This window comes from Manis javanica, chromosome 2 (assembly GCF_040802235.1).
Source record: "Manis javanica isolate MJ-LG chromosome 2, MJ_LKY, whole genome shotgun sequence".
Classification (NCBI taxonomy): domain Eukaryota; kingdom Metazoa; phylum Chordata; class Mammalia; order Pholidota; family Manidae; genus Manis; species Manis javanica.
The window spans coordinates 164,402,838-164,474,926 of NC_133157.1; the positions used below are offsets into that span (position 1 = coordinate 164,402,838).

The window sequence follows — 72,089 nt, forward strand, 5'->3', positions numbered from 1 at the left end:
TACTTTTTCAGCACTCTATCAATATAACTTCTTCCTGCAAGAGTCTAACTAGTTTTAAGTTAAATGAAATTAATAGAATTATACTTAGAATACTGCCTAGCACATAACTGCAAGGAATTACATTGATTCAAGGCAGTATCTATAGCTTATACAAAACCTCTTCAAAGCCCTCCAAAGATGTCCTAGGGAAGTAATCCTGAGCAATGTCACTTAATCCTGAGGAATTTCAGCATTCCTACCAGCTGTGTGTCCACAGATTCACTTCCCCTGAGCAAAAGTGAAGAAATATATTTGCTTTCCCAGCTCAAGCTGATTGTTATATGCTAACCATCTTCTGTGTGCTTTTAATGGAAATCCCTTTAGTAGCATGTGAATCTATTTTCTATTTTTATGTGCATCATCTGAATTCATCTTCTTCCTTATCAATAACTGACTCAGGGACACCAGTGTGAACTGCTCTTTATGGAGAGCTCTGCGTATATCACCTAGTTCTATATGGTAGATGGGAAAACTCAACTTAAATAGAAACCAGTTGGTAAAATCCGTGAACCAATCTATAAAACAACAAACTACTTATTTTGTTTTTTTATTGATAATGTTTATTTATTTCAGAGCTCTTCATTGGGAAAGTAGAGCAGGCAGATCCCTCATGGGTAACTTAATAGTCACAGTTAAGACGTAGCATCTAGTTGTTGGTACGCACTTCATCCATAGATATTCTGCCCTTTTTCCATTCTCATTCACCTAAATTCTTTTCCTTCCAGAACACCACCGTGAGTGTGCTCACATACTCAAATAGAATCAATTTCTCTCTCTCTTTCTCTCCTTCTATCTCTTCTAGACACTTTACTGGCCTCTATATGGCTATATCTGACTTAAAAAACAAATTCTGACCTGACAGTTTTATTGGCCTATATCTAATCCTTAACATCTGACCTCTGGATTAGATCAATGTGGGATTAACATCTATTTATAAGAGTTAAACCTTCTACCAGAGAGAAATCACAGAACCTTCCGTTTGAAAGTAAGCACAAAATAATGATGATACTTTGACTCTGTCAAAGATAATTTTTTATTAACTTATGATTTATTTCTTGATAATTTAACGAAGCAGGTTGTTTTAAAAAATTCCATAGACTTCCCTTAATGGACTTGTTTTATCAATATAAAAAATATTAGGGAAACAGACACATGATTGCAGAGAAATTATTTCAAAAGATATTAATACAGGAGCACAAGGAAAAAGTAACCTTTCAGAGGAACAATGAGATTTTAAAATATAATAATTGTTATACAACCTAAATTTCATAAATTTTTATAAATCTTTAAATTAAATTATGTATTTAAGGTAAAAGAAAGTAACCCAGTATAAGATCAATAACCTTTTTAATAAGACTTAACCATGTCAGAAATATATCATATGTATAATTTCTTTTTGATTTAACAGCATCTCTATAAAATAGATATTATATTCTCATTTTAAAGTGAGAGAAGTGAGACTCAGGGAGGTTTAATAGTTTAAGTATCATAGACAGTAAGTGGTAGTGCTCCAGTGGAAACTTAAGTTGGTTTGGAAACCCTGTTGTTGGTTCCATTTCAATACGGTAATATGTAACTTTTGACATGTATAATATTTCAACCACTTTGTTATAATAAAAACCACTGACACAGAAATTCCAGTGAGACTTAGCATTGCTCAAGATGACAGTCACATACCCTGAATGTTGCTTGAGAACCCATGAAAGATATCACTTTTGAACCTCTAAACAAAGGTGTGTGGCTGTAAGATTTTCCATTTTGCTTTTAAAGGACTTGTATGTCCTTTGTGATAATATAATAAATTTTCATATGTGTTCCTCAAAATTAAAGTAGCTATTTGTCCCCACAAAATTCTCTGTATGTTTGAGATAATATTGTAAATTATAACTGTACCTACAGTTACGCATTTAACCTGTTAATTCTTTTTTTGATATTAAAGTAACTTTATTATTATTTTATTTATTTATTTATTTTGAGAAGGCATCTCTCATATTTATTGATCAAATGGTTGTTAACAACAATAAAATTCTGTATAGGGGGGTCAATGCTCAATGCACAATCATTAATCCATCTCAAGCCTAATTCTCGTCAGTCTCCAACCTTCTGAAGCTTAACGAACAAGTTCTTACATGGTGAACGAATTCTTACATAGTGAATAAGTTCTTACATGGTGAACAGTACAAGGGCAGTCATCACAGAAACTTTCGGTTTTGATCACTCATTATGAACTATAAACAATCACGTCAAATATGAATATTCGTTTGATTTTTGTACTTGATTTATATGTGGATCCCACATTTCTTCCTTTATTATTATTATTATTTTTGTTTTTAATAAACTGCTGAAGTGGTAGGTAGATGCAAGATAAAGTTAGAAAACATAGTTTAGTGTTGTAAGAGAGCAATTGTAGATGATCAGGTGTGTGCCTGTAGACTATGTGCTAATCCAAGCTAGACAAGGGCAATAAAACATCCACGGATGCAGAAGCTTTCTCTCAAAACAGCGGGGGGGTGAGGTTCTAAGCTTCACCACTGTCGTTCCCCGATTTCTCACCTGATGGTCCCCCTGCGACTGTGCCTGTCTTAGGTTGTTCCTCCCTTGAGGAATCTTACCCGTCTCTGGCTAACCAGTCATCTTCCGGGGCCATACAGGGAAATGTAAAGTTGGTAAGTGAGAGAGAAGCCATATTGTTTGAAAAGGTTAGCTTTTTACTCCTTTGCAGATTTATGCCCTGTGGCTTCTATGCCCAGCACTTGTCTCGAGGTATCTTTACCACCTGGAGGAATTATGATACTCGGTAAATTCGATATGAGGCATGAATTCTATTTAAGGGTTGTAATTAGGAAGGAAGAAGAAAAGCTATAGAGGTAGCATATGGAAGAAAACATGGGAGGATTGATTATTTCTTTGACATATCTTCTTGTAGAGTACCTTAAGCATGTATAGGTTTTAAACTACTAACTAACTTGCGCTCACATATTAACATAATAGGAATACGGTGACATAAACAAAGCAAATCTATAATTACCAGCCATCTCCAGTGAAGCCAAGAAAACCATTTAGGCACCCTAGGCATTTGTGAGAATGTGTCTATGATATGATGGATATTGTCCAACTGTACTTGAACAGTCTGAGAGAAATCAGACAAATTAAAGCAACCCATTTCTGGGATCTGTTCACATCCCATATGTTCTTTTAACCATAGATAGTCTATAGTGTTAAGATTTTGGAGTGCTACAACTTGCACCCCTCCCAACTCCTGATTGAGTTCCAACAGTACAGATCCGGTCACATTCATTGTCTCACTGTATGCACATGCCAGCCTACACATCTCCCTCCTCATTCCAATGGCAAGTCCAGGAAACGGTGGGGTGGACGCAGCCACAACTGCAGCATCGCCCGGATCCCTGTGGAGGCTTTTTGATGAACATCCACCGGCACAAGTCCTCCAGAGAGTGCTGATGCCGGAAGCTCCTCCTCATATCGTATTTTAGTTCATTTTCTGGGTATCCAAGCTAGGCCTTGATCTTCTGCATAGAAACAAACAGACCCTTTGCCCACACTTTGACATGCCCTCTATTCCACTGTGTAGAACTCATTGGAGGTCACCACACAGGACCTGCTTTTTTTTTTTTTTTTTTTGTTAAGAGAAAGGCATATTATCAGAAAAGAGTACCTCCATAGCTGATCATCTGACACCCTTTAAGTGATCAACCTTAAGGATATTTAAAGCATGTGTTAATCTTTGATTTACCAATAGTTTTATCCTATCAAGGAGTAATCCCCCTTTTCTTTCTTTCTTTCTTTTTTTCTTTTTAAATCTTTAATCTACGCTTACATGAAGAATACTATGTTTACTATGCTCTCCCCTATATAAGGTCTCCCCTAAAAACCACATTATGGTTACTGTCCATCAGCATAGCAAAATGTTGTATAATCACTACTTGTCTTCTCTGTGTTATATAGCCCTCCCTCGCCTTTCTCCCTTCCCCCCAGGCATGCTAATCTTAATAACCCCCTTCTTCTTCCCCACACTTATGCCTCCCTGCACACCCATCCTCCCCAGTTCCTTTCCCTTTGGTACCTGTTAGTCCATTTTTGGGTTCTGTAATTCTGCTGCTGTTTTCTTCCTTCAGTTTTTCCTTTGTTCTTATACTCCTCAGATGAGTGAAATCATTTGGTATTTCTCTTTCACCGCTTGGCTTATTTCACTGAGCATAATACTCTCCAGTTCCATCCATGTTGCTGCAAATGGTAGGATTTTCCCTCTTCTTATGGCTTAATAGTAGTCCATTGTGTATAAGTACCACATCTTCTTTATCCATTCATCTACCGATGGACATTTAGGTTGCTTACAATTCTTGGCTTTTGTAAGGGGTGCTGTGATAAACATAGGGGTGCATCTGTCTTTCTCAAACTTGATTGCTGCATCCATAGGGTAAATTCCTAGGAGTGCAATTCCTGGGTCAAATTGTAGATCTGTTTTGAGCATTTTGATGAACCTCCATACTGCTTTCCACAATGGTTGAACTAATTTACATTCCCACCAGCAATGTAGGAGGGTTCCCCTTTCTCCACAGCCTCGCCAACATTTCTTGTTGTTTGTCTTTTGGATGGCAGCCATCCTTACTGGTGTGAGGTGATACCTCATTGTAGTTTAAATTTGCATTTCTCTGATAATTAGCAATGTGGAGCATCTTTTCATGTGTCTGTTGGCCATCTGTATTTCTTTTTTAGAGAACTGTCTGTTCAGTTCCTCTGCCCATTTTTTAATTGGGTTATTTGTTTTTTGTTTTTTGAGGCGTGTGAGCTCTTTATATATTCTGGATGTCAAGCCTTTATCGGATCTGTCATTTTCAAATATATTCTCCCATACTGTAGGGTTCCTTTTTGTTCTATTGATGGTGTCTTTCACTGTACAGAAGCTTTTCAGCTTAATATAGTCCTACTTACTCATTTTTGCTGTTGTTTTCCTTGTCCAGGGAGATATGTTCAAGAAGAGGTCACTCATGTTTATGTCTAAGAAGTTTTTGCCTACGTTTTTTTCCAAGAGTTTAATGGTTTCATGACTTACATTCAGGTCTTTGATCCATTTTGAGTTTACTTTTGTATATGGGGTTAGACAATGGTCCAGTTTCATTCTCCTACATGTAGCTGTCCAGTTTTGCCAGCACCATCTGTTGAAGAGACTGTATTTTGCCATTGTATGTCCATGGCTCCTTTGTCAAATATTAATTGACCATATATGTTTGGGTTAATTTCTGGAGTCTCTTATCTGTTCCACTGGTCTGTGGCTCTGTTCTTGTGCCAGTACCAAATTGTCTTGATTACTATGGCTTTGTAGTAGTGCCTGAAGTTGGGGAGTGAGATCCCCCCTACTTTATTCTTCTTTTTCAGTATTGTTTTGGCTATTCAGGGTCTTTGGTGTTTCCATATGAATTTTTGAATTATTTGCTCCAGTTCATTGAAGAATGTTGCTGGTAATTTGATAGGGATTGCATCAAATCTGTATATTGCTTTAGGCAGGATTGCCATTTTGATGATATTAATTCTTCCTAGCCATGAGCAGGGGATGAGTTTCCATTTGTTAGTGTCCCCTTTAATTTCTCTTAAGAGTGACTTGTAGTTTTCAGAGTATAGGTCTTTCACTTCTTTGGTTAGGTTTATTCTTAGGTATTTTATTCTTTTTGATGCAATTGTGAATGGAATTGTTTTCCTGATTTCTCTTTCTATTGATTCATTGTTAGTGTATAGGAAAGCTACAGATTTCTGTGTGTTAATTTTGTATCCTGCAACTTTGCTGTATTCCGATATCAGTTCTAGTAGTTTTGGAGTGGAGTCTTTAGGGTTTTTTATGTACAGTATCATATCATCTGCAAATAGTGACAGTTTAACTTCTTCTTTACCAATCTGATTTCCTTGTATTTCTTTGTTTTGTCTGATTGCCGTGGCTAGGACTTCCAGTACTATGTTAAATAACAGTGGAGAGAGTGGTCATCCCTGTCTAGTTCCCGATCTCAGAGGAAATGCTTTCAGCTTCTCACTGTTCAGTATAATGTTGTCTTGTGGGTTTATCATATATGGCCTTTATTATGTTGAGGTACTTGCCCTCTATTCCCATTTTTCTGAGATTTTTTTTATCATGAATGGATGTTAAATTTTGTCAAATGCTTTTTCAGCATCTATGGAGATGATCATGAGGTTTTTGTCTTTTCTTTTTGTTGATGTGGTGGATGATGTTGATGGATTATCGAATGTTGTACCATCCTTGCATCCCTGGGATGAATCCCACTTGGTCATGGTGTATGATCCTTTCGATATACTGTTGAATTCTGTTTGCTAATATTTTATTGAGTATTTTTGCATCTATATTCATCAGGGATATTGGTCTGTAGTTTTCTTTTTTGGTGGGGTCTTTGCCTGGTTTTGGTATTAGGGTGATGTTGGTTTCATAGAATGAGTTTGGGAGTATTCCCTCCTCTTCTATTTTTTGGAACACTTTAAGGAGAATGGCTTTATGTCTTCTCTGTGTGTCTGATAAAATTCCGAGGTAAATCCGTCCAGCCCCAGGGTTTTGTTCTTGGGTAGTTTTTTGATTACTGTTTCAATTTCTTTGCTCGTAATTGGTTTGTTTAACTTTTGTGTTTCTTCCTTGGTCAGTCTTGGGAGGTTGTATTTTTCTAGGAAGTTGTCCATTTCTTCTAGGTTTTCCAGTTTGTTGACATATAGGTTTTCATAGTAGTTTTTAATAAGTCTTTGTATTTCTGTCGAGTCTGTCATGATTTTTCCATTTTCATTTCTGATTATGTTGATTTGTGTTGATTCTCTTTTTCTCTTAGTAAGTTTGGCTAGAGGCTTATCTATTTTGTTTATTTTCTCAAAGAACCAGCTCTTGGTTTCGTTGATTTTTGCTATTGTTTTATTCTTCTCAATTTTGTTTATTTCTTCTCTTATCTTTATTATGTCCCTCTTTCTGCTGACTTTAGGCCTCATTTGTTCTTCTTTTTGCAGTTTCCATAATTGTGATGTTAGACTATTCATTTGGGATTGTTCTTCCTTCTTCAAGTGTGCTTGGATCGCTATATACTTTCCTCTTAGGACTGCTTTCGCTGCATCCCACAGAAGTTGGGGCTTTGTGTTGTTGTTGTCATTTGTTTCTATATATTTCTTGATCTCTGTTTTGATTTGTTCATTGATCCATTGATTATTTAGAAGCATGCTGTTAAGCCTCCATGTGTTTGTGAGCCTTTTTTTTTTCTTTATAGAATTTATTTCTACTTTTATACCTTTGTGGTCTGAAAAATTGGTTGGTAGAATTTCAATATTTTGTAATTTACTGAGACTCTTTTTGTGAGCTAGTATGTGGTCTATTCTGGAGAATGTTCCACGTGCACTTGAGAAGAATGTATATCTTGTTGCTTTTGGATGTAGAGTTCTATAGATATCTATTAGGTCCATCTGTTCTAGTGTGTTGTTCAATGCCTGTGTGTCCTTACTTATTTTCTGTCCGGTGGATCTATCCTTTGGGGTGAGTGTTGTGTTGAAGTCTCCTAAGATGAATGCATTGCAGTCTATTTCCCTCTTTAGTTCTGTTAGTATTTGTTTCACAAATGATGGTGCCCCTGTGTTGGGTGCATATATATTTAGAATGGTTATATCCTCTTTTTGGACTGAGCCCTTTATCATTATGTAGTGTCCTTCTTTATCACTTGTTACTTTCTTTGTTTTGAAGTCTATTTTGTCTGATATTAGTACTGCAACCCCTGCTTTCTTCTCACTGTTGTTTGCCTGAAATATGTTTTTCCATCCCTTAACTTTTAGTCTGTGCAGGTCTTTGGGTTTGAGGTGAGTTTCTTGTAAGCAGCATATAGATGGGTCTTGATTTTTTATCCATTCTATTACTCTGTGTCTTTTGATTGGTGCAATAAGTCCATTTACATTTAGGGTTATTATTGAAAAGTATGTACTTATTGCCATTGCAGGCTTTAAGTTTGTGGTTACCAAAGGTTCAAGGTTAACTGCTTTACTATCTTACTGTCTAACTTAACTCTGTTATTGAGCTATTATAAACACAGTCTGATGATTCTTTATTTCTCTCCCTTCTTATTCCTCCTCCTCCCTTCTTCATTTGTTGGGTGTTTTGTTCTCTGATCTTTTTAGGGGTGCTCCCATCTAGAGCAGTCCCTGTAAGATGCCCTGTTGAGGTGGTTTATGGGAAGCAAATTCCCTCAGCTTTTGCATGTCTGGGAATTGTTTAATCCCACCATCATATTTAAATGTTAGTCATGCTGGATACAGTATCCTTGGTTCAAGGCCCTTCTGTTTCATTGCATTAAATATATCATGCCATTCTCTTCTGGCCCGTAGGGTTTCTGTCGAGAAGTCTGATGTTAGCCTGATGGTTATTCCTTTATTGGTGTCCTTTTTCTCTCTAGCTGCCTTTAAAACTCTTTCCTTGTCCTTGATCCTTGCCATTTTAATTATTATGTTTCTTGGTGTTGTCCTCCTTGGATTCTTTCTGTTGGGGGTTCTGTGTATTTCCGTGGTCTGTTTGATTATTTCCTCCCCCAGTTTGGGGAAGTTTTCAGCAATTATTTCTTCAAAGAGACTTTCTATCCCTTTTCCTCTCTCCTCTTCTTCTGGTACCCCTATAAACGAATATTATTCCTTTTTGATTGGTCACATGTTTTTCTTAATATTGTTTCGTTCCTGGAGATCCTTTTATCTCTCTCTATGTCAGCTTCTATATTTTCCTGTTCTCTGGTTTCTATTCCTTCAATGGCCTCTTGCATCTTATCCATTCTGCTTGTAAATCCTTCCAGGGATTGTTTCACTTCTGTAATCTCCTTCCTGACATCTGTGATCTCCCTCCGGACCTCATCCCATTGCTCTTGCATTTTTCTCTCCATATCTGTCAGCATATTCATTATTTTCATTTTGAATTCTTTTTCAGGAAGACTGGTTAGGTCTGTCTCTTTCTCAGGTGTTGTCTCTGTGATCTTTGTCTTCCTGTAGTTTTGCCTTTTCATGGTGATACAGATAGTTTGCATAGCTGGTACGAGTGACAGCTGGAAGAGCTTTACTTCTTATTGGTTTGTGGCCTTCCTCTCCTGGGAGAATAGCGACCTCTAGTGGCTTGCGCTTGGGAGCTGTGCGCAGACAGGGCTTCTGCTTCCTGCCCAGTTGCTATGGAGTTTATCTCTGCTGTTGCTGTGGGCATGGCTTGGCTCGGGCTGCTCCTCGAAAATGGTGGGGCCCCATTGGAGGGGGAGTGCCCGGGTGGCTATGCATCTCCATAATGGGCCTCTGTGCTCCCTGCTGCCCAGGGGGTTAGAGTGTCCAGAGATTCCCAGATTCCCTGCCTCTGGGTTAAGCATCCTGTCCTGCCCCTTTAAGTCTTTCAAAAAGCACTCTCCAAACTGAAACAACAACAGCAACAATGAATGAAAAAAAAAATTAAATAAATAATTTTTTTAAGAAAAGGGAAAAATGCACGAATTTCTTTGTCCTCAGGCGTCGGTCTCAGGCACCCGCTCACCGGTCTTGTTGCCCTGTTTCCCTAGTATTGGGGTCCCTGTCTCTTTAAGGCTTCCAAAAAGCACTCGCCAAAAAAAAAAAAAAAATCCGCTCCCGTTTCTTTGTTCTCCTCGTCGGCCTCAGGCACCCGCTCACCAGTCCTGCCACTCTGTTTCCCTAGTATCCAAGACCCCATGCATGCACTGTTTCTGTGCTCTGGTCCAGAATGCTGGTGCTGGGTGTTCAGCAGTCCTGGGCTCCCTAACTCTCCTTGCTGACTCCTCTTCACCCGCCGGGAGCTGGGGGGATGGGTGCTCGGGTCCTGTTGTGCCGGGGCTTGTATCATACCCCCTTCGTGAGGCTCTGGGTTCTCCAGTTGTGGATGTGGTCTGGATGTTGTCCTGTGTCCTCTGTTCTCTATTTTAGGAAGGGTTGTCTTTGTAATATTTTCATAGATATATGTGGTTTTGGGAGAAGATTTCCGCTGCTCTGCTCACACCACCATCCTGTCTCCCTTGTTGAGAGTTTTTATCATGAATGGATGTTGTATTGTGTTGAATGCTTTTTCAGCATCTATGGAGATGATCATGTGGTTTTTGTCCTTCTTTTTGTTGATGTGGTGGATGATGTTGATGGATTTTGGAATGTTGTACCATCCTTGTATCCCTGGGATGAATCCCACTTGTTCATGGTATATGATCCTTTTGATGTATTTTTGAATTCGGTTTGCTAATATTTTGTTGAGTATTTTTGCATCTATGTTTATCAGGGATATTGGTCTGTAGTTTTCTTTTTTGGTATTAGGGTGATGTTGACTTCATAGAATGAGTTTGAGTGTATTCCCTCCTCTTCTATTTTTTGGAAAACTTTAAGGAGAATGGGTATTATCTCTTTTCTGTATGTCTGATAAAATTCTGGGGTAAATCCATCTGGCCCGGGGTTTTTTTTCTTGGGTAGTTTTTTGATTACCGCTTCAATTTCATTGCTGGTAATTGGTCTGTTTAGATTTTCTGTTTCTTTCTGGGTCAGTCTTGGAAGGTTGTATTTTTCTAGGAAGTAGTCTATTTCTCCTAGGTTGTCCAGCTTGTTAGCATATAGGTTTTCATAGTACTCTCTAATAATTCTTTGTATTTCTGTGGGATCTGTTGTGATTTTTCCTTTCTCGTTTCTGATTCTGTTGATATGTGTTGACTCTCTCTTTCTCTTAACAAGTCTGGCTAGAGGCTTATCTATTTTGTTTATTTTCTCAAAGAACCAGCTCTTGGTTTCATTGATTTTTTCTTTTGTTTTATTCTTCTCTATTTTATTTGTTTCTTCTCTGATCTTTATTATGTCCCTCCTTCTGCTGACCTTAGGCCTCATTTGTTCTTCTTTTTCCAATTTTGATAATTGTGACATTAGACTATTCATTTGGGATTGTTCTTCCTTCTTTAAATATGCCTGGATTGCTATATACTTTCCTCTTCAGACTGCTTTTGCTGCGTCCCACAGAAGTTGCAGCTTTGTGTTGTTGTTTTCATTTGTTTCCATATATTGCTGGATCTCCATTTTAATTTGGTCATTGATCCATTGATTATTTAGGAGCATGCTGTTAAGCCTCCATGTGTTTGTGAGCCTTTTTGCTTTCTTGGTACAAATTATTTCTAGTTTTATACCTTTGTGGTCTGAAAAGTTGGTTGGTAGGATTTCAATCTTTTGGAATTTACTGAGGCTCTTTTTGTGGCCTAGTATGTGGTTTATTCTGGAGAATGTTCCATGCACTTGAGAAGAATGTGTATCCTGTTGCTTTTGGATGTACAATTTATAGATGTCTATTAAGTCCATCTGTTCTAGCATGTTGTTCAGTGCCTCTGTGTCCTTACTTATTTTCTGTCTGGTGGATCTGTCCTTTGGAGTATGTGGTGTGTTAAAGTCTCCCATAATGTGTGCATTGCATTCTATTTCCTCCTTTAATTCTGTTAGTATTTGTTTCACATTTATTGGTGCTTCTGTATTGAGTGCATATATGTTTATAATGGTTATATCCTCTTGTTGGACTGAGCCCTTTATCATCATGTAATGTCCTTCTTTATCTTTTGTTACTTTCTTTATTTTGAAGTCTATTTTGTCTGATACTTGTATTACAACACCTGCTTTCTTCTCTCGGTTGTTTGCATGAAATATCTTTTTCCATCCCTTCACTTCTAGTCTGTGTATGCCTTTGGGTTTAAAGTGAGTCTCTTGTAAGCAGCATATGGATGGGTCTTGCTTTTTTATCCATTCTATTACTCTATGTTTTTTGGTTGGTGCATTCAGTCCATTTACATTTAGGGTGATTATTGAAAGATATGTATTTATTGCCATTGCAGGCTTTAGATTCATGGTCACCAAAGGTTCAAGGTTAGCTTCTTTACTACCTTATTCTCTAATTTAATTCGCTTATTGAGCTATTATAAACACAGTCTGATGATTATTTCTCTCCATTTTTATTCCTCCTCCTCCATTCTTCATATGTTGTGCATTTTGTTCTGTGCTCTTTTTAGGAGTGCTCCCATCTAGAGCAGTACCTCTAAAATACCCTGTAGAGGTGGTTTGTGGGAGGCAAATTCCCTCAACTTTTGCTTGTCTGGGAATTGTTTAATCCCTCTGTCATATTTAAATGATAATCATGCTGGATACAGTATCCTTGGTTCAAGGCCCTTCTGTTTTGTTCCATTAAATTTATCATGCCATTCTCTTCTGGCCTGATAGCCTGATGGGTTTTCCTTTGTAGGTGACCTTTTTTCTCTCTCTGGCTGCCTTTAATACTCTGTCCTTGTCCTTGATCTTTGCCATTTTAATTATTATGTGTCTTGTTGTTGTCCTCTTTGGGTCCCGTCTGTTGGGATTTCTTTTTACTTCTATAGTCTGAGCAATTATTTCTGCTGCCATTTTGGGGAAGTTCTTGGCAATTATTTCATCAAAGACAGTTTCTATCCCTTTTTTTCTCTTCTTCTTCTGGTACCCCTATAATGTGGATATTGTTCCTTTTGGATTGGTCACACAGTTCTCTTAATATTGTTTCATTCCTGGAGATCCTTTTATCTCTCTCTGCATCAGCTTCTATGCATTCCTGTTCTCTGGTTTCTATTCCATCAATGGCCTCTTGCATCTTATCCATTCTGCTTATAAATCCTTCCAGAAATTGTTTCACTTCTGTAATCTTCCTCCAGACGTCATCCCTTAGCTCTTGTATATTTCTCTGCAGCTCCATCAGCATGTTTATGATTTTTATTTTGAATTCTTTTTTAGGAGGACTAGTTAGGTCTATCTCCTTCTCAGGGGTTGTGATTTTGGTCTGTATCAATTTTTCTGCCTTTTCATGGTGATAGAGATAGTTTGCAGAGCTCATGCAAGTGATGGCTGGGAGAACGTCCCTTCTTGTTGGTTTGTGGCCTTCGTCTCCTTGGAGAACAGCTACCTATAGTGGCTTGTGCTGGGCAGCTGCACACAGATGGGGTTCTAATTCTTGCCCAGCCACTATGGAGTCTAGCTCTGCATTTGCTGTGGTCGTGGATTGCCTCAGACTTCTACTCCAATATGGCGGAGCCGCGTTGGAGGGGAAACTACTGGGACGCTCTTTATCTCTATGAGGGTCCTCCAAGTTGCCCTGCTTCCCAGGAGGTTGGAGTGCCCAGCATTCCCTGGGATTCCCAGCCACTGGGCTAAGTGTCCCACAATGCTTCTGTCCAGCTGTGGGGTCTCTGTCCCTTTAATACTTTCAAAAAGCACTCGCTTTTCTTTGTCCCAGGGGTGTCGGCTCTGGGGACCCACTCACAGGTCTTACTGTTCTGTTTCCCTAGTTTCCAGCACCCCACACATGCACTGTATCTGTGCTCTGGTGCTGATGGCTAGGGCTGGGTGTTTAGCAGTCCTGGACTCCCTCTCCCTCCTAGCTCTGACTCCTCTCCTCCCTCCGGGAGCTGGAGTGAGGGGCCTCGGGTCCCGCCAGGCCTCAGCTTGTATCTTACCCCCTTCACGAGGCGCTGGGTTCTCGCAAGTGTGGATGTAGTCTGGTGGTTGTCCTGTGTCTTCTGGTCTCTCTTTTAGGAAGAATTGTATTTGTTATATTTTCAAAGATATATGTGGTTTTGGGAGGATATTTCCACTGCTCTACTCGCGCTGCAATCTTGGCTCCACCCTATAAGGTATAATATTATCATTATCATGGTGTATATTATGATTACTGTGATATATATATATATATATGTTTTTAATTTAAAATCAATTTATTAACCATTAGTGTGTATGGTAAAACCCAAATCTCTCATGAAAAATAATAGCATGGGATAGTAAAAAAGAGCAAAGGATTTGTAGTTTAGTTTCTTTATCTATAAAATGGAGTGATAATACTTTATAAGCTTGCAATAGGAATGAAATGAGAAAATTCATATGAGTGTTTTTGTAAAAAGCAGTACAATTTTTAACAATTTAGTGTCTGGTAATTAATTGTAAAAAGAAGAAATCAAATTGACTAAGCACACTGGAATAATTCCTATAAGGAAAGAAATATCTTGATTATATAAAACAAGCATGTAGAAGACCTGCCTATAGATTTATAGCACAAACAGCTCCTGGATTCTCTAAGATGTCTAAACAGCATATGTGAAAGTACTCCAGGGCTAAGATAATTGGTTTTCTTTGATATTCTTCAGTTTCCACCTTTACATTAACTGTACTACCAGAGAGGCATATTCGTTTATTTTTTTTCTAAGTAGGTCTATAATAATATTTAGAGAATGTAATGAACAGATTATATCTGGTATCATACACATTAATTTCTCTTTTAACCATGATCTTAAATGCAATGCAAATACTGATGGAAGTTTAAGAATACGAGTAGATCAGAGGAGGAAAAAGCCTAAGCAGCCAATATACTTGACCAATATGTGGGGCAGAAAGCTGTTTTTGCAATTGTAAAGCTAAAAAGGACTCTGTAGTCATTGCATTTATTGTATTTGGTTGTAATAGCTACCCAACAGAAGCACAGAGTGGAACTTGTGCAGCAGAACAGCTGATAACACAGCTTGAAAGTAACTTTAGAGCTGCCAGGAACCTTTGTACTTAGAAAGATCAGCTACAACCTTGAGATTGTGAGGGACAGGGAAACATATCTGTTCCAAAATCACACTGCTATTGATAAGGAGAGGGAATTGGAAACATATTACTTCATATATTTTTGCTGAATTATTGAGAAATATCTATTTTACCATAAACTTTGTGAATTCATCTTTCTCTTGTTATTTATCTCTAAATTCAATATATATCTCAAGTGTTGGTAATAGAAATGCCATTGTTTCATTTAGATAGAGATTAAAACTAAATAAAACTGCAGTGTTTATTAACTTTTCCCTTAGATGGTTCAAAGATAAATCTGCCAAGACTGTTAGTGTAAATCCTTCCATATTCACTTTGTATTTCAGAGACAAGGTGACATATTTGTCTTAGTGAGGAAAATGACACAGGTCTGACCGGCGAAATTAACACCATCTATCCAAGTCAATTCACTAAGCGCTCAGTGTATAGAGAGCTATATATAGGACTATGTGCTAGATGCTGGCAACACACAGATAACCAGGGCAAAGTCACCATCTATGTGGAGCTCATACCTTGGTGGGAGTCCATAGCTTGGACTACTGTAATACACAGGCTCCTGCTGTGTGTTTCACCGGAAAGTATAGCCATTTTACAAACTATGTAGTTTTCATTATTCATTAAGAGTAGGTTTCCTTTTTCAAAACACTCACATAAAAAACAATGATTTAAAACCTGACCAACAAGTATGTGTGCTCTACATCCCAGCATTTTCTAATTTCTAAATTTTTCAGCATATATTCATAAAACATGACTAGTGAGTTCTATTACCTTGGACTGTTTAAACATATTATTTTATAAATTAGTGTTTTCCTTTTGAATCTGGATATTTGTAGAGCCTGCTCAGAATTGGGAAAGAAAGAATGGGCCATTGGGAGTTCTAGGACCTTTAAGTTTTTTGTAAAAACAAAGTAACATAATTCTTATGTTTGTTATAATTTTTTAAGTGCTTCATTTTCTTGAATTCTTTAAAGACTATGGACAAAATAATACCAAGGCATTCTTGAGTCTGATTTACAATTTAATAATTCCTTAGGGAAAAGCCATTTAGAATTGAATGGGCCTGAATCCATATCTTTTATTAATAATGACAGAAGTAATGGAATGTTGAAATACATATCCATAAGATGATATTACATGCCATTTACTAAGTTTTGTACACCTGAGAAAATATGTTAATATAAATAATTGTTGTATTAAAATTATAGCTAAATGTATCTGCAGGTTTTAAGCTGTCTAATTTTACCTTCTCAATGAACAGTGTTTAACATCTGAACCAAAAACAGTTCAGCACGAATAATTAAAGGCTTAAGCTAAATACATAGACAGTCATTTAAATTTAGATCTGCAATAACATTTACTATTATTCTCCAAGGCTTTGACTACTTGACAGAAACAAAGTACTCTGGGATTAATTTCAAGAAATGGTGCCAACTGTGCCACAATTTGCTGTAATTAAGACATGAAAGAACACTAAATATTCAGATTAAAAGAAGCATGATGGAGCATGATAGAGAGTCAAGGTGTGGCAGGGAGCCAATAAAAAAAAAACACAGGAATACCATATTGATGGATATGAAAACAGTACCAGCAAAGTTGAGTGAATTTTCTCTTAAAGAAGCACATTCATTTATCATTATATTTAATGTCTTTCATTACTCAAATTTAAAGCTGACACATGGTGTGTTAGAAAGATAACAAAATTGAAAAAGAAGTTACATTGTATTTAAACTTTGTATTGTATAAAGCTAATTAGTTTAAGTGGCATCGAGTAGACATTAGGAGGGTATCATAATTATTTTTATGGTGAAGGGATTTCCCTATGTGTCACATTAGTGTAGTTTGCTTTAGAGCTAAATGAAGAGCTGTATGTATAGGTGTTAGCTCAAAGAGATTAAATACATTTTTTTATATTCATTAAATGCTTCTTTGTATTCTAAAGAGGAAGAATCCATTTTTATCCAACTAGTCTTCTTTTTCATTCACTAGGAATTCTGGGAAATATTTTCTTTCACCTTTTAACTTTTATGTATTGATTAACAGTGCATTTAAGCTAATGGTGAATCATCTGTTCAACTGACTTTTTTTTGAAAGGAAGTCCCTTCAAGGATTTGATCCTAAAAGAGATGCGGATACTTGACCCAGTTGTTAATGAGGGGCTGTATAATCTCCAGTGTCCTACAGCTCAAAATAGCTGGATACAAAATAAAAAAGTACATCAAAAGAGGCACTATTGGAATGCTCTTTGTCTTCACAGACATCACTCGAAAGATAGGACTTTATAAGAAAGTCAGAAGCTGATTTGCAGGCTGCAAAGCCATCAAAGTGCGGAAGGTGAATCACTTTGACAGTGTGGGCAAGAGACTGAGAGCAAGTATCCAGGATGTACTGGGAAGAAAGCATCAGAAAGAGCAATCTTCATTGTCAGAGTAGGTCTGCAGTAGCTGGATGGGGACCAGCACAATCTGCAGAGAGCAGGGCTTTGTGAGATGGACCAGTGTACCCCAAATTGTGAGCTTCACCAGAATGTGAATCTGTTCTAGCTTGATAAAGAGAATTTCACATTACAGATATATGATTAGAGGCTCAAAATAGGATATGTGAAATAGGATACGTGGATCTTTTTCAGGCTTTGAGGAATCAGCATCTTTGGGAGAACCATAAAAACAAAACTCAGTTGTTTCTACAGAGATAGCTTCGCAGAAAATGTGTAGTGTCTTCTGGATACAGGCTGTATCTTAGCTATTTCCCTGATGTTGCAAATCTTCATTTGGTGGAAAAAAAGTTTGAAATACAGGGTTATCATATAGTTCTCTTAACAGTTCAAATTGATCTTTAGTCTAGAATTTTACTATTCTAGAAAAAAAATGTAGTTGTAAAAACATCAATATATTTCACAGACACTAGTATTTATATAACTCAGATAAGATAGAAATAAGATTTATTTCATTGCATAAATAAATAATATAATCTGTTATACATAATATTCACAGAACATGGAAAACATTGAATCTCTGTTAAGACCATATATTTGTTAAATATCTCTTCCATATAAATAAATAGCATAAAACCATAAGCATTTTATCATTATTATTACTTTTAAACTACTGTTTGACTAAACTTTGTGGTATAGTATTTTTATGAAACAAAATATTAATGAAGTTAATAGGTACATCATAGACAGTGTTTGTCAACCCCTTAATTTTTCCTTCTACTTTTGCAACGTGGCCAGATATGTGTTTCTGGATAAAACCCCCTAGAGGTATCCTGCAAATTCTTTTTCAATACAACCAGATCATTGCAGATAATTGTATTACACAGTGTATCGATCCAAAATCGTTGTGCACCGGAAACATCTGAAAAAACATGATTATAGCTTTCTGTTTATTGTTCGTACATCATATAAGCAGGCTTTTGTGTGAATCACCTGTAAAAAAGGCAAGGTGGAAACATCAGAGAAATTACCTCTTTACAAGAATCTATTGATCACTTTAAATCAAAGAAGTATGTTTGACATAAGATTACCTGCCAGTTTGAACATTAGGTACACTCTGTTATAGCCTAGGGCAGTTGTAAGTCTGACAAAGGGATTGTAAATAAAACATGCAGCTGAGAGCGCCTCTGGCTTGGGATCAACTCAGGCTTAAGTCCAAGGCATAGGTAAACTTAAAATAATTTACCCCTTTAACCAGCACGTAATGAATTAGAGTAGACTCTTAGGAGACCCGTGAGACATAAATCTCTTAGTCATTTCAAAATCAGCAAACTTCATACAAAATTCACATCATACTTAGTTGATAAAGGTCATTTTTGTGTAAGTGCCACAAGTAGACTCAAGCAGTCTTGAAGTCAGTCTATTAGTACAAGTAGATTCTTCAAAAAAAGAAACGTCCTGAACCATTCTTATATCCATAATCATTTGTATGTGGCCTAATGACTCCAAGTCCTTTTAACTTAAAGAGCACTGATCTCCCAATTTCAGTGTCTGAAAATTTCCTCAAAACTCTATTTTAAAAGTTTGGGTGTAGTTTCTTTTTGGTGTAATTTTCTTAAGTAATACACATTGTGAAAGGTGAAAAAGCACACAGATGACATACTGCACTTAAATTATTTATGCAACTACATTAACAATGCTAAGCACATATCACTATAAAAATATTGATTGCACTTGATTACATTTTCTTATGGGTCAAAAGCAGAGAAGGCTATAGTACTTTTACATACTTTTTAAGCTCGGAGAATATTTTTCTAATTTTGAAAGCAAGCTTGCTGTAAGTTCTTTACTGGATTTTTTTTCTTCCACACTTTAACATGTGTTGAAATTATTAAACATTTAACTCATTTGTACAGAGAGATTTCGATGTATTTGGAATTTAATAAAGATGAGCTCTGGGTGATGCATTCTTCCTTGTTAAATATTTAGCTGTTTGCGTTAGCTCTGGGTTTCCTGAGGCACAAATTTAAACTGTTAATATATAGCAGGTTTAAGCTATAAAAATTGTATGTGCTGTAATTTCTTCTGGGGCAAAACTGGTCATTTTGAACATTTGCAAGAAAACAAAGCAAACATGCATGCACATATTTATTAAAATACGTGCACTCAGCTGCTCAAAAGCTATAAATGAGAAACTTAAAATCAGTCTAAGATCTAATTTATAAGGGATACATCATTCAACTTCAAAGATGAGTGATAAGTGAAGAATATTTATATACAGTACCTTCTTTATGAGGTTGTCTGTAAAAGATACCTCTGATGTAAGACTGTAATACCTTGGTTTTTAACTTTATTGAAGCTTAATATAAACATTTTGGGAACATAAAATGAGAATCACTAAAGAGGAAGATGCTTTTTTTAAAATAAAAATATGGTCTTCTCTATCTCTATTTACATTGGCTTGGGGATCATAAAAGTATTTCTTCTTTTTTTCTGCATTTCTTCTTTTTTTTTTTTTTTGTATTTTGAACTGCAAGATTAAAACGACTGGTTTTCATAAAATACCATGATGTTTAATGCAATATATCCAGTTAGATTTGAAAATACCTCCAAAAATGCTCTATAAACATAATGTGTATAATAAATACATATCCAAACGTGTGATTAAAAAAGATATATAAAACCTAGTAACATTTACATTTGATGCTATTAGAGGCAATAGAAAAATAAAAGAGATAAACACTTTTATAAAGAAGAAATATTTTAAAAAATATGCAGATATATATCTCTAGGAATACGGTCAACAAAGAACAAAGGAAAAATGTCTTTGTCTTAAATCACTTATTTTTTGAGAGCTTGAGGCATACTGCTTAAGTCTGCTTTGGTCTAATGAAAGAGTGCCATCTATTGGATGACCTAGAAAAAGTGCTTAAATTTCATAAATATCATACATAAAAATAAATCAACGGAGACCCATCATTTTCGCATAATTTATAACATATCAGTCTTTGTCTTTATGAATATATACCTATACCTAAGTCTTACGCTAAAGAAAGAACAAGATACTATATGTTGTTATTCTATTATTTACTTACATAGCAGCAGAGACCTCATAAATAAACTCATCAAATTGCCATCTGATTAAGACACCCAATTTTTGAAATCAAATGTTTTATAAAGTTGAGATCACTGACACGCATCTCGTATTCCTTCAGACATACCTTTGTTCACTTGTATCTTAAATAAAGGAATCTTAAAATAGCACAAGCTTGTATTTCAACACGAAGGATTTGTTTAACTCATCCTCAAAGTTGCATTGCATAACATTTAAACCAAAAACAAAAGAAAGAAAACACACATTAGCTTGTTTTTTTAAAAGGCAACGTTCTTGTTTTATCTTTCAGCCCAAGAACTTGCCAGTCAAGATGAAAAACTTCTTCTAATGGAATCCAGCTTGAAAGCTACTCAAGAGCAGCTAACTGAGCAAATAGCAGAAACAGTTCGCCAAGAACAGAACAGTAGAAAACCCCAGGCAGAGCTGAAGACAGTGACAGAAGGGATTATTGCTTCTGAAGAAGAAAAAATGATTACAAGTGAGTTGTTTTTTAGTATTTCAGAAAGTTTTCTTTTACATACTGAAATAAGTCCTTTTGACTTTGGTTGTTAAATATTTAACTCTCTAGTTCTTGCAAAAGGTTATGTGTAAATTTGCTGGTTTGTTCAATAAATTGTTGGTTCCAAAACAGATAAACTTTAAAACTGCAACGTTTCTTAACTGAAATGGTACATGTTGAAATTTGTAACTGTCCTATTCCAGATTCTAAATAATGATGTGGCGAGCAACTTTCTGTTAACTATCAGGAAATGTTCAAGGTAAGATGCAAGAGAAAGAATACACTGTATTTCTGTAGCACCTATCTGCCAATGGCATTCTCATCTTTCTCCTTTTGGAGTCCAAAGGTTACATATGGCTCTTGTTGCCTTTCTTTTTTGTTAAAGTAGCAGCTCTAAGCAAGACACTGTTAAATTGAGAGACACTTAGATAGAATTTTTTGGTCAGACCATTGAGGCATGTAAGGAACTATGAAAAAAAAGTAGTAAAGATCTATGCTGTTTTGAAGCATTCATGAAAATTGTTCTTAGTAAAACATCTTCTAGTATTTAATCACTGATTTCATCATCTAAAACTTTATGTAATTATTATACCTAATACAATGTTTTCTGATTTTACAATTTACTTTCATATAAATGTTAAAGGTTCTTTTTTCAGTGTTCTGGTAATTTAGTATTCTATCCTCTCTGGTTTTTGCTTGATTATCATAGTCTGCTTTGAAAAACTAATTATGAATGTAGCATAGCCCAGATGAATCTCTCTCGTTCGGGCTCTCTCTCTCTCTCTGTCAAGAATTACACTTTACTTGCTGAACATTGGTTAAACTGAGTAATCACACTTAGATAAAGTACACAAATATATATATTTTTTCCCTTGTTACTCATCCCTTTGAACAGTCCTGAGGCCAAAACTAAAATGTGTGTTGGATAGTAACTGATTTTTGGAAGCCAAATTCTAAACTTTCATTATTTACTTTGTATTTTGATCTGCCTATCAAGGGGGCTTCAAAATATTACATAGAATGAACATGAACATACTTTTCTGATTGATAGTTTATAAAGCTAATTAATAATGTTAATGTAGAAGTAAAATTTCTGAAATTTACTTATGAGGAATTTATTTCTGTGTTTTAATCCAGGGGTTAATATTATAAGGCTATAAAAATAATTCTACAGTCTAGGATGACATTTCATGCACTTCTAAATAAAATTAAACACTCAGATAAACCCTTTTACTATTAATGTACCTTGAGTCAGCTGCCAGAATTCTGACAACAAAAAAAGCCACAAATATTAAAAGGTAGAAAGTGGTACCAAAGATTAAAAGTATCTTGGGCCAAGTTTCTTTGGGAATGACTATAGTAATGAACTATTGTTATAAATATTATGGTCTTTTAGAAAGCTAAATTATATTAGGGAAATAATGTGCTTAAGATATATTTAGAGAACAAGAAATATATAAAAATAGTTGTGAACACTAACATAAAGCTAGTGATAATGTCTGATGTTAACTTAATATTATTAAAATAATGCCAGTACTTTTTTGCTACAGTTGGAAGTCACAATAAAGGCACATTATTCAGTGTACCCACAAAGAATATAATTTTTGATCTGAAAACCGACATGCAAAGATCTGCTTGCAATTCTGAATTTTATAAGTAAATAAAGCAGTAAATGATCCAGCAAATTAATTTACAATGGAAGATCAAACTTAAGTTCTATATGCTTGATCTATATTTATCTACTTTATTTTCCAATAAGGCTTAATCATGAAATGAAATAGAATGTTCTCTCTTAATGTGAAATTGCTGGCAAAGTATGTATCACCTAAGAGAATAGTTAAAACTGTAGCTATTTTTTTTAACTATTTGCAGTGGTTTTTAGCAATTTGATATCTTAATCATAAAATTATAAATATTATTATGAAATGGTATAAGAAAATGGTGTTGTTGGATTTTAAAGAGACTGATATATAATCATAATCAATACAATGATTGCTTCTTAGGAGAACACGTTCACCTTTCTTTTAAACCAAACAGGCTCAGCATACATTACCACAGGGTATGTCTGCATACTAGATATATTTGAAACATGGATAAAGTATACTACCATTTAATGTGAAATAAAGTCAAAGCCTTTTTGGTGTGGCAAACAAAAATTTTGGTTTATTTATTTTTATGGTTTTACCTAGTCAATGATAGGTGACATGAATTGATCAAATTTAACAAATGATCATTACTGGTCGGTGCTAGAACCCATGGTATTCACCAACCAGAAGAAAGAAAAACTATATTAGGTGTCACAAGGCATGTGAACATTATAGTTATTCCCTTAGCCAGTCATCCTTTAATTTGGGATGGCCTTTGGATTTTGACTAACTGATTCAGGGAGAAGTGTATGGAGCATAAAATTAAGGTCAAAGATGAGCATTTCTAGAGTTTTCATCACAGTTAAATTTTGCTGCTAAGAGCAGAGGATCTCACTAGGGCAAAGCATTCAGGGACATATTTTCAAGAAAAGGGAAACTCATTTCTGAAATAATTATTTTTTTATTTTACAAAAATAGAAAATATGGAAAACCTGGAACATGGTACATAAAATGTGTTGGGATAAGTCATAAAAACAATACCTAGATATATATTTTAAGGGATCTGCTACACTTTGAAATATACATCAAGATCCCCATTACCTAATAGTGATAAGGTATCCAAGTGATATAATTATCTCAAAATGATTCATTCATTTATTTTGGAATATCCATTCAGAACTAGCCAGGTTCCAATACCACCAAGCTCTTTTCTTAACTTTGTATGAAAACAGTTAAGGAAGAAGAATGCAAAAAATTTGGCTTTTGTTAACTGTATATGAAACAGTTAAATAAGAAGCATGCAAAAAATTTGGCAATCAAAAAGATAAACCCTTTTTTTTAATATTAAATTGTGACCTGTAAGTTACTGGTTCCATAAAACTGAATTTTTAAAGAGCACATAGGATTTAGATTTTATATTTCTCCTCCTCTTTCTGAACTAAATGTAGAGAACACACACCATATACTCAGTATAAGCCTGTTACACTTGAAAGATTTGTTCTGAATGTCCAGTGGGAACCTGGAAATCGTAATAATTTGTAGTATCGATTGAGTGAAGCTATGCAGCTGGGGCCTCCGGTGAATAGACAGGAATAGACATTTTATTGATTAACTTTTACAGTCATATTTTCAAGACTCTGCTGCAACATAATTTTCACTTCCCAGCTTTGTGTTGCTGCATCATGAAACTTGGATTCTTCTCTCTTAACATTTACCCACTTGAGGAAAGAAAGTAGGGACATGTCTTGCCTGGGTTGTGATCTACAGAGATGCAAAACTTTCTGGAAAATGATTTCTCTCAAGTGCTATTTTTCCACAAGTCCTAGAAAGGAACTAGCTGTTTCAAACAGTTTTTGGGAATATCATTATGGCAACTGTTTGGTAATTAAACTTCTTCATATTTTCTTCATTATTTTCATATTTAGGAATCATAGTTTTCCTACCCAAATTTAATGCATGTAACTATTAAAAAGAAGTATCTTGTGATGCTTTATTTTTGTTCATTTATACTTTATAACTTATTCAATGTGAGAAGCAGTAGAAAATTGTTGTAGTAATAGTCAAGAATTTAGTCTGAAATGAAAACTGTTAAATACTAAATCATTTTGGCCAATAATTTCAACGTTTGAAAATATGAATACATACCAATTGGATATATATGGTAGTTCTCTAGTCTTATGAGAGTTTTAAAATTTATTTTAGCAAAAAAAAAATTGTATTTGCACAGGTGGACATACTGCAGATATTCTGTTTATAATCAAAGGTTTACTTACCTCAAGTTTTTTGCTGCTTGCTTTTTTTGGTCACTGGAACCAACTGAAGATTTATACGTTAGTTTACATGTGTGGAAAATATCTCATGTAATTTTATGGAAGAGCTAGTGACAGATTTTTAGACATGAAAATGGTTTTTAAAAAATAATGTTATTCCTTTTTTTAACTCATATTTGCATTTCTTTTATTTATGACTGAAAAATATAATGTAAGTTCCAAAAATAAAATTTTGGAGCAAACTTCATGTGACTACACCAGCTCAGGAGATAGGAAATATGATTAAATTTGGCCAAAAATTTAATTGCACATTTTAATAATTATGTAAGATAATTCATATTCCATGAAGTTTATAGCATATACAGATAACTTTTAACAGTTTAGATTTATTCAAGATCATTGATAATTGTTATGAAACTTTAGTTCTAAGGTTCATAGATTTGATTTTTAAAGTATTCAAAGCATTTAAAGCTTCTAATTTACTTCTCTTTTGCCTCAAAATAAAAATTAAGTAAAGCATCCCTTCTCAGTAGTGAGAGTGTGAAATCGATAAGTTCTTCTCATTATGTTGAGTATTACATTTTTTAATGATATTTAATGATAAGTTTACGGTTTGTTTCATATTGATTTTCAAAATTATAACTATTGAGAATTTGCTTTGATTTTTCTTCCATGGTGCTTTAATTTATTCTGTCAAGTGTTTTATAAGCCCAAATATATGCAATACGTATGTCAACACCATGCTTGTTGAATTTCTACACTGAACATAATAATATGGTACAAATATGTTTCAATATTTTTCAGTTGCTTGAATATATGTAACTATGTTTTCTATGGAAAAAGTCTCTTTTGTTTATAATGCAAAGGTATTTGAATAAAATATTTAGGAATTAATTCTTTCCTTCACATTAAAAAAATGAATAAAATAGTACAGTTAATTTTATGTGTATGACTCTTAACTTATGTAGTGAAGTATGTGTTTCAAACTTATTTACCAAAATAAGGAATGCAATTAAGACAAATCAAATAATAAACATAAAATACAAAAAGTCTGAATTGAGATTGATTTCAACATAATCCTGTAAAGGAATCCCCACTTATTGATCAATTTTAAAGCCCATGCATAGCGCTTAGAAAGATAAAGTAAGCAAGGTCAGATAATCAAAGCATTTAAATAGTAAAAACAGCAACTGCCACTGTAGACTGCTAAAATAAATCCATAGTACAAATTGCTTTAGCAAAAAGTGGATGAGCAGCTGATCTTCCTATTGAACTCTGCTACTGTTCAGTGACCACACTGGGAAAAGCACTGGGAAACGTGCCTTAAAGATCAATACTGAGTGAGATGTAGCCGGGATTCATTTTGAACATGAAAGCATTACAGGTGTGGCAGTAGAGACATCTTCAGGAGATGTCATCAAGTGGAGATTGTTTAATGCAGTTAAAAAATGCCATTTAGGTCTGATATTGCCAAACAATAGTCAAAAATTCTTTCTTAAGGGTTTTAAGAAATTGTTTGGGGTTTAAAACAGCTCTTGTATTTTAAAGTATAGAAAGTTGACTTCCTATTAAAATAGTACAACTACTTACCAATGCAAATTAATATCTCTCTTTAAATATATTCTACATAAACGTATGTCAGTAAGACATATTTAGAGCATCAAGTTATTATGTGACGGTAGTTTCCAGTACTGTGCAAATGTATAAAATTAATTGCAGATCAGAAGAGGTAAGAAATATTTGGGGGATTGTATGGAAATGGAGTATTCTTATTCTAAGTCCCTTTTTGAGACTTGTTGCAATTTGGAAGTAGTAGTTGTAATGAGTGTTTTGCATTTTGCTGGCTGATTCTATTCTTGGCTGTAGAGAACTCCAATGGAAGTTTTCAGTGGAGAGATCTATGACCCGCAGAATTAGGTTCAACATCCTTAACTGTCTTTCTTATAAAATTCGAGTTTAACTTATACCTAATGAGACATCTTCATGGCTATAATGGAGTTTTGTAGGAAACTGAATATGATTTAGTATAAGTACATGAAGCTTTATTGTATTTTGAAATAAAGTGGTTGTTCAGTCAAAAAAGACAATAATGCGATTCAATTAGTCCTACCGTATCTCAGGTTGCCATAAGTGTCACCCTTATATCATTCTTTTTATAGCTTCTAGATTGAGCTGTTTGTTCATTACATGAGTAGTCTTGTGTCTTGATAAGTATACCAATGGGATTTTCTACATATATTTTCTCCACCAGGTATTTCTGATTGAATATAACCATAGTCTCCTAATAATTTGAATGTAGTATTGAGAGCTTTACAATATTGCTGATTGAGAGATTTTACTTCATTTACAAAAACATTTCAACTAAATGATATAAAACATTGAATTATTTAGAGCATCAAGTTATTATGTGATGGTAGTTTCCAGTACTGTGCAAATGTATAAAATTAATTGCAGATCAGAAGAGGTAAGAAATATTTGGGGGATTGTATGGAAATGGAGTATTCTTATTCTAAGTCCCTTTTTGAGACTTGTTGCAATTTGGAAGTAGTAGTTTACAAAACATTTCAACTAAATGATATAAAACATTGAATTATTTTCATCTATTTCTTTCTCAGATAGAGGAGAAAGAACTAAAATAAGGGTTACATTTCACATTGAATTTCCATATCAAAATGAAACATGAAAACCAGGCTTGGGGCTTAAAAGTTATATAACTTAGGCTTAGTTTCTTCCCTTGCCTTCTTACCATAATGAATAGTTATTTACAACGATTGTAGTCTCCATGTTTGCTGTACGAATTGCTGAAAGCAGTGATTTTAATGGTAAAATTGTGAAATAATATTCATAGTTGTCAGAAAAAGGTCATTCCATTTGCATTCACTAGAAACCTGGAGGACCATGCAGTGTATGTTTCCTCTGGAATGTTGCAGCTATTGATTTATATACAGCTGTAGGAAAAATTAATTAGGATTATATTTCACTTATTACTGCAGGCTGTGTAATAAGAAAGAAAAACATTTTTTTGTCAGAAAGTTGAACAGAAATACCTAAATGGAATCATTGTTTCTTAAATCACAACTACTTTATCATATAATTTTTCTTTTATAATATGGTTAAAGGCTTAGTGCATATGGAAATTTAATTAACACTTTGAAAATGAGTGTTTTAGTACATATCCTATAATAATAATGATAACTCAAATTAAGCAAAAGAGACATTGTCCCCTTGTTAATTAAAACTTCCTTTCTCTAAGCTAAGGTAATGTATATTTGTCTACTGTGTGTTTACAGGTAGGTATTGGGAAGCTTTTGACAAATAAGTTAAATCAAAAACCAGACAGGGACCAAGATCAGGTAGATTCTCAAGGTGAAGAAGCAGATCCCAGAAATGAGAGTTTTAGTAGTAAAACAAGAGAAAGAAGTTCACTTAAATTTTATGTTTTCAGTCTAAGAACCTGTATATAATTAGGTTCTTCTGTGAATTTAATAACTCAAGTAAACTGGAATATGTTATACAGACAATATTCTCAGTGTGATAATACTAGATTTCAGATGGTTATAAAATATGTATTTGGCTTCCTTCTATGAACACTATGCATACTCTAAGTGGAAAAATATTGAATTTGGTTCTCCACATTGTTTATATGTGACACATGTTTGAGATTAATCAAATTGTAGTCACTTCTAATTAACAGCAGAGAATAATTTCAAAATAGGCCAAAACCAGATGACAAAGGATAGTTGTGTGTGTTCAAGACATACTTTATGAATGGAAACACATGCCTATTGTGACATTTCTAACTTGAAAATGCTATTAATTCCTCTCTTGTCCTTCAGATATGTAACATTTTAAGGAACCCACTGGCTGACTTATGGTGGACACTTAGGTGTAGAATCAGTATTTATGGAAAAATAAAATCAAAGTGAGGTCTTGTGATGCCCCTATAAAAATTTTAAAGCTAAAATAGTATAATCCACTTGTATTACTGGAAGTTCTCATGTCTTATGAAAGGAGTTTATAAGATGTCATCAGCAGAACTGATTACAAATACAGGCTTCTTCTCTACATTTTATAGATTAAATATTGTCTAAAAAATTAATGACTAGGATTAAAAATACATTACGTTCCTTTTCAAAACTTTTAACATAGTTTAACATGGTTTTTTTTTCTTAGCTAGGACCATTAGGAACTATTCCCTTAATGTAATGAGTAGAATATAAATTGGGTAAACATTTTCTCCTTTGCTTTCTGCTTAAATGCTTGGGACCCCTTCAGGAGAAAGCATTTCTAGGATTATAAACAATATTTCCCACCTTAGCACATTTTGTCTTCTGTTGTTAAAATTATACAAGGTATTTATACTAACTTTCATTGCAAACCTTTGGCTTTTTCAGTGTATCTAGCTTTTTCAAGCATTTTTAGGATAATACTGTGTTAGATTAATAATGAGCAAAGAATTTCATAAAATCATGGAGGTCTAGGGCTAAACTTTTGAATTACTTTTTTAACGAAAACAAAATGACCAGAACTGTATTCCTTAGGAAGGTATATTGATCAAGCTATATATTGATCCACAATTTTTTGAAAAGCTAATGCTTTAAAGGTACTGTTTCTTTAGGTTGTGATGAGCACAAAAAGTTGCTAAGATATAGTTTTGACCATGAAGTGTGTATAAGCTGGAAGTGAGAATAATCATGGAAATTGATGCTCATAAAGCTATGTAATGAGAGATATGTTCTTAAATGTAATAGAAAATTACCTCAAAATGGTAATTAAAAAAGCAATAATTGGTAAATATATTTTAAAAATGTGTATCAAGACTGTGAGAAATGGAGGTAGGAAAATGGAAGCTTTATTGAAATAGCCAGGGCAAGATGCCAGATTGCAAAAAAAAATGAAAGAAGTGAGTTGTTGTAAGCAACGTTTTTGCTTTCCAAAAAGCTTCCTTGTCTTTTCCACCACTGGAGTTCACAGCTAAACACAGCTGTGTGTGAACCAGGGAATGGGTCCTCACCAGCCACAGATTCTGCCAGTGCCTTGATCATCGGGTGCCCAGCCTCCAGAGTGTGAGAAATGAAATTCTGTCATTTATAAGCTACCTAGTTTATGGTGTTTTGTTATAGCATCAAAAATGGACAAAGAGGTGGGGAAAAAGAAAGGAAAATTGAGATTGAGTAGTAAGTGAAAAGAAGTGAGTAAAGACTAGGTCCTATGCAATACCGACATGAATTTGAGGAGAGACACAAAATAAAATGCTAGTGGACATGGAGGATACAAGAAAGAAAGGTAATTGACAGGACAAGGAAACAGAAGATAATGTAGATGTTTATGATGTGTGAAGAGAGATACTTAGAAAGGCCTCCTTCACATCTGAGAAAATATGAGTGGGTGATAGGAAAGATGTATGGAAAACTTGAAGGTATGTAAGGAATAAGAATGTTTTTTGAAATAAAATCATCTGACAGAATGAGTAAGGCAGAGTGTTAGAGGACTGTTGCACAGAGCTGTCAAAAACTAGCAAAGTGAGCATTTGGTGAAATATGAGAAGACAGCATATATTAACATGTGCTTAAGGAAAATTAAACACAAGTTAATGAGACTTTATGGGACAAAGATAACTGGGTTCAAGTTACTTTAAAAGCACCAATTCATTCAACAATTCCCTTAGGTCTTATCTGGCCCTAACATGGACCTAAACCCTAGAGCCATGTTATAAACTTGAGGTATGAACAGGGAATAAAACAACTAAGTCTCTGCCCTCAAGAAGGTTGTATGCTAGTGGGGGCGGGGAGGCTCAGATAACAAAAGTAAAAAAATAGTAGATAAAATTATAAGTGTAGGTTGTAAGTATAATCTTTCATGGATTTTATCCTTTTCTTCATCATATCAAAGGAGACTTGGGTAACAGGGATGTGGAAGAATTTGAATGGCACAGCTTCCTCCAGCTCTGGGAACATCTTTGCCAGAAATCCGTCCTCTTCGGTTTTATGACTAACCTGCTTTCTGAAGACTGGGAAAGGGGACATTTTAATGCTTGCTTATAATAAAAGCCCCAAAAACTTTAGCAGTGACTGAGAAGTTATTAAAATATATGCCCAAATCACATCTTCATTTTACTGGCATATATCTTTATTTTTCTTTTGTATTAATTTTGGCATAACTTGAAAATCAGTCCCAGGTCCTTTTTTTTAGGCTCTCCTCATTATTCTTGATTTCATGGCTTCACTTAGTGATGGAGCCAAAGTGTTAGAGCCTCTGAACCATCTTCACAGGTGACAAAGATCCCCTTTATCCCATAGTTTTTCTTCTACTGGTAAAGCTAATCAAATTTTCACATTACAATTGTTCTATCCTTTATTATTGTTGCCTCTGAATCCCTCCACTTTCTTGGAAGATTCAAGCATCTTCCTTACTCTCTGTTCATATAACACTTAACCAGAGATAGATTCAAACTAGCTGTGACTGCCCTGTATCTGGATTATTGTTGATTTATTTTTAATTAAGGCAACAGATAAACCAAGACATCACATAGTTAACCTGACACCACAAAAGAGCTCAGAAGTATCCACTCATAAATCAATGAATTTAAGATTTTAGGAGGTTTTTATTTTTTTTTAAAGAATAAGATAACAAATATAGACCTTAGAAAAAGCTGTGGGCTTCTTCTCACAGTTGCTAGTACATGTTTCTATGACACAGTGCTTAGCCTACCTATCTAACTGAAGCCAGGTTTTTAGTTGCTAATATACTTATTGCTGACGGGGAGAAATTTGGTTTTGTTTGTTTTGCGTTTGCTTTTTTTCCCCTCACTCTAGATCTCGATACCACTTCTTTTATGGCTCTAGAAACTTTCTTAGTTTCATCCAACACCTCTCTTAATTGAACACTGTCTGATAACCTCCCAAGCTGGGTGGAACACCTCAGAACACTCTTCAAGTCTTTCAACTCTCAGTGAAGGTCACTCATACAAAACTGAAGACTTTCATCCAGCGCATAACAAATGACTTGCTTCTATAAAGTAGAGGTTGGAAGCCTCAAGAATGAGGAAGTATAATGCCCATCGCTTACTGCCATGTACATTTGAAAAAGTGAAATATAATTAGGAGAAAATCTTATGATTCCCAACAGCAAATTCAAGCATGGAAGCAAGAAATACACTGACAACTCTTGGATAATCTAGTTACCATATTGTTTAGGTGAGGCTGTATCTAATTGAAGTCTGAACTATGGAAATATTCAAAATTCTTTTGTAAGAATCAAAGTGTCATGATAATTGAAGAGAATACTTGTCATTTATTTATTTGTTATTAAAAAAATTTTTTTATTAAGGTAGTATTGATATACACTCTTATGAAGGTTTCACATGAAAAACAATGTGGTTACTACATTTACCCATATTATCAAGTCCCCACCCATACCCCAATGCAGTCACTGTCCATTAATGTAGTAGAATGCCTCAGATTCACTGTTGGCCTTCTCTGTGCTACACTGTTTCCCTGTGATCCCCCACACCATGTGTACTAAACATAATACCTCTCAGTCCCCTTCTCCTTCCCTCCCTACCCACCCTCCCACACTCCTCCCCTTTGGTAACCACTACTTAGTACACAGTATGTGGTGGGCTCTATACTGGTTGTTTTACATGCATTGTTTCATTTAGTCCTCATATCATCTAATTCAATGAATATTATTACTATCACTTTCCGACCAGGAAACCAAGGACAGTAGAGATTAAAGAATTTGCTGGTAAATCCATACCTGAGATATAACTCACTGTATCATTAGACCTTGAAATTCATTTTTTCAATCATTAAATAAACTTCATCACTTTAAAACTATAAATATACAGTGAAGAATCATTTAGTTGTCAGGTGAAGACATAGAGTGTCTATTTAAATAGTAGTGTCTGGAGTCAGAAAATATATTTCAGTAGCTGTGTATTATATCAATAAGCAGATAATATTGCTATAATTATAAATGTGAGAAACAATGCAAATACTATAATAGTAAACTTTAAAGACAGAAAATCATAAAATATTATAAAATATTCTAGAAGAAAGCTTTAACCATATCAACCAATCCTGGCCAAAGGCAGGTGATTTAAAATGTTATGAGCCATAATGATGGAGTAGTCCCATTTGCTTGGGATATTTCCAGAAATTAACTGTTATTACATACACACACATAAGTATACCACATACAACATAATAATGTAATTTAATGTTGAATCACTGTGTTGTACACCTGAAACTAATGTAATGCTGTGTGTCAACTACCCTTCAATAAAAAATAAATAAATAAATAAAAATAATGTAATTTAAGTCAAGGAACCAGTGCAACTGTAAAGACTGAGGAATGTGAATTTTATGCTGTCACTGGAAATGGTTCTCTATATATTTACTTGGCATTTAAGAGAACCAAAACTCTATGATGCTTTGAGAAAAACTGAGTATTTACCCTCCCAAGGCTTCTCTAATTTTCTTAAAGAATGAAATGGCATTCACAAATTATGTTTTCCAAATATAAAATATACATTAAAGCATTTTGTTTGTTAAGCCCAAAATGATTTGGGAAGACTTGAATTTAAAATACACTCTGTTTCAATAGAAATGAAATATAAAAAGAACCCAAAAGAACAAGGCAAAAGTGGGAATAAAGCACAGTGACTCAGGAGCGAGTCTAGCTATGGAAATCAGGGCCTCGGTGCACCTGGCAACAGCAAACTGATATTTGGGCTGAAACACAGTGTGGCTGATGATTGAATGAAGGATGCTGGATTTTACTTGTGAGAAGGCACCCAGGGCAAACCTGGAATACTGAGAAGGGAAAAACTGCAAAAGAAGTTTGTCCTCATTCCATTCTGCCATGCTGGCTAAAGCTGCCACTTCTGAGGTTGCATACAACCTGTTTTGGAAAAAGAAAATACCTCCACTGGCAAAAATGGGAATAGAGACACATTTTTTAAAGTCCTGAATAATTGTGTCGAATTGTCAAACTTCATTATTTTGGAGAACACAATTAAGCAGGGCTTTATTTTCTTGAAGTTTCAGATAGAACTGTGCTACCTTCAGAACTTTAAAAGGCTGGGTGAGTTTGCTTGTCTAAAAGTGTATTCAGGAAAACTTGCTTTTATTCTGAAGTTAATGCACTTGAATAAATATACATTGCTTTGCCTAGATGTATTGTCCTCCTAACCTATTAGCCAGGATTTCTGGTCTAATTACTATGAATAGATTTTTTTTAAATTTGAGAAACAAAGAGAAATTTGTGAAATTCCCCCTTGTAGACATGAATGGATACATTGCTATTTGTGACATCTCTTCTTCTCTTTGACCTTCAGGATTCTTTGTACTGAGAGAGACAAAATGTTAGCTCTCTGTGGCAAAGACTAAACACTTTGTGAGAATGATCTTTCTGTAGAACAGCTTTTACTTTTTTCCCTCATGGATCTGGGAGGATAACTTTACCTTGAATTGAACTGTACACTTGTAGATGGGCAAAGGTGCTTTGCCCATAGTTAAAGGGAACTTGCACTAACATTTAAGAAGCAAGTAGGCACAAAAGGAAAGAAAAAGGGTATAATAAGGTTGAAAAATGAAATAAAAATATCAACTTGCATTTTATTGCATTTTAGCCTTATATAAATTGGAATTTGAATTTGTATTACCCTAATTGGGAATTAATATGCATCAGTTATTTAGATTTGCAGAAGGTTCCATCCATTTTGTTTTTATTATTATGAAGAAATCAAAAGAGAAATTTTCCAAACTATTTCAGGTCTAGTAGCTCATCTGGGGCTGGAACATTTATTTTTGGATGAACATTAGTAATTTTCTAGCTAAGAACGTGCTGTTAAGTGAATTCCAAGTTTTCTACAAATGTCTTTGCCAAAGAATTGCATTCCACTGCATATTGCTTAGTATGAATCTGAGAGTTGAGGTTCAGTAAATAAGCAGCAAGAATGTAAAGTTTCATAGCGGTTGCCTGGAATTGTGGAGGGAGAAGGTCCTAGTACACCACAGTCATGTCTATTATGTCCTATAACGGAGGAGCAGTCATGGCCATGAAGGGGAAGAATTGTGTGGCCATCGCCGCCGACAGGTGCTTCGGGATCCAGGCCCAGATGGTGACCACGGATTTCCAGAAGATCTTTCCTATGGGCGATCGGCTGTACATTGGCCTGGCCGGACTAGCCACTGACGTCCAGACCGTTGCCCAGTGCCTCAAGTTCCGGCTGAATCTGTATGAGCTGAAGGAGGGCCGGCAGATGAAGCTTTACACCCTCATGAGCATGGTGGCCAACCACTTATATGAGAAGCGGTTTGGCCCCTACTACACTGAGCCAGTCATTGCTGGGTTGGACCCGAAGACCTTTAAGCCCTTCATTTGCTCTCTAGACTTCATCGGCTGCCCCATGGTGACTGATGACTTTGTGGTCAGTGGCACCTGTACTGAACAAATGTATGCGATGTGTGAGTCGCTCTGGGAGCCCAACATGGATCCAGAACACCTGTTTGAAACCATCTCACAAGCCATGCTGAATGCCGTGGACCGGAATGCAGTGTCAGGCATGGGAGTCATTGTCCACATCATTGAGAAGGACAAAATCACCACCAGGACACTGAAGGCCCGAATGCACTAACCCTGTTACTGGAGCCCATTTTTTTTTAATAAAATAGTTTTTCTTTCAAAAAAAAATATTTCAAATATGGTATTCAGTGCTTGAGGTGAGAGCAAATTTTTGCTCATGCAAGAAATAAATTCTGCTTAGGTAGAATGTGGAGTATTATTTTTCTTCTTATAATTAATAAGTGGCTTTGAGGAATCAAAATCACTGAGTAGTATCATAAAGCACTTGTTAATGAAAGTACATTTATCCAAAGAGTTTTTTTTTTCTGAAATAAAAACCTCATCAGCTAAACTGTACCACATAGTCAATTCTCCCCTACCTCAGACCATGTAAATTACACAAATTACCTCTAAGCTGAACTTGACTAGACTCAAGAGAAATGTTGCTTTGTGCAAGAGAAGTTTTTAGATGTCCAGCCTCAAATGTTCTTTGCTGGATTTGACTGCAGCAGGTACATAAACAGAGCTCTCAACTGCCCCTAGAGGAAGGAAACAGAATGATGAGCAAATACATTCTTTTCAATAGTAACAGGAACTCTTAAAGGATTTTTACTGGATATAGTCATAAACAATATGTATGGTTAACTCCACATAAAATTCAGTTTGATTTATAAAAAAGTTCAAATTACTTTTACTGAATGAATTACATGCTCTTCTTCAAAAGCAGTAGAGTGAGAGCTCAAACAGTAGAGCAACATCTCCTAATGGACAATGGAGTCAGATACATCTGAATTTTAATCCTTATAAGCTATCATCACTTTGAACAAATTACTTTACTTCTAAGTCTCAGTATTTTTATTTAGAGATAATAATATCTTCCTTATAAGGGTGTTAGGAGAAAACAGACAATTTTCTAGAGGGCATGTGCTGTGCCTGACACAGCCATGGTTCTCAGTGCTTGGTAGACAGTTTCCAACCAGAAATAAAGGTTCTTTTTTGTCCGATTAAAGATGCTACGATTTTTCTAATAACAAAAATTCCACCATTAACCTCTGTCTTGGGACATAATGGATACAAGATTAAGCAGATTGATGTATTTGGAGGATATTGCCCTTATATATGTCTTGATGAATGGACATAAAGTAGCTTCAGGCAACCCCAAAATCTAGATCATTTTTTTGTTTTGTTTTCTTTGATGAGTTTCAACTGCACATGGAATATTGCCTGGCATCAGCTCTCAAGAAAACAAAGACTTTCCTCCAACGCCCAACATCATATTGGCAATATTATTAATCTCGTTAAAGAAAAATCTGGTTCTCTTAGAATTGTCTAGAAGTATTCCCTTTAAACTTGCAGACTCTTCAAATTTAGTAGTTTGGAAACTATGTTAGATATGGTTTTAACATAACCCTTGCAAGAAGAAAGAGATTGATTAATTTGCTGCTGACAAGAGTTCACATTCTTTTTGTTTTTCTCAGAGGATGCATCTGCTTCCTATTCTGAACATGGTTCTACTTACAGTCTAATTGTGCTACCCTACACTGCTCTATTATTTTCTGAGTCTGTGCCTACATTTTAGGCCAATCATCGAGGAGTACAGAAAGAGAAGACTTGGAAATTGGAGTCTACACATGTACATACTAGTCTTGTTATATATATCAGTATAGCTGCTTCATATTGTGCAAGCATGCAGTTCTGTACCTCAGGCTTGTCCTCACAATTTCCTCAGAGAGGTCAGGATTATTGTCTCCATATGAGGTGTGATATTTATCATCTAATGATAAATGGTTGAATGACTTATGAACTTACTTTGGCTTCAGACTTTGCTCCTTTCACTGGGTCTTGGGCTATATTGTTAGAATATTTTGTCCAGATGTATAAATGGAGAGTCTGAAGAAAAAATACTCATTTGGACTTTAACTACTAAAATAGCACTGTGAGTAGCAATTAAATTACTATCCATGAAATACCATAATAAGTGAGTTACAGTGTAAAACAAATACTGCACATGTAAAAGCTAAATTCAAATAAAAATCCCTCTTCTCCATAGTTACTTGAATTTAAGTATTGTTGTGATGTATACCCCCTGGAATATCATAGTGGTAGTCATCCCAAATTAAAGGACATATATATTCCATCACATTGGAATTAGAAAGTTTGGGAAGATTGAATTCTTGGAAGCAGCTGTATGTGTAAACTTGTTGCATAGGGCTGAAATACAGAGTTTCTGTTTTTTTGTCTGTAGAAACAAATCTTTAATTAAGATATTAATCATTCTCACTTAGCATAGAAAAACCCTACTGAAAAGGTTTCTGTAAGAGATTAATTCTACCTCACAATGAAATTATCAACCTAAGAATTACAGAAGGCAAATTATTCAGACTCATCAAGTGCCTTCTCGTGAATGCTGATTTCACCTATTATATTTCTAGAAGCATTGATAATATACTAAACATGCAACACCAAACATCTATTAAAATAAGTACCAACCATGTCCTAAACGAATGCTATTGGAAACTTGCATGCATTATAAATATAATCCCAATGCCATCATTTTACAACTGAACAAAAAGGTGCAGAGGTGATTTAACTCTGCTGAGGTCACATAGTTGATAAACTGAAGGTTATAATTTTAAATCCAGGACCTCTAACTTTAAGACCAACATTTATTCAATTATACTATATTTGAGTCTTATAATACTGTAGGATTTGATGGGAATTTGAAAAAAAAAGTGCTTTCTTCATCAGTCTTGGTCTCTCCCCTCCCAATGGTTAGAACTAATTCTCCACTCATTTAGTAAGGCCTTCATAGATGGGGACCACGTCTCCTGCTGTTCTGTATATTCTGAGCATCTAGTATAGTGTTCTGAAGGAGTAAGAGTCCAACAAGTGTTAACTCAGATGATTAGAGATAATACTTTAAAACAAATATATGCCAAACTTCATTTGGTTGTCCCACATGGTGTGTCTAATTTTCTCAGAAATAGAAATTATCATTCAATCTATTACAAGGTTTCCTATTTCTGTCTCATTTTAATGTGTCAGGTTTTTTTTCCTTTTACATTATAACACCAGGAAATTATTTGGCAAAATACATTGGACTTCTTCTAAGAAACACTGATACTAACATGAAGAATTTCCTGTGAGTTACAATTTCATATATCTTTATTTACATTTAGAGATCAAATAAACATATTCAAAAAACTACAGTAAGACTTGTAGCAGAATGATGAATAAAGACTGTTTATTATTTGTTATATATTCTATATAGTATAGTATAGTACTATAGTATTTGATTTTTTGGAGACTACAAAAGGGAAAGTTAGTTAAAACTCGCAATGACTTTTTACAGAAAAATATCTAAGGCAAACAGCTGACAAGGCAATCTTTACTTTTACAAACAAATTCGTAATGGAAATCTTCCATATTATTACTTGAGATTAATTCCAATAAATCACTAAGAATCTTTTAACACCGGTTAGGCCTAAATTTATGTGAAGATATCATAGTTCTTGACAATAATTTAAAAATTCAGTTCATGCATAAACCACTAAATGTAAGTGTATTCCTCTTCATTTGAGCACCAAGGAAAATCTTACTTGTGATATGTATTAAGATTGTATGTTTTTCTGTGAGTTTAAGATGAGTTGATATATTCTTAAAAGTAGATCATTCACAATATTCTCTTCTCATTTATGAAATCAAAACCCAAGCAAATGTAGTTTTATCTGTTTATCTGAATATATGCATGCACAAACACACACACATACATATGTGCATATGCTGAGTTGATGACATCATTAAAGAAACTATAACACTATTCAAATAAAGTCAACAGTAGGCTCCCTAAAATAATATCTCCATTATCATGGAGTGGTCCTTTGTTTTTATTTTCTTATGTGGACTTTGTACTCTATTTTTAAGAAACCAGCCAGAGTGGTTACCAGTCACTTAGAACCTCCAGCATATCTGAATCTGTTACTGTTCCCATTTATCTCTTAATTCTTACTCTTACTTTGTCCCATAACTTTCAAAAATACATATTCATATTTATCATTTATCTAATTAAAATTATTATATAAATTACATCATTTATTCATTCATTAATTTTGTTTACCCTACAGATATTTACTGTCACTTGCTATGTTTCAGGTACCATTAAAGCTCCTAAAGGGACATAGCAGAAAACCAAACAGACAGAAAACATCCCTTTCCTGATGGAGTTTACATCAAACTGAAGTGACAGACACAAAATAAAAGTATATATTTCCACTTGTGAGTTTTACAAGGTAAAAGGATGTTGTGCAAAAAGAGGTTATATACAAATAAGGTGTCATATCACTTAAGGTGGTTGTTTTGTACATTGCAAGAGCAGGCATTTATTTTTTGTGTCAGGATTGTTTGGAGCTTATTGGTTCACATTCCTGACAAATTTTTAGATATTTACAATAAATAAACCATATACCATCACAATTTAGAAATTATAAAAATGATTTTCCAATTTTCCCCTTCTTTCACCAGAAAAAGTGAGATTGAGCATGTTGAATGAGTAGAGATCTGCAAGGATAGATCAAAGAATATTTCTAAACAAGAAATATCAAAAGTTTATGAATGTTCATTTAGAAGCTTGGTCGTCTGGGTGTTTGAACAAATGAGACATATATAAAAGAAACTAATGTGTTAATAACACAGGCAACATCACTCCAAGAAAATCTCTATATATAGCCTTAACATGTCATCATTACACAAAAGAAACACTACCAAAATTTGCATGTGGTAAATCTGTAGAATAACATTTTATTTGTTTTTCTTTTTTAAATGACACAATTACATTGTGTTTTCCACCAATTTAAGTCAAATTGTTTATAATGGTATCTTCACAAAAACTGCTGTCTTAAATTGGATTCCCTGGGAACAGATTCTGAAATGGAGCTTTCTGAACAGAAGGTCTACAGGGGGTGCTCTTGGGAGTTACAGGAAGGTAGAACTGGGAAGAGAACGCAGAAAGCTGTCCAGCAAGCTTCAGTCTGGATGCCACCAAGCCATCAGCTGATCCTATGGGAGCTCTGCAAGTTGAGGAAGAGAGGTCAAACTTTTATATCCCTGTATTCAGTTCTTATTCTCAGAAAGGGGCAAGATGTTAGGCAATTCTAGTAAGGAGACTAGACCAGGAGCTGTCAGGTGTTGCTGATATGTCCAGTAGTTGGGGGATGGATGCTGGCTCTTGCAGGGGAGATTTGGTAGAGTACCACAGTATTCTCTACAACCACCTACCAAATGAAATACAAAATCTAATTCAGAGAAGATTCTATCACTTTATGGACATATTTGGAACATTGCAATGCATCTTAAAACTATATTCCTCATTCACTTATATTTCTACTGTAAAACAATCTATCTTGAAACCTATTCTATTAAACAATCCCACCTATCAATAATAAAACATCTCAGAAAACCCAGAATTAAGAAATAAAACAGATAATGAATGGACAAAACTGATAGGACAATAACTAAAGCAGTAGACAGTTTTATAAAGTGCTTTCATTAGTATTATTTTATTTGGTACACAAACAACATACTGAGCTTGTAATTTCCTTTCTGCCAATGAAGATATAAAGGCACGGTGAAGGACAGAACCTTGAATTAAGCCATGTCTTTTGATACCAGGTCATCACGAGCAACAATATTTCCTTTAGTACAAGGTGTTGAGGCAAGGGCAAGAGTGGTTTCTTTAAGAACTATGTCTCTAGTTAATAAATATCCTGTTTTGATTTGTTGAATGCAAATACATTTTAATTAATGCATATCCATATTATGGTACAAATCATAAAAATTGAAGACTATCAAAATTTTTAAAACAGCTTAAATATCAACTAGAAAATAACTAATTTCCACATTAAAATAAGAGTGTTTATGTTTATTTTTTTAAACTCAAAAATCATTTCAAATTCCTAAAGGCAATTATATCCAGTTAATAGTAAGTTGATTATTATCCTAGGCCTCAAAGAGTAGAAAATATTATTGATGTCTACCATGTACCAAGGACTGTTGCAAGAAGTGGGAGAAGAGTAATGAAAGAAGGGTACCAATTTCTCCCCTTATGGGATTTGCATTTTACTGAGGAAAAATAAAATAGGGAAACAAGCAGATGTGATTATTTGAGATTGTAATTGTTTTTTAGAAGTAAAATAAAGTACTTTGGGGAAGTACTTAATTTTCTTTCTGAGAAATAAATAGTTCAACCAGACCTAAATTATGAGAGGGGGCTACCAGTCAATTTCTAGGGGAAGGACATTGCAGAAGGAGGAAATGTGCAAATTCTTGAGATGCAGATGAGGTTGGTGTTCTAGGAAAGTCTGACAAAATGATCAGAACATTTTGAATGAGGATAAGGGCTAGAGTTGGGGCTCGGGAAGTGCACAAAGGGGTCATGTCAAGAAGAGTCTTATAGACCATGGTGAGCTTTTTGCTTTATTTCTAATCAGAAAACTTTGGATCTAAGCAGAGGAATGACTCTGATAACTTTTAAAACATTACTCGAGCTGTTTCTGGGAGAATGTACTAAAGGGGCACAAAGCTTCTTTGATATACAGTTTATGTGAAAGCTAGTCTTTGGGCAAGGGTGTCTTTGATTAACTCCTATTTTCTGGTAGGCTGATAAAATTCATACAAAGCAAAATCAAAATGAACTTGAAACTACTTAAACTTACCAATTCTACCATAATTAAAATTAGAAAAACTTCAGAGCTCTGAATTTTAGATTATTGTCACTGTCATTATTAAATATTAACACATTCTGTAAAAGTTCTACTGGAGAAGATTCTGCATTGCCATAGTTTATGTACATGGAGTTTCACAAGAAGTTTCATGGTATATTTATGATCCATATGTAAACAAGAAAAAAAATACAGTTTGTGAAAATATAATGTTGCTAACTGAATGTTAAAATATGTTAACTTATAATTCCACAACAAATATCATTGACCAACTGCAACATGTAAGGTCTTACAGTGAGATTTTGAATATTATAGCTAATAGACACTTGCTGTTATTTTCTCTTGTTAACGTTCATTTATAAATAGCATATTACAAGATTCTATATAAATTTATCTGTGCTTTTTAAGTATCTATCTTGTGAACTGACAATAAGTTCTATGAATGCAAAATGCATATCTATTTGCCCATCCAGTGCACAAAGATAGTATGTGTTCAATTATTGCTTGGTAAATAAATAAATGAATGAATAAGTGAATACAATGAAATGTAATCTAACAAAGTAATAATGGATATTTCTATTTTATCAATGAATCTCAAAATCAAGTACAATTTACTGCATTTTTCTTGTATGCCATGCTTTGGGACACAATTTGGAGGGATGGCATATCTGAAAGAAATTTAATATTCAGTAAAATAGACATAACTACCCTGTTTAAAACTTTATAACTTAGAATTCGCCTCATAACCAGTACTTCTTTGGGGAAATTTACAATGCAATTTGGCTTTAGTGTCAATTTTCTAATCTGTGCTTCACAGGACAGCTCAATGAGATATATTTCTCAACACTTTCCCACTGCAATACTTGTTCTTGCATCATGTCCATTTTCATTAGTTTGGCTTCAATATTTTTTCTTGAAACCCCAATTTAGGTAATGATCCTTTTTCTAACTTAAAGATAAAACACTATTCACTAGAGCATTTGATCATCATACGATAAACCAACAGAAGTACACTAATTTATAGAATTTTAAAAACGAGTAACTTTGACATAATAGGTATTTTATGTAAATTTGCATTCTCCAGCAGACTTTTTGAAATTTTAAGTAAATTTACATTTATTTAGAACTTTTGAGAGGAGCACAGAGTTCTTTACTGTTTTGGGGAGTCATATTGGAAAAGCTCCTTTGGAAGGTAAATTTGGCAGTTAAAATCACACTGTACATCCTTTAGAGGCAGGCAGTACATTTCCTGAGGTCAGCAGTCAGTAAAGTCTCTTCAAATGGACAGATTATTAATATTGTACGCTTTCCAGGCCAAGAGGCAAAACTGATATTTATAACAAAACAGAAAATAGATTTCCACAATATTTTTATTGGCAAAATTCAAAATAAAATAATTGAGAAATTTTTTTGTAACACAGGTTTACTAATGAAAAGAATGGCATTCTCTTTTGCGTGTTGACTTTGCAATTATTTGGAATATAAAGTCAGCATTTCTTTTAATCAAATAAATTACAAATATTTATTTTAAAAAAGTCTTAGCTTATCAATCATAGAAGACTAGGTGGAAGCTGAAATGAAATCTCAAGCTGTGAATTTCGATCCTCTGATAATGAGAAGCAAGTGCAAATTTGACTAGACCAGTCTCTCTCTTAGCATTCCTATTGCTACGTCTTAAGAGGTTATGTGTATGTTGTACTTATTATCTTCCCATTTAAGATATTTTATTATTTCTAATGTGATTTTTTCCCTTCAATTTTAGCTTAATTCCACTGTGTACAGAGAACATTAAGTTTATAATCCTTCAATATTTGATAAGGCTTATATTGAGATATGTAAATTAATCTTACTGAAAAATGGAAAAAAATCAATTTTAAATATGGAAAATTTTTTAAAATATTCAATATGCACCTGAAATAAATGTTTTCTGTATTATTCAAATAACAGTTTTAAAATGCATTCTCTCAGCTATTGAATAAAACATACTTGATTGTGAATTGGTCTTATTTATCCTTAATTATTTCTTTGACTATTATGGAGCTATGTTATTGGGTGTGCACAGATTTTGAAATTTGATCTCTTCCTAGTGTGTTTAACGTCATAAGATGTCCCTTTTTATCTCTGTGTTTCTTTCCTGTATGTCTTCTTTTACTGAAATTAAATGTCCAGCTCACCACTGTTTGTAATATTTTCCGTCTTGTTGCTCTTAAACAACTTATACCTTTATAATTAACATGCGTCTCTGGTAAGAATAAAGTACTTGGGTTTTATTTTACCTATAACATCATATTTGTCTTTTATTTGTAGTATTTTATGCATTTGCCAATAATCCTCAATATGTTTGGGTTTATATCAATAGTCTTACTGTATGTTTTCAATTTTTTCCATTTATTTTACTTTCCTTCTGTTTTTTGCCTTCATTTGTGTAACACAAGATATGATAACATTTTTGTTTTTCCTCTATTAACAGGTTAGTTATATAGTCTTTTATTATTATTTTAATGTTTACTCTAGACATTAAGGCCTACAAAAATTATTTTTACTACTTTTCCAATAATATCAGTACCTCAGAATACTTTAATACTACTCATTTCTTTTCTATGTTTTATATTACTGAAGTCAGGTATTTTTTAGGTTTTTACTTTCTCATGTATTTTAAACTCTAGGAGATGCACCACTACTGTTTTCACAGTCAATATTTATTAGGTCCTGTATTGCAGTGTTTCCCTCTGGGATCACAGTTCTTTAGCCTAAAAAATCCCCTTTCATATTTTTTAATGAATATCTACTACTTAGTGATGATTCTACTTAGCTGTGATTTGTCTGAGTATGTTTTTATTTTTCTCTAATTTGAGCTCTCTTTTCTCTGGCTCTATAATGCTATATTGGCAGTTATTGGGTTCAGTACTTTAAATCTATCATTTTTTTCTGGTTTTCATTGTTTTTGATGAAAAGTCAGCTGGAAATATTATTTTTTTCTCATTTTTCTTTGGCTTTTTTGCTCTTTTGACTTAGGTTTCAGTAATTTGAATATGGTAGGTTTAATGTTCTTGCATTTATCCTGCTTATCTCTGGATATATCTTTCATCAATTTTGGAAAATCTTTTATCAACTCTTTAAATATTGATTCTGCCTCATTCTCTCCTCTCTGAGACACCATCTGCACACATGTAGACCAATTGATGGGTGATTTATAGGTGTTACAGTTTTCTTTTTTTTCTTCTATACTTTTCATCCTTTTTCTCTGTTTTCAGTTTACATACTTATTATTGACCTGCCTTCAAATATAAAAATCTTATGTCTCATTTTATCTCAGTTGCTGTTAAACCCATATGTTGAAGTCTCACTTTCATTTATTTGATTTTCAGTTCTAGAATTCCCTTTGTTTATTTTTACAAATTCTGCCTGTTTGGTGAAATTCTCTATCTTTGAATTTTTTTCTATCTCTTTACCTCTATTTGTAAAATACATGAATCATTATTTTACAATCCTTTCAGCTAACCCCAATATTTTCATCTTTTGTTATCTCTCTTGGTCTTTAGTTCTTTGGTCTCATTCCTTGTCATTTTTATTGAATGATAAGACTGGCAACTTGTAATTTTCATTGAATGGGATATATTTTGTTTAAAAATTTATAAGCTCCAAATAATGTTAACTTCCCCCAAGGAGGGAATATCCTTTTCTCTAGTAGGCAGATAGATGTGGGAACTATCAACTTAATCAAATCAAAGATGATGCTGATTCAAACCTGGACTGCAGTTTTAGTATGGCTTTGCCTACCTTTGGTTTGCCCCATTCTTCAGGCAAATTGTTTTCACCATAGCACTCTGACAGCATGACTTGAACTATAATGCTCATTTTTCAGCACTTTGAGAATGTCAGATAATGTGCTTTTTAGAAATTTTGGCTTAGAAATTTTGGCTTGGATTATTAACCTTGCATCCCATTCAGCTTCAAATTTGGGCAACTGTTTTGATGGGAATCAAACTATTAACTTGAAACTCCTCACTTCTTGAAGTTTTTTTTTTTTGTCTGTTTCTTTTTCTTTCATTCTGAAACTGGTGAAAGCTTTGATATTTGTTCTGTCCCTGTGAGCAGAAGCCCTCAACTTGGATTCTTGTTTTCTTGCCTACAGGGAAAACCACTGCAGTTTCAACCTCTAGTCAACAAACCTTTCCAAAATTTAGTGCAAAAAGAAGAATAAAAAATGATTTTAATTGGTAGTTTGTGAGTGGATTCCCATGATTTTGCAATTTCAAGATTTGGAATGGTGAAGACCAACATGCTTCAGGGTATTATAAATCAGGTCACTGTCTCATCCAAATATTTATTAATAAAAGGTGAAATGTGGGTAGGAAAATTTAACAGTGTAAAATCAGAAACTCTGTTAATTAAGGTTATTTCTTGGGTTTATTGTCATTGAAGAGATGAGAAGGTGGTGACAAACTTTCCAAGATTCATGAAACTTTAGTAAAAAAATTTATTGAGTTGTTTTGAATAAGGTATGTTATCAGACTTATAATGGTATAATTTGCAACAACACTGGTGTATTACCTTCAGTATTTAAGTAAGAAGAAACAAAGCTTTATGTAAGAATGATCAATTATACAAATCTGTTTTTAATTAGGAGGGATTTTAATGTAGAAGCAACAAATTCATTGTATTATCTATGTTATATGTCTTTGAAATTATTGAAAATTTTCTAAACTATCTATAAGTTAGGAATAGCCACATTTTATGGAGACTCAACATTATGTGCTAGGATTAAAAGTAACTGAAAATTATACAAACCCAGAAAGTTATGCCAGTTTCTTCTTCTAATGTAGGTAGCTATTAAACTGAAGAATTGTTCCACATTAGCTTTTTTTTCTTTTGTTTATAGTTCCTATATAAGTGCAAGGTATACCAGAAGTGCATTTAAAGTATTTGTGTGTAAAACTAGTGACTTTTTCTTAATTTAAAAATATAGATACAATGATTAGTATATCAAGACTACGTGGAAGGAAGCATGGGAATTTTACTAAAAATCTCATTTTTTAAAGGAAAAAAATGAATTTCAATTAAACCAAGAAAGATTTTTTTTTGGAAAAGAACAGAACATGGCATCTGTGCCTGGACATCTTTTTGACCATATTAGAAGAATAAAAAAAACGATATTTATACCAACCATCACATACAAAATAATTTGGTAAATTCCCATTCTGGGGGAAAAAAACTATAATTCACTATAAATAAGCTATAATTTACTACTTTTCCTTATGTTGACATGGCACTCTGCTTAATAGTATCACCCAAGGAACCAGGCTTAAAAAGCAACCACTATATGTGTGATTTTTCAATAGATCACGCACTTCTCTAAATCTTACACTTCAGGTATGGATAAAAGGTATAAATAGATAATTTCTAAACATTTTTTCCTTGATAAATGTTTTGGCTCTGTGTCCATTATGGGAATTTTTTCCTATGTTAATTGCATATATTGTTTATTCACTAGGTAAATGTTATTGAATACAAATCCCAAATTTTATTTGGAAAGATACATGTTATGTGTTTGTGTGCATGCATATGAGTGTGTGCACGTGCCAAAACACAAAACCATATAAATATCAATCCTGAAGAATCAAGTGAGATAGAAATAAATTTCATCTACTGCAAACTTCCAATACAAAATCCAGTATTTTCTGACTCTTCCACTTCTACTTTGGGCAGCAACATCTATGAAGACTGAATAGACCTAATTTATTAATTATTAATCTCTAAAATAATACATCTCAAACTTTATCCCTTTACCTTTTATCTTTTTCCAAAATACTAAAACCTACTATTAATTTTTAAACATATATATTAAAGAACCATTGTTTCTTGACTTAATTCTCCACATTGATACATTCTCCATCGCGCATCGTCTTACAATCCTGGCAATAGAATCAAGTAACTGTTTAAGTCCGAACAACTGACTCCACTTTATATTTCCTCAATGATAATACACACTTACTCATTCACTTTCTACTTTGGACTTTCTTTGCCAATGCATGGCATTCCAAAGTGGTATGAAATGGTTTTAGTCAAGAAAATCCTATCCTGTATCAGTTGAATATGAATTGCAATATAATTGAGTCCAGTATGATTTCTCTAGTTTTTCCACTCATACAAATGATGAACTTATATTAAAGAATGATAATATGATTTTTATCTGACCAGCATTTCTCAGAATACCTGACTCTACTCTTGCCATCCATTCCTCCTTTTAGATAAATATAAAAAAGAATAAAACGAGTCATTAGTATTATCTAGAACATCAGCTGAGTAGCGTGTACTTAAGCTGAAATTGGGTTAGGGAAACACACTTTTTTTTCAAGGCCAGAAGTCTAAATAATATTTCTCCTAAACCAAACCTGGATCCAGAATTGACTACTCTGGAAAAAAAAAAAGAAAACAAAAACATAATTTCCCGGTTTACAGGAAATGGAGAAGAGAGAGAAAACAAAAATAGGGTTTGCTCTTATGTTTCATACTGCTCAGGTCTCCGCTGTCAGCCAAAAGAATTTTTAACCTAGGATTGTTGCTTTGCATTCTACTGAAGGTCTAAGAAGACAAAGTTCTGCACCCATTATGTGAAAGCAGAAGGAAGTCTCCGCACCATTCCGACCGGCCTGATTGAAAAGAAGATGGCTCATGATTCCCTGCACTGAGTTTGCAGTTGCTTTGAAAACTTATCCCCTAAAAATGTGATCCATCAGTTTCCTTTAACTTCAGTCATGTCTTTTATCCTTGAAATAAAAATATCCTGGATATTTTCTCCACTTTAATTCTGATCAGTTCCTGGGCTTGGGTGTGGATCGGTGATGGCAGGCAGGAAGAAAAAGGAGAAGATGAAAAATATTGCACTTACCCTGGTTGTGAATCACATTGATTTATAACTTTGAAGCTGAGAAGTCTTAGTAGTTTTTTGTTTGTTTTATTAGATGCAGATGGTATAGTTGTGTCAATTGTATTATGTTTTAGTAATATTGTATTAGTTGACTTAAGGGGTTGCAATTCTGATTGGGATTTATATCAGCTAGTTTTAAACAGCAATTTACCTAGTGCATTGGAAATAAAACTGCATTCATAAATGTAACTAAAATGTCATAAATGTATTTACTAGTAAATGAAGATATTCTTAAGAATGAAATGGCAAGGCAATATAATTAATTCGAAACTTGTTTCTAAAATGTTAATAAGAATAAGATTACATTGAAAAATTTGACTTTTTGTCTCAATATAAGTGAATGAATATTGATTTGCTTTAGAAATAAACAGAAGAGGTTTTATGTTTGAGACAAAAAGGTGGATTTGCTTTTATTGTGTTAAAAATCACATAACATGAAATCTACCCTTAACAAATTTTTAAGTGTGCAATACACTATTAACTATATGTACATTGTTCAGCAGATCTGTACAGCTTTTTCATCTTTCATTACTGAAATTCTATACCCATTGAGTAGCAACTCCCCATGTCTCCTACCCCCAGCCTCTGGCAACCATTAAACTACTTTCTGCTTCCATAAGTTTGACTATTTTAATGCCTCACATAAGTGAAATCATGACATAGTTGTCTTTCTATGACTGGCTTATTTCATTTAACATAATGTCTTCAAGGTTTATCAATGTTGTAGCATATGGCAGGATTTCTTTCTTTCTTAAGGCTAAATAATATTCCACTGTATGCATATACTGCATTTTCTTTATGCATTCACTCATCACTGGACATTTATGTTTCCACCTATTAGCTATGTGAATAATGCTGCAATGAGAATGGGAATACAAAGATGCTCAACTTCATTAATCATTAGAAAATGTAAATTATAACAACACTGATAAAAATGACACAACTGTTGAAATGACCATAAACAATGGCAACAACAAGAACAAAAACAAAATAACAGAGTTGGTGAGGATGTAGAGAAATTAGAACCCTTGTGTGCTGTTAGTGGAAATGTGAAATGGTGTAGCCACTATGGAAACTATAATTACAGTCTTTCAAAAAATTAATAATAGAACCACCACATGATCCTGCAATCCCATTTCTCAATATTTCTCAAAAAAGAATTAAAAACCAGATTTCAAAGAGGTATTTGCACTCCCATGTTCATTGTTTTTTCATTCAAAAATATTAAATAGTTTTTAAAAAGCAGGTGTTATACTTCCTAAAATTGATAGCAGAGAATATTGAAGACAATGAAGGTAGATGGGTGGGTGGATTAATTAGTATTTTTAAATTTCATATCAATGAACTGCCGTTGAGTAAAAGATTAATACTAAAGTGTTTTTTAGAAGTGGAACAGTAAAGTGATAATGTAAATATGTGTTTAATTAAATAAAACAGTTCAGCAGATAAGAAGGTAGAAATATAATGGAGGAAAAAAGATTTCAACCAAAGTTCTAATTTGATAATGAAATATAAGTGCAAAACATTAAACAAAAGGGATTATTTTGAGTAAGCCATTTTATACAATGGAACAATATAATAAAAAGCCATGTCTCACATTACCTTACATCTAATATATGATTTTTTTGGCATGAAATGCATAGAATAATAGCAACATATTTGACTTCTTAGGAAGCAAGTACATTTATTTTTGAAACATTAACATCTTAGAGAACCAGAGTTTTAAAATTTGAAAAAGAAATCAAGATTTAGACATTTGAAAACTGTTTTATTTGGAATCTATAAAGGAAGAATCATGTTTTATTACTTTGCATGCTTCTTTGCAAAGGAAAGAAAAGAACAGGAACAAAAATAATGAATTTATTGGGAAAAAATTGGATCAATATAATAAAAAAGAGCCACCCAAATATTACCCACCTCATATTTTCTTTTTTAAAAAATATTATTTGGACTGAACCAGCATGAGATTAACACAACCCTTCAAGATAAAAAATACTAAAGCATTTTTTTTCCAAATGAATAGTATTGTACTTAAATGCTGCCCTTTCTCATTCCATTTTACTTCTTGGTGCATTTTCATGATGAAGGGGGTTCTTCCCTTCTTTCCCTCATTGTGGTGACAACATGATGAAATTCTGTTCATACCCACAAGAATTCACTCATTCCTTCATTAAAATAACATTTATTGCTGGGCATTGTGAGAGTAACTGGGATGCTACCCAGCCTTATGGAGGCATTTGAGTGCCATAGAAGCAACCGGGAAATGTGCCAGTTTGGGGAAACAACAGGAAAGATTTATTACAGAGATTCTATAGTGTAGAGAAAGTTGCTGAACTCCCAGTAAAGAGACTTTTTGTGAAAATAACCCTCATTAAAAAGCAAAACCTTCTCCTTCTCAATGAACCCAAATCACATCTATCATTTCCTTCCCTTTCTCACAGGAGCAAGGTTCTATTCTGTTCTGAACATAGCTAGCTGTTCCATCGCAGTCTGTACTTCCCCCAAGATCTTGTACCATTAATGATCACTTCTTTCTTGAATAGTTAATCCTTTCATTTACCACTTTTTATTCTTGCAACTGCAGCTGTTCGCAATAATTTCCATGCATTAAAATAAACAAAAACAAAAAATCCTTTTTTCCAACCTCTCCTTTATTTATTTATTTTATTTTGGTATCATGAATAAACACTGACAAAGCAACATTGTGGTTACTATATTCTCTGCTTTATCAAGTCCCCTCCACATACCCCATTACAGTCACTGTCCATCAGTGTAGTAAGATGCTATAGAATCACTACTTGCCTTCTCTGTACTGCACTGCCTTCCCTGTGCTCCCCGAGCCACATTATGTGTGCTAATCATAATTCCCCCTTTTCCCCTTATCCTTCCCTTCCCACCCATCCTCCCCAGTCCCTTTCCCTTTGGTAACTGTTAGTCCATTCGTGGGCTCTGTGATTCTGCTGCTGTTTTGTTCCTTCAGTTTTTGCTTTGTTCTTATACTCCACATATGAGTGAAATCATTTGGTACTTGTCTTCCTCTGCCTGGCGGATTTCACTGAGCATAATACCCTCTAGCTCCATCCATGTTGTTGCAAATGGTAGGATTTATTTTCTTCTTATGGCTGAATAATATTCCATTGTATATATGTACCATATTTTCTTTATTCTTTCATCTACTGATGGGCACTTAGGTTGCTTCCATTTCTTGGCTATTGCAAATAGTGCTGTGATAAACATAGGGCTGCATATGTCTTCTTTTCAAACTGGGCTCCTGCATTCTTAGGGTAAATTCCTAGGAGTGGAATTCCTGGGTCAAATGGTATTTCTGTTTTGAGTTTTTTGAGGAACCTCCATACTGCTTTCCACAATGGTTGAACTAATTTACATTCCCACCAGCAGTGTGGGAGGGTTCCCCTTTACCCACATCCTCACCAACATTTGTTGTTGTTTGTCTTTTGGAAGGTGGCCATCCTAACTGGTGTGCGGTGATATCTCATTGTGGTTTTAATTTACATTTCTCTGATGATTAGCGATATGGAGCATCTTTTCATTGACCATCTGAATTTTTTCTTTGGAGAAGTGTCTGTTCAGATCCTGTGCCCATTTTTAATTGGATTATTTGCTTTTTGTTTGTTGAGGTGTGGGAGCTCTTTGTATATTTTGGATTTCAACTCCTTATTGGATATATTATTTATGAACATATTCTCCCATACTGTAGGAGGCCTTTTTGTTCTACTGATGGTGTCCTTTGCTGTACAGAAGTGTTTTTGTTTCCCTTATCATGGGGATATATTCATGAAGAAGTTGTTCATGTTCATATTCAAGAAAGTTTTGCCAATGTTTCTTCTAAGAGTTTTATGGTTTCATGACTTACATTCAGGTCTTTGATCCATTTTGAGTTTACTTTTTTGTATGGGGTTAGACAATAATCCAGTTTCATTCTCTTGCATGTAGCTGTCCAGTTTTTCTAACACCAGCTGTTGAAGAGGCTGTCATTTCCCCATTGTATATCCATGGCTACTTTATCATTTATTAATTGACCATATAAGCTTGGATCAATATCTGGACCCTCTATTCTGTTCCATTGATCTGTGGGTCAGTTCTTGTGCCAGTACCAAATTGTCTTGGTTACTGTGGCTTTGCAGTAAAGCTTGAAGTTGGGAACCCCCTGCTTTTTTTTCCTCTTAGGATTGCTTTGGCTATTTGTGTTCTTTTGTAATTCCGTATGAATTTTAGTCCTTTACTTTAGAAACCACCTCTTCTCTATTCACAGGCAAATTTCTTAAAGATGTAACTTCTCTACTAGCTTGCTCAGGTCTCTGCTGAATGACCCTTTTCTAAAGTCAACAGAGACTACTTCAGTGCTGAATCCAGCAATCCCTTCTGTACCTGGAACCCACCTGAGTAATTAATTTTTGTTCAGCATTTGACTTTGAGGACTACCCTTTGTTGAAAAATAACTTTTCCTTTAGCTTCATAACTTCTTTGAATTATTTATTTAAATTTATCTTATAGGCTTTTCTTCCTAATCTTTTCCTGTAAGTTCATAAAACCTTATGCTTCTTTCACATCCTTTACATTCCTTCACTGTACTCACTCAACACTTTGAAGTGGTTAAGACACCCTGTGCTTGAATTCTGAGGCTGCCATTTACTGCTGTGTAACTGAGCAATTTGTTTGGTGAGCCTTTAAAAATCAAGTATTTAGTGAAGATAATAATTGGATTGACTTAATAGGGTTTTAATTAGGATCAAAGAAGATAATGTGTACAAATTATTGACATAATACCAAGAACTTTGATTAATAATTGGGATATATTATAATCATTTTTGTTCATAATAATATATTCTAGTTTAACATGCTCATGACTGTGGATGGAGGCTCTAGACCAGGAGCACTATGCCATATACCTTTCTATGATGAAAATACACTGTTCTTAAAAGACATTAAGTTGCAATGTTAAAACATCTCTGACAACAGCTTCCCCACCTATATATTATAGAAATGTTACTTTTCTGAAATCCCTATTTCAGTTAATGGCATCACCATTCACAAAGGCAACAATGTTTAAATGCTGTGATGTATTAGAATTCATTCTGAAATGAAAAGAGCATGACCTTTGAATCAAACACACCTGGCTTCGAATAGGGCATCTCCATTTCCTTGCCATTTGACCTTGGGCAAATTAAATAACCTGCAAGAATCTCATATTTTTTCATTTGTAAAATAGAAATAAATATGTGTATCACACAAGGCTATTATCAGGATTAAATGGCATAACATATGTAAAACACCTGGCATAGCGGCTGGCATTTAAATTGTATATATTTCTTAAATACACATGACCTCTGTTTTGCCTCCCATTTCAAATGGATTAACAGATCCTATTGATCTCCTGCTGAAATATTTTATGAGTATTTCCTCTTTTTCCATTCCCACTGAATATGTTCTTAGTAATCTTCTTCTCATCATTTTTTTCTAGGAGAATAGCCTCTTAATCAATTCTTCTTCCCCAATTCTCTTTTGCTATTCTCTCTTATCCAATCCATCCTCTATGCTTTCCAGAGCATAGATTTCATCCTGTCACTCCCTATTTATTGCTTTATAATTTTACTACAAACTATGTAATTCTGTATTGTATGGTTCTAACTTTTATAAAGTGGTATCAACACTGTACATGTATTCTTCTGCAACTTTCCAATTTGCATCTTTGGGGTCCAAAATCATGTTTTTAGATATGAATAACTTTCATTTATTAATTTTCATAAATATAGCACATTTTAGAAACAAATGAAAATTTATTTTTCTGTTGGTAAATGTTTAATGTTGCTTTGAACAGTCTAGTACATTTTTTCTTAGGAACACATGCAAAAATTTTTCTAAAGTATACATTCATTACATGTAATAAGGTGAACAAATAGAGTACAGCTCATTGAATTTTACATATGTATACAACTTAGTAACCACCACACAAATCAAGGAATAGAATATTTCCCATGTCCCAGGAAATAGTAACATAATTACTTTCCATGTCCTAGTAACACAATTCTGAGTTCTTTTACTCTATATTCATGTCTTGAAACTTCATTTATGTCCATATATTCTTTCATGTCTATAAAGTATATATATAAGATTCATCTATGTTCTGATGTCTATATTTGTTTTGAAATATTATATATATAAGATTCATCTATGTTCTGCATGCAGCAGTAATTCTCCCCCACCACTCATTGCTCAAGTGTCCTGTTATATGAATATACCATGACATTTATCCATTGTATACCTGATAATGTATTTAAATGATTTCCAGTTTCTTGCTGTTAAGAGTTGAGCATCCATGAAATGTACATATGAGCTCAGTTCTATTCAGGTTATTCCTAAGAGTGAATTGTTAGATCATAGGATAAGTGCATTTTTAGCAATAGTAAATATTCTCTATACTATTATTCAATGTGGATTACCAATTTACTTTCTTACCAGAAATTTCTGTGGTTTCACTTGCTCCATATCCTCAGCAATACTTGGAATTTTGTTTGCTCTTCTTGTAGGTTTGGAGTGAAATCATCACACTATGGTTGTATGTCTATGTCACTGATAACTGATACCTCAAAGTGTATTTTCATGTGATTATTAGCATTTGGGTATCTTCCTTTATACTGACTTTTCAAGACTATACTCATTATGTTATTAGGGTTTTTTTTTTTTTGTAAAACTTTTGTGTAGCATGGATGACTCATTTGTTGAATATATGTACTGTAAACACCTTTATTAACTCTGGGGCTCAATTTTTCCTCCTTTGACTGCATTTGACAAAATAAGTTATAAATTTTCACAAAGTATATTTTAAAAATATTTCTTTTATTGTTACTGATGTTACAGATTAGTGTTTAATACTAACTTTAAGTTCATGAAAATATTCTCCTAGCTTTCTTCCTTAAGCTTTTTTGTTTTAGATTTTATATTTATTTCTATGATCCATCTGGAATTAATTTTTGGGTATGGTTTGTATAGGGTCAGGGCCCATTTTTTTTTTCCATATGGATAGTCAATTGACTCACCATCATTTATTGAAAAGACAATCATTTCCTCCACTGAACTCTGGAGGTGGCTTTGTCATAAATCAGGCTACTATATATGTGTGGGTTTGTTTCTGGAATCTGTATCCCCTGCCATTGAAATATTTATCTTTGTACAAACATCATACTTTACAAATTGATGTAGTTTGAAAATAACTTTTATAGCTGGTACATCCTTCAGTTTTATTCTTTTTAAATTACCTTTCCTATTCTAGATTCTAAATCTTTTGTGTTTCCATGTGTAGTTGCTAATATCTAGAAAAATTTGCTGTCATTTTTTTGGAATTTCATTGAATTTAAAACTGAAAATTGACCTCTTTTCAATATTGAGACTTCTAATCTAAGGATATCCTTCCACTTAGATCATTAATTTTCAGATTTTCTCTTTAGAAGCTTTACACATCTTTTGTTAAGTCCTGTTATTTTAAAGGTATTGATTTAATATATAGCATTGTTTCTGCTTTAATATCCTAATTTTTTCTTCTTAGTACATAGGAATATGACACATTTTTATGTATGATTTATATACAGTAATTTAATTAAATTCATTTACTTATTTTGATAATTTATCCAAGGATTCTTCCAGATAGTCTTTGTATGCAGTCATATACTTTTCAAATTATGATAGTTTTACTTTTTTATTCCAATATTCATAATTTTTATTTATTTTTCTCTTGCCTTATTGCAATGGATAGAACTTCTGGTAGGATGGTGAGTATTATCCCTATCTCATTCTCAGATTCACATGAAAACCATGAAGTATAATGTTTGCTGTATATGTTTCTTTGACACCATTTATCATATTAAATGTGTTCCTATATTCAGTTTGAAAAGTATATCATAAATGAGTTTTGAATTTTATTAAATGCTTTTTCTTGATATACAGTATTGACTTTCTTCTTTATTCTTTAAGAGATTCAGGCGGAGTATTGAGGTATATCCTGGCTTCTTCTATTATTGACAATAAAATAAGAGAAAAAAGAAGTAGATTAAATAATGAACTACTCAGTTTTCACATGAATTTGGAGGTATTTATAAAGGGCTTAACTATGTCACTTCATCTAGCAATGGGTTTTCAAAATAAGAAAGGGCCTTATGGCACAGACCAGTTCAGCCTGAAACTAAGATCCTTTCTTAAAATGTCAAAAAGATCTAAGGCAGTATCTTACAAACCCTTTCAGATAGAAAAGTCAAAAAAGAAACAAAACAAAATCTTAAAGATATGTGTCCCAGAACTTCTCTGTTAAATAATAAAGCTCTAAGAATATTTATGTAATGTGCCACAACAGCTTCCTAAGGATTTCAGTTAGAGAAGAGTTTGTCATGAAGAAATTTGTAGGAGACTTATGTCTAATGGACATCATTCTAAACTGATACATGGAAAGCACACAAGTTTTTAAAGGAATTGCTTCTATGTTTACAGGAACAGATATCAAGAATTGTGAGTGGCCTGAGATATTAGCCTACTTGCAAGTTTCCAGCTAACCCACCAAAGTTACAAAGATAGAGGCAATAGACAGGAGACTCCTAGATCAGAAATGAAGACAGTTTATTACAGCCAAAAGCTAGAGTATCAATATTTTTGTACCAGCAGCCCAAGTCTCCATTCCAACAGTGTGATGCAGAGATGGACAGATGATGTTAGAACATGCAAAGGCTTGTGTTACAGAAGAGGGATCCTGAGCTTAGGAGACTTTTGTAATGGCCACTAAGTTGCCTGACCTTTGGTGCAGGGGAGAAAGTATGTTTGTTATACTGAATAGTAAACATATCTGTCCTTGGCTCCAAAGATAAACACTATATCTTCCAAGATAATAAAAATTGACCTGTACTCCAAATGGAGAGACACTATATCTCTCTTCCCAGACTGTTTGCTATATAGTCACTCTTGAAAAGTAATTCCTGAACAAACAAGTCAGTGTCTTAGTCCTAAGACATGCAGAACCAAAAGAGAACCATGGAGACTTATAGTTAACAGGGAACAAAGAAAACTAGAAATGAAATGAACAAGTTGGAGCCCAGTCTTCCCTAGGCACAGAGTAGGATGAGGAGTTTACTCAGTTTCAAACATTGGCTGCTTTTTCTGGAGAAAATAAGCATAACGCATAGAAAAAAATCAAGAAAGCAGAAGGAAGATCCATAGAAGAAAATGCCAAGGAACAGGACTGATTAATTATTAAAATAGTGTGACAGATCCCCAACTGTATTTCAGATTTACTATGGGTGAATAACTGATAAGTGCTTCCCCTTTCCCAATAGTATTTACCACACCCTGTATCATATAACTTATCTTCTAGGTAACTTGTTAAGTTAGGTATTTGGGAAACAAGGTAACTTGTTTATTCAAGAAACAAGTCTTCATGTTAATAGGAACAATCCAAGGGTGGTGGTTTGAGGACACACCTCATAAACACCTTAAGATTCTATAATTTAAGCTGAAGCCATAATGGGATGAGATCTTGGGGGTTTAGGAAGAAAGCGAGTGATAGGAAGAAAGCACACAGCTGTGATAAGAATTGTTATGGGAAGAGGAAAACTGTGAAGGATTGTACTTTCTAAACATGGCAACAGTATCTCCAATCCTAATTCTGCATATACTTCAGCTTTGATACTCCTGTCATTGAAAGTTAGTATCTAGGTCCTCAACCCTTGAATCTCACTTCATTGTTTGGTTATGACTTATGGAATGATGCAAAGTGATCTCTGTGACTTATAAGAATTATCTAGAATTCAAGCTTCACATATTCAGTGGAACACTTCAACTCGGAGATGAGTTTGCATGTAAGAAATCTATCTTTTTGGCCACAATGCAGTGCCGAAGTCAAGAACTTAGAGATACACTTGTGCTATTATTGGCCATCTTAGTCTTTGACCCTTCCCTGCCCAGAAAAAATGATATGTGATTAAACAAGCCTTCAAACAATTTAATACCCTAATCTTTGGATCTTATGAATTTGTGGATTTCACTTACTTGATGGGCTTCAATTACATAGTAATAAGATATAATGCAATTGTTATTTTTATTGAAGCTCATTGACTTCTCCATCTTCAAGTGCTGGAGAAGTAATTTCTTCTTTGCTCTTTGGTCTAACAAGATGTTATACTCTCATTTTGACATTTCTTGCCCAGGCATAAAACCAGCCATTTCCCCAAGGAACTCTTTTTGTGTATGTGTGAACATTTGATATTTTAAGTGAACACTCTTAAGTACTGAGAATGATCATTGCTACTCCATTACCTACTGTTTCTATCCTTTTTAGTTGATAGAATGATATATATGATACGTATTTACATATACACACCTTATATTTAGACACAAAATTGTGTGTGTGTGTGTGTGTGTGTCATGTAGCATGAATCCATTTAGATATTTCCAATTCCAATTAAGGATTAAAAAGTTCATAATATATTCTACACTATGTCAGTATCTGTATCTTTCATACTGTGCTCTTGGTTTTACAGGCAGAGAGAACAATAAAACTAAGACATCCTCTTATTGGGTATTTATTTTACAAAAGCAATAGACTAAGACTAACAACTCTACTACCACCAAGATTAGTGCATATAAGATTTTCATGTGGTCTATACTTTTCCTTCTACTTTTTATAGGTGTATTACATCTATGTTGCCAGAGTATTTAATTATTAAATACAATAGTCTCATTTTTAATTTTCATTCTTTCTTAATTATACAAGTAATTATATACTTACTGTTCAACTCGTATTCAATTTCATGTTTCTTCAGTAATTTTGAACATCTAAAATTTCCTCTCTAGTAGGTATATCTTCAGGAAAAGCTTATATCAAGTATATTCTTTACATTCCTACTTGTTGATAAGCATATTTCCTTCATATCTGAAAGTCCATTTAGCTAGAAATAGATCTTTAGTTCACATTTTAGTTCCTTATATGTCTTAAATAGGTGGCTCCATTTTTTCTGACACAAGATGTTGAAAGAAGTACTGATGCTAATCTGTATTTTTTTCGATTATAAAACATTTGTTACTTTTGTTGACAACAAAGGGTATTTCCTTTTTCTCTAAAGCATAGTAGCTTTACCAAAAGATTTTGTTGTTGATCTTTCTGAAATAATTTTTCTTAGTTATGTATTAGGTTAATTTAATATGTGTTAGTTTTTTTGTTTTACAAACTTTTCATGAAATGTAATTTTATTATTTGCTTTGCTCCCATGTGTTGATTTTCCTGTTCAGGAAATCCTGTTATCTGTTACTAGATCTTCTTCATCCATCTTCAGTATTTGTCATTTTTCCTCAGATAGTTTACTTTTTCTTAATTACTTATGAATTTTAAATCTTTCCTCCTTTTCATTTTCAATTTGTTTGAAAGTGTTATCAGTTATGTTTATATGTTTGTGGTTTCTTTCTAGTTTATTCTTCATTACTGATACTATTTTTCCTTTATAATTATTTTCTAAGTTTATTTTATTCTTACAACAATCTCTTTTGCTTTTTAGCATTCTTGAGGAAAAATAGTTTTTAACACATGTTCTTCTGTAGTGCTTTTATTGTCTACAGGGATGTCATTTTAGTCCTTGTTCTATTTTGTCTTATAATAACTTTGTATGGGATTTGTCCTTGGCATTTCTTTGGCTCATTTTTATAGAAAATAAGTTTTTAAACTTTTAAAAATTGAAAGATTCAGTATAATTTTATGAACTTCACAGAGACTCCTCATGTATCTTGTGTGTGTGTGTGTGTGCATACATTGTGCTAAAAAATTAAAAACTTGATCTTTGAAGTCTTCATTCTCTAAGTCACTTGTAGATAGAGGCAATACACAATTTTTCTCTTCTCTTTCCATATTGGCCTATCCTGCTCAAATATTTCTTTTTTAAAAAGTTTTATTAAAAGTCTAAATGACATAAAGTAAACAGCACATATTGCAGTTGTACAACTTGATAAGTTTTGACATATGTATACACCTGGGAAGCCATCATGTCCCAAAGACATTCCTTGTGCTCCTTGGTAATGCTACCTGTTGTCCCTTCCCATGCCTTCTCTTTTGCCCAGGCAACCACTGATCTGTTTTTTTGTTACTAAGAATAATGTGAATCTGGAATTTCACATAATCATATACAGGCATATCTTAGGATATCACGATTTTAGTTTCAGACTGCTGCAATAAAGTAAATATTACAATAAAGCAATTCAAATGAATTTTTTGTTTTCCAAGTACATATGAAAGTTATATATGCTATACTCCCACCTATTCAGTGTGCAGCAGCATTTTTTCTAAAAATGTAATGTGTATACCTTAGTTAAATATTGCTAAAAATTGCTAACCATCATCTGAGCTTTCAGCAAGTCATAACCCCTGATCACAGATCACCATAACAAATATAACAATAATGACAAAGTTGAAATATTGTAAGAATTATGAAAACGTGACACAGAAACATGAAGTGAGCAAGCGTCATGTTGAAAAATGTTGCCGATAGACTTGCTCCATGCAGAATTGCCACAAACTTTTCAATTTGTAAAAAATGCAGTAGCTGTGAAGTACAATAAAGCAAAGTATAATAAAACAAGGTATGATTGTATTGTATACTTTTTTTTGAGTAGCTTCTTTTATTCAGCATAACTTTTGGCTATTCCACGTAAAGGTACTCTTAGCATTTGTGCACAAGTCTTCATATGAATGATGCTTTCATTTGCTTGGCACGGAATGGCTGGGACATATGACAGGTGGATGACTGACTTAAAAAAAAAACCTGCCAAACTCCTTTGCAAAGTGGTTTTACCACTTTTACATTCACATCAGCAGTGTATGAGTTTTCCATTTCGTTATTTTTACATCTAAAATGACATTTGGTATGGGATATCTTTTTTAATTTTACCTATTCTAATATACATGTAGTGGTATATAATCATGGTTTTATTCTGCAATTCCCTATTGACTAACAGTGCTGAGAATTTTTGCATGTGCCTACTAATCATTGCTATCTATATCTAAGGGCCTATTTTTTATTGAGTTTGTGTATTTATTAACTGAATATTGAAATTGTGTATGTCTGGATACAAATCCTTTACATATGACATGTAAATACTTTCTCCTGCCTTAACCTTTTCATTCTCCTAAGAGTGTCTTTTGAAGAGCAGAAATCCATAATTTTGAAAAGTCCACTGTATTATTTTTTTCTTTCATGCATTATAATTTTGGTGTTTTAGCTAAGAAATCTTTGCCAAAACCAAGATCATACAAAGTTTCTCCCATGTTTTCACTTAGGAGTTTTATACTTTTAGGTTGTCTTTATCTCCATTTTATATTTTAATCAAATCTTAGGTGAGACAGTTTGTTTTGTTTTTGTTTTCTGGTGGACAATTACTGTTTCTCAAATTCTTGCTATTTCTGTAGATCTTTAATACTTTCCAAAATATTCTTTAGGGTTTTGGGTTTTTTTTGCATTTACCTAGTTAAAAAATATATTTTTTATTGAAGTATAGTAGACACATAACATTATATTGGTTTCATGTATACAACATAGTGATTCAAAAGTTATATACATTATTAAATCCTCATCCCACCTAGTGTAGTTACTGTCAACATAGAAAGATGTTACACGACCACTGACTGTATTCTCTATTCTGTACTTTCATCCTTGTGACCAGTTTATATCATGATAGAGATTCTGTGCCTCTTTGTTCCTTCACCTATTTCACCCACCCATGGTAACCCTTCCTGCATGGTAACCACCAGTCATTTCTCAGTGCCTATGAGCCCACTGCTGTTTTGTTCATTCTGTTTTGTTTTGTTTTTAGATTCCATATGTAAGTGAAATCATGTTATTTGTCTTTCTCCACCTGGCTTATTTCACCTAGCATGATACCCTCTAGGTCCATCCATGTTGTTGCAAATGGCTGGAATTTTTTTTATGACTGAATAATATTCCACTATGTACAGGTAACACACCTTCTTTATTTAAGTTTTTTAAACTTAAAAAGCAAGTGAGGCTGTCATTGCTGGTAGTGAGCTTCACCAATTATTTCATTTGGATCAGAAAATGAAATAATAATTTATACAGAAAAAAGTTACTACTAGCTATAAGTCAGGCACTTGACACTTAATTCTTCTTAGTAAGATCAGAGGCTTAGAAGTTTTGTAAAAATATCCCTTTTGGCTTTTGGAATGCTGAAGTTCCCTGCTAGCTTTCTATTTCATAGTTATTAAACAACAACATTACACAGCAAGACTTCAGCTGAAAAATTTCTGCTCCAAAAGTCTTAACTCCTGGCTGACAGAGGCTTGTTTGCCTTTGATTCTGAGTGTGCCTGGTCCAGTGTCTTGAACTTATTTCTGAGATAAAGTGGTACTTTGAGTTTAAATGATTATTTAGGGAATAATATTAAAAATGTTTTTAAACCACGTAATATGTACTAATCATTTTGCTAAATGATTCAACTATATTATCTTTAACTACATAATCTTATTTATTCTGCATGGCAGAATTATGGTAGGTTGAAGACAGGGTAAATTCCTGTTTTGCACACAAAGACTGTGTTATACTTCCTCCCTTAAAAACATATCTAGTTTTTGCTTTGCTCATTTGAAATCAAATCACAAATCACATATTTAATTTTTTCATATCTCAGGAGTTACATTAGAAAATAAGGCAATTGGATATCTAACAATTTTATTTCCATTGACAATTATGGACACAAGACATTTTAGAATTAAAGGTTGTTTGCAAACCCAACCTGGGTCCTTGCTATAATATGAAGCATATTCTCCTCCCAGGAACAGTAAGTAAGTTGTGGTTTGGATCCTGATTATTATTTACACATTCCTTATGCTGGCAGTATGTATGTTTGGTTTGCAGCATCCGTCTCCCTCCCTTTCACCTTCTTCTGTGCCTGTGCCATGCTGCTTCTCCATGCCCTACATCTCTGCTCTAACACCCCAGCATAAACTCCCATCCAGCTGCTTACCTGGACCATTGTCAACTTCATTGTCCAACATAGTGCTTTGCCTGCCATGATTCCTTTAAAAAATGATTTCTTCCCCAGAGGAGCAAATCTAGTCCTAAATTCTGTTACCTCTATTATCTCCCTAATCTGAAGAGAAGGCTAGAATTTTACAGCTCATTCAGTGTAGGCTGGAGACTGTAACTCAGAAGAGGCAAGTGTAAGTTCACTCACTCAGACAGCAGCAGTCCAGAGTCAGAGACATATATCTTGGTTAAACTTGAATAGAACAAGGATAAATTATAAAATATACCACACATGCCCAAAAGGGTAGTTCTTTTTATCTATGCAAATCTACAGCATTATATAAAAAGGCCTTCTGAAAAACAGAGCCCCAATTAAACATATAAATATATGCCATATTTCCAAAATTCAAAGATGACCATTTTTTAACATTTTAGTATTTTTGAAACTTACTGTTGTAGGTATAAGTACAACTATAGCACTTTTTACTTATTTTGTTTATCCTGAAAATTTTTTTAATCAACAGTGTCTCTTAGAATCCAGGAAGTGTTTATGGATTTGTCCCTGGGTATTTATCTCAGTGTAGACATCACAAACTTCAACCTCTTTATCCAATTTATGCTCTTAGTACATTAAGCTATTTTATATTGACAAGTTTGGTCATAGTAAAACACGAATAAGTTCAGGAAAATTAAAATTATTATGTTTTTCCTCAAACTGTAAATATCTTTGTTTTAAAAAGTCTCATTTATGGTAGCACCTAATGACATTAACTATGTTAATAGTTTTTCCACTTTCACTAATAGCATTTTAGGAAAGAAAAATACACTCTATTGAAATCATACAATTTTTGTAGAGATTATTATTTTCTTGGACAAAGTGCTGATGATCTTTTTTAATCCCTTTATGCCATTGAAAGAAAGGTCAAGCATATTTAAAATAGGAAAAAATTATGCATAGTATTTTTATTCATTTTTCCATTAAAGAAAAAATATCAAGTATATTTTTCTTCAGCCTTTACGATATTTAATTTGGAGATTTGGACTCTCATGATCACTGGATCAGTAAAAGATGCCATGAGGAATTTGACGAATTTTACCTCGGAGTCTGTAGAGAGGCCCTTGTCTCAAAGCTCAGCCACTTTCACAGAAACAATTCCTGTGTAGACTATGAAAATCAGGCTTAATTTTGTAGCTATATAAAACCATCCTGTAGTGGTAGGCATTAAATTATGGGTTCTTAAGTTTGGTTTCATGTGATTTTATTTGCTTGTTTTCAGCATTTGGTATAAAATTGGCAACACAGAATGAGTTAATATGTACTTACGGTCTATTTTCTATGTGCTAGTTTCCTGCTAATGTTAAAAGAGATTTAGTCAGATAAATTACAAACTGTAGTTAAAGGGTTTGAAAGTTACACATGACATCCCTTTATAAGTAAAAATAAAAACTTTTCATGCTGAAAATTCGCCATGCACCAAACATTGCAAATTTGTAGTTGCTCCTTAGAGCCGGAAAGTCAACATACATGAACACTATAGCCTCAACATCTGTTTCAAAGACAGAACAATCATCCTGAAAGGTATGATTGTAAGTGCACTATGTGTCTTTATAATCTGACTCTGAATTCAAGATGACCAGAAATTTGGGATAAAATTTGTTTTAAAATAAAATTGCATTTCAACATCATTAATTTCTAAAAATCCACTATGCTAAAGCCATACACACTTACACAGCATTGTTTCATGTGCTGATGTAATGTTACTTATTTATCATCTTCTGCATAATTTTAGTTACTAATGACTTTTTAAGCACTTAATTTAATATAATAAGCAATGATAACTAATATTTTCATATTTTAGACATTTGCTGGATCAGGCAAATAAACTTTGACTTCTGTTGCATAGGAAACTTTATTCAGGTGATTTTTAACTAAGCAGTGCAAAAAGAAAGACAAAAAAATGTGTATATATGACTGTTTCTCACTTTTACATGATACTATTAAAAATAATAATATAACAAAGTCAAAATGTCCTAGCTACTGTACAGGGCTCTTTAAATTATACACTATGGGAAGATTATACTCTCTCAATGTCCATAGTATTGCTGGTGCCTAATAAAGATTCAGTATTTATTAGTTGTGCATTGTCGAAAACAATTTGTTTGCCTGGCCCATTAATATAGATTTTGTGATCATATCTCTAACATGGTTAGCTATTTTTTTAAACTTATTGAACACTATTGAACTATTACATACATTACAAAACATGTACAAAAAAAAAGAGCAGAAAAAGTGAGATAAAATTGAACATCCATAGAGTTAGGTTTCTCTTGCTTCACTTTATAAAGCACTATAGTAGATTACGGAAATGTTCTATTGTAGAGGCGTTATCCAAACCTATGTTTAGCCCAGGCAAAGACTTTTTAAAACATTGTAAGTAAGTGTAATTGCCTTTGCTCTTCAAGCGATACTCATTCTAGTCTAAACTGTTTTCGTTTTATTTCTACACTTCTATATTTATTTTTATTTCTGTATCTCAGGATATCTCTGATTCAACTTTCTAGAAAATCAGTATATGATTTTCATGCAATGGAACAAATTTCTGGTACCCATATCACATGAAAAAAATCCTATCATTAAATAATTATATAATTTTAGGTACAAACCAAGGCACTGTTAATAATTACTAAGTTCACCACCATAACAGACATAAACAGTGCTGTCTTAGAAAAATGGCAACTTATATTTACCCAACTGATAATGGTAATTGTGAGATAGAGGTAAAATAACTGTTCTCCCAAAACATCTCACCTGAAGCCCTCTATATGAATGTTACTTGTATATAATTGTGTAAAGTTCTTACTAATAAACTGGTAGTATCTTTCAGCTCCCTCTAAGTTTTTCACTAAAAGATTTATTCTTTGACATTTTATGAATATTTTCTTTCTTCTGAACAAAATTTTTTAAAATATAACTTAATAAGTAGGTCATTCCTTTTCCCTTCTTTTACACAGTGGCAAGACTAAAATGTATATAGAGAGGAAAATGTCAGACAAAAAGCGTGTGTGCAAAGAAAAAGGTGTGTGTAATGTAAAGGAAAGAGCACAGCCCAAAAATGTCCTTTGTAGTGTACCCCACAGTAAAACTGCTATGGCAGCCGGTTTAGTGAAAATTTGCAAGGCAATAATTCTCGGTTTGAGTAAGTAGAGACATTTTTCTCCACACCAATTTAAAGACACTAATTTAGAAAGAAAAAAATGCATTGTTTTTTCACTTTTATTTATGCTTGAGTTATAATAGCACTATATACAATTTTATTAGGCCAAGGTAATGGTATCTGACACTTTTTAATGCATAACCCTCGTGCTCTGTAATGTTAACTGTGTAACTGCTTGGGTGAGAGGCTCATCACGTCAGAACATAAGACGTGGCTGGATTGAACCAGCTAAACTGAAATTAATGGGTTTTGATCTATCAGATTTTAGAATATATTTTAATTTAATTAATTTAGTTTAAATTGAGTTCATTTCTCTGAAAAATTCTTAAGAGCACAGTTAATTAGCTAAGGTCCAAATTTGCCAGGTGATTCTAATTTGATGGGGGATTTCTTCTGGGCCCTTAATTGCTACATTTGCCTTTTTTAAAATCACAAATTCAAAGTCCAAGAAAAAGCTGCTAGCCAATTTCATTAATGCATCACAGAGAATGCATATATTAACAAGAAACATTATTAGAACTGTGTGCATTATTTTGAATAAATGAAAATTAATGTGTGATAGCAGCAGTGTAATTACAGTTTTCAGATATCACTGGGAGTTCAATAGGAAAAAGTCTTTGCTTATTGAAAAAAGAATGCATTCTACTGAATAAAAATGTTACAAAACAGTGAGCATTATGCTTTCTGAAAATGGTAAATTGAAAGGATAGTTTTTCATTTCAATACAAAAAATGCAACTGCTCAAAATTATTTGCCAGTATAATTGTTCTTATTGAAAGATACATGGCAAAAAGTCATTTTAGGAAGACGATTTTCATCCTTAGTGAAGGTAGTACTCTACAAAACAAAAAAGTATATCTAACTGTTCAAATATATTGCCTTAATTATCATTTTAAGACTAGAAAATCTACAGTTTCTTCTATCAAAAGCAAAGTGCACCTTTACATTTACATTGAGTCAGAAATGCTATTCATATTTCTAAGGGTAAATTAATGCAAGATGAACAATTTTGTTATTTGGATTAAATAAGTTTGAGGTAAACTATAATAAGCCTATTCATTACTAGCACTTTCTTAGACAGAATTAGCCACTGATTAGTTGTATTTTCGTAATGATGCTATAGTAATAGAAAATGATGCCTAAGGTATCTAAGTTATTAACAATTTGGAAATTTGAAATTATTGTTCAAATGTATTGAGATTTCACGAATTGTTAGGTTCAGAGTTAAATGTATTTAATGTTTTTGTATTAGTTTTTCATTTCAGTAGCATTGTCTTATTTGTGGATATTTTCAAAACCCTTAAAATGTGTATTAGAGTAGAGTAGTACTGTCCTTAGGTTATCCTGAATGTTTAGTGAATTTTGCACTATATGATTTGTAATAATATTTAATGAGATGGGGGTGGAGCCAACATGGCGGCATGAGTAAGACAGTGGGAATCTCCTCCCAAAAACATATATATTTTTGAAAATAAAACAAATACGACTAATCCTAAAAGAGAGACCAGAAGACACAAGACAACAGCCAGACTACATCCACATGTGCGAGAGCCCAGCGCCTGGTGAAAGGGGTAAGATACAACCTCTGGCCTGGCGGGACCCAAGCACACCTCCCTCCAGCTCCCGGCGGGATTGAGAGGGAGCCCAGGACTGCTAAACACCCAGCCCCAGCTACCTGCACCAGAGCACAGACACAGTGCATGTGTGGAGGGCTGGAAACTAGGGAAATAGGGCAGCAAGACTTGTGAGCGGGTTCTGAAGCTGATGCCCCTGTGACAAAGGAAAGCGAGTGCTTTCTGAAAGTCTTAAAGGGACAGGGACATAACAGCTGGATGGATACAACACAGGTCACAGTCCAGTGGCTGGAAATTACAGGGAAAACTGGGTGCACTAACCCCTTGGCAACAGCTCTGAGACCCCTCATGGAGGTAAACAGCCAAACAGCCCCCCTTATGCCCCCCCCCATCCATTACCCCTCCAGGTGCTGCGAAAGCAGAGAAACAGCCCCTAAGGCAGGCCCCGCCCTCAGAAAGGGAAATTCCTCCATATTGGCCAGGCAAGACACAAAGACCCAGTCTACATGCAATTACCTAACAAGCTACTAGGGGTCACAGTTGTCCCAGTAAAGAAAGTCCAGTAGCAAGTGAAAAGTTTGGCCCTCCCAGCTGACAGTCAATAGCACCTGTCAACATGAAAAGGCAAAAAAATATGAAACAGACAAGACAAACACAGACAGCTTCGGCATCTGCTACATCTTCCCCTGAGAAGGAAACTGGGGAGACAGATTTAACCAGTCTTCCTGAAAAAGAATTCAAAACAAAAGTCATAACCATGCTGATGGATTCGTAGAGAAATATGCAAGAACTAAGGAAGGAAAATACAGAAATAAAACAAGGACTTCAAAACAGAATGGATGAGATGCAAGAGACCATTAATGGACTAGAAAACAGAGAACAGGAATTCAGAGAAGCTGACGCAGAGAGAGATAAAAGGATCTCCAGGAATGAAAGAATTCTAAGAGAGGTGAGTGACCAATTGAAAAGGAACAATATCCGCATTATAGGGGTACCAGAAGAAGAAGAGAGAGAAAAAGGGATAGAAAGCATCTTTGAAGAAATAATTGCTGAGAACTTCCCCAAACTAGGGGAAGAAATGGCCTCTCAGAACACAGAGGTACACAGAACTCCCATGACAAGGGATCCAAGGAGAGCAACACCAAGACACATAATAATTAAAATGGCAAAGATCAAAGACAAGGACACAGTATTAAAGGCAGCCAGAGAGAAAAAAAAGGTTACCTACAAAGGAAAACCCATCAGGTTATCATCAGACTTCTCAAAAGAAACCCTACAGGCCGGAAGAGAATGACATGATATACTTAATGCAACGAAACAGAATGGCCTCGAACCAAGAGTACTGTATCTAGCAAGAATATCATTTAAATATGAAGGAGGGATTAAACAATTCCCAGACAAGCAAAAGTTGAGGGAATTTGAGTCCCACAAACCACCTCTACAGGGCATCTTACAGGGACTGCTCTAGATGGGAGCACTCCTAAAAAGAGCACAGAACAAAACACCCAACATGTGAAGAAGGGAGGAGGAGGAATAAGAAGGGAGAGAAATAAAGAATCATCAGACTGCATTTATAATAGCTCAACAAGCGAGTTAAGTTAGACAGTAAGATAGTAAAGAAGCTAACCCTGAACCTTTGGTAACCACAAACTTAAAGCCTGCAATGGCAATAAGTTCATACCTCTCAAAAATCACCCTAAATGTAAATGGACTGAATGTACCAATCAAAAGACAAAGATTAATAGAATGGATAAAAAAGCAAGATGCATCCATATTCTGCTTACAAGAGACTCACCTCAAACCCAAAGACATGCACAGACTTAAAGTCAAGGGATGGAAAAATATATTTCATGCAAAAAACAGAGAGAAGAAAGCAGGTGTTGCAATTCTGGTATCAGACAAAACAGACTTCAAAATAAAGAAAGTAACAAAAGACAAAGAAAAACGTTACATAATGATAAAGGGCTCAGTCCAACAAGAGGATATAACCATTACAAATATATATGTACCCAATACAGGAGCACCAACATACCTGAAACAAATACTAACAGAACTAAAGGAGGAAATAGAATGCAATGCATTCATTCTGGGAGACTTCAACACACCACTCACTCCAAAGGACAGATCCACCAGACAGAAAATAAGTAAGGACACAGAGGCACTGAACAACACACTAGAACAGATGGACCTAATAGACATCTACAGAACTCTACATCCAAAAGCAAGAGGATACACATTCTTATCAAGTGCACATGGAACATTCTCCAGAATAGACCACATACTAGGCCACAAAAAGAGCCTCAGTAAATTCAAAAAGATTGAACTCCTACCAACCAACTTTTCAGACCACAAAGGCATAAAACTAGAAATAAACTGTACAAAGAAAGCAAAAAGGCTCACAAACACATGGAGGCTTAACAACACGCTCCTAAATAATCAATGGATCAATGACCAAATCAAAATGGAGATACAGCAATATATGGAAACAAACGACAACAACAACACTAAGCCCCAACTACTGTGGGACACAGCAAAAGCAGTCTTAAGAGGGAAGTATATAGCAATCCAGGCATATTTAAAAAAGGAAGAACAATCCCAAATGTATGGTCTAATGTCACAATTATCGAAATTGGAAAAAGAAGAACAAATGAGGCCTAAGGTCAGCAGAAGGAGGGACATAATAAAGATCAGAGAAGAAATGAATAAAATTGAGAAGAATAAAACAATAGCAAAAATCAATGAAACCAAGATCTGGTTATTTGAGAAAATAAACAAAATAGATAAGCCTCTAGCCAGACTTATTAAGAGGAAAAGAGAGTCAACATAAATCAACAGTATCAGAAACGAGAAAGGAAAAATCACGACAGACCCCACAGAAATACACAGAATTATTAGTGAGTACTATGAAAACCTATATGCTAACTAGCTGGGAAACCTAGGAGAAATGGACAACTTCCTAGAAAAATACAACCTTCCAAGACTGACCCAGAAAGAAACAGAAAATCTAAACAGACCAATTACCAGCAATGAAATTGAAGCGGCAATCAAAAAACTACCCAAGAACAAAACACCTGGGCCAGATGGATTCACCTCAGAATTTTATCAGACATACAGGGAAGACATAATACCCATTCTCCATAAAGTTTTTCAAAAAATAGAAGAGGAGGGGATACACCAAAACCCATTCTATGAAGCTAACATCACCCTAATACCAAAACCAGGCAAAGACCCTACCAAAGAAGAAAACTACAGACCAATATCCCTGATGAATGTAGATGCAAAAATACTCAACAATGGGGCGGAGCCAGGATGGCGGTGTGAGTAGAGCGTGGAAATCTCCTCCCAAAAACACATAGAGCTATGAAAATATAACAAAGAAAAATCTTCCTAAAATAGAGACCACAGGACACAGTACAACATCCAGACCACATCCACACCTGCAAGAACCCAGCACCTTGCGAAGGGGGTAAGATACAAGCCCCGGCCTGGC

The 72,089-nt window shown here is 34.1% G+C and overlaps 1 long non-coding RNA gene and 1 pseudogene across 1 annotated transcript; both read left to right on the top strand.

The window, feature by feature from the left end:
• The first annotated feature begins 20,464 nt into the window (after positions 1-20,464).
• On the top strand, positions 20,465-50,347 carry LOC118968296 (uncharacterized). Its single transcript, XR_005055895.2, has 3 exons — positions 20,465-20,694; positions 20,919-20,974; positions 48,440-50,347. It is a non-coding gene; the product is annotated as an uncharacterized lncRNA (long non-coding RNA).
• Positions 34,232-35,273, top strand: LOC108392250 (proteasome subunit beta type-3 pseudogene; annotated as a pseudogene).
• Positions 50,348-72,089: the final 21,742 nt, after the last annotated feature.